The following is a 72,089-nucleotide window of genomic DNA, read 5'->3' as shown; positions in this document are numbered from 1 at the left end:
GTCCTTAGTTGGACACTTGGTTTGGTCCTTAGTTGGACATTTGGTTTGGTATCCCTTCGGGATCACTTTGATTTGGAACTTGCAAGTACCAAAGCCGAAGGACTCGTGTATTCACGAGACTATCGTAAACGATAATCCTTTGAAGTTTGAAGCTAAACTAGTGAGCGAAGATGCCTGGTTTTAGCAGACTTGGAAATTTGTTTTGTCTTGGTTGTAAAAGGGACTCCCGGTTGGAGGACTCATGTCCGGTTCCTCCGATTGGAACTCCAACCTATGAACTATATGTAAAGCACGGAGTAGGCCCCATCACATATAATGAAGTATGGATCCGTTACACCAAAAAAGATGGTGTTTTAAAATGGCCCCAAAATGGTAGCTTTGACACAGAAATCTTAGATAACCTCGAAGTTAGACTTTTTAAGAAGAAAGCCCGGCCGGCAATGTTTGATTCTTTCCGCTTATGGCGTAAGGAAGCCAAGCAAAAGGAAATTAAATTAGCTAAGAAAAATAAGAGAGAAAAAGGTATTTCGATTATGCAAGCTGCTATACAGTTTAAAGATAACGAAGTAGAACAGTTGAATGAGCAGTTGCATAGGCGACATAAAATGACAGTAGATAAATGCTATCCAGTTTTGCCGCCTCTTCAGCAAGATGCAGCAAAAGACTCTGAAAAAGATCCCCTAATGTCGCATTTGCTAAGTTCGCCACCACCCTATGCGCAGAATGCCACGGCACCTCCGCAACCTCTGGTTGCACAACCGGTGGTTGCATTGCCTCCTGCTCCTCCCCAGCACCCACCAGCTATTCTTCAGTTGGTTCCTATTCCTCCGGTGCAGCCTCCTCAAGGGCCACCGGCTTTGACATCTGCTCTGCCTTTACTTCCTACAACTTTGACTACTATAGCGACTACCACTCCTGGTATTGTTTCTGACACTGCTTCTGTCTCTGCCTTGTCTCATTCTGTTTCTCCTCCTGTTCATTTGTCAACCTCTCCCTCTATCCGTCAGAGAATGACAAACACTGTGACTAGTCTTTTATCCCCTCTCTTTGGGTCATTAGCTACGACCCCAGTTTCACAGCGTAAGCAATTGCGTAGCCAATTGCCTGATGGTATGGAGAAAGAGACACTGAATTATTTGGCGCATAAATGGGTTACTGAACCAGCGAGATATGAACTAGAGTCTGTTATGGATGTCTTCCATCAGTGGGAAGAACCGAAACAGAGATACGTTTTTGAAAAAATGTGTACTTTTCTTTCTGAGGATTTAGAGGAAAATGGTTTGGAGCCCAATCCGCCTAAGTTGTGTCGTGTACGGTTCGATTTTTCAACAGGTTTGATTGTGGGTTCAGATGTCGAGAAAGCAGTTGCGATGTTATTATCGTTTAGGACTGAAGGTGTTTCCAGGTTATTGTTTAAATATGATTCTTCTGCTAAAAAGAAAGGGAAACAGTACCCCATGAGGGAAGTTCCCCCACAGTGGAGGGAAGGGGACCCAAATGCTAATCCACCTGTCCTGCCTCATTTCCAGCATGAATGGGTACACGTTCCATGGAAGCGAGCTGAAGTTTTAGCCCTTAAGCAGACATTGCCTGATCCCCATAAGAATCCTACAGGGTATTACAAGGAATTGTCACAGACTGCGGGGTCTTGCATTATGAATTTAGCTGACATAGACATGTTGTTTGGGAATGTTGTTCCACAGCCTTTATGGGGAAAGATTCGCCATACAGACCATGCTCAAGAGTTAGGTGACACATGGGCTAATATTGCTGCTGCAGATGCCCGACAAATTGGTGGTGCTAAACCTGAGCCTTTAGTGACAGAGCTTCCTGGTAGAATTATTGATTACATGAAAACTATAATGCCTGCGATGCGTGTAAACTGGGATAAATTGTCTGCATGTAAGCAAAAGAAAGAAGAAACGGTATCAGATTTCTTCACCAGGTTTGAAGAAACGTTTGTGGACCACAGTGGTCAAGATATGAGCACGGAAGGTGGTCAACGTTTGTTCGTCGATAAATTTGTGCATAATCTGCTTCCTGAGTTGTGTAAAAAGTTAAAAGACTCAGAAAGTTCTTGGGCAGTTTCCTCTTCAGCACAGATATTGGCTACTGCACAGTACTACGAAAATAGAGATAAAGATGAGAGAGATAGAGTAGAGAAGAAAACAAAAGAATTGAAAACGAAGGTTCTGTTACAACAAGCGTACCCGCCACGTGGTGGTCAGAATAGTGGTGCACAGAACAACTATCAGAATAACTATCAGCCCCAACCGTTTCAGAGAAACTCGCAAAGAGCCGAGTATGCTCAACCACGTATCCCAGTAGGTCCCAATCAGTGTTCATATTGCAAGGAAGAGAGTCATTTCAAGTATAGTTGCCCTGCTTTGCTACAGCACGCAAATGGTACTTCTGGTTTAAGAGGTCGAGGTGTTCCACAAGCACCTAGAGGAAGAGGACGTGGATATGTTCCCCAGAGCGCGCGTCCATTCCTCCCTCAAAACTCAATGAACAGATTTGATCAACAGGTTAATGCATCTGGTAGGACGGCTCAGTACTATACTGATGATTACTATACAGAGGATGAGCATTTGGACAGTAATGATTGCTAGGACAGCCATAGACAAAGAGAGGGAGTTGTTTCAGTTCCAGTAGATCAGAGTGGGCCTTATGTTAAGGTGATTGCATCAGGTGTGTCAGAACCTTTTCTGTTGGATACTGGTGCTACCAAGAGTTCTATTATGCACTCAAAACTCCCTGGCGCACCTTTGTCTGGCGAAACAAATGTATCAGTAGGGTTTTCCGGCGCCCCAGATAGAAATCCGATTTCTAACCCTATATCTCTTTCTGTTGGACCTTGTAAATTTGAAACACCCCTTATTTTGACGACAGGTTGTGGCGAGAACTTGTTAGGATTAGATCTGTTAAAAAGATTGTATGCAACATTGTATTGCTCTCCTTCTGGAGTGCAACTCACATTGGGTAAGAAAGTGGTTTCACCAATGTATTTGTCAAAGGACAGATTTCCACCAGAATTTTCGTCTCTTCCTAATACTCTTTGGGCTACTGGACCTAATGATGTAGGTCTTTTGGAAATTCAGCCATATGTGATAACATTAAAAGCCAATGTTAAAATGCCACGTATTCCCCAATACAAGATCTCTAGTGAAGGGGAAAAAGCGTTGTTGGCAAGTATTCGTGATCTGATTGAGAAGGATGTAATTGAAGAGACAAGAGGCAACGTTTGCAATAGTCCTGTTTTGCCTGTCTTGAAGCATACTGACCCTACTCAGCCACCTGTTTATAGGTTTGTAATTGATCTTAGAGAGGTGAACAAAATAGTTGTGCCACAGTTTCCAGTCGTCCCCGATATCACTGCATTGTTGACAATGATTCCAGCTTCAGCCACTTGGTTTTCAGTGATAGACCTGAAAAATGCTTTCTTCAGCATCCCTATTGCAGAAGAGAGCAGGGACATTTTTGGCTTCAATTTGGGAGGACGAAGCTTCAGATTTAAGAGAGCTCCTCAAGGCTATTGTGAAAGTCCATCTATCTATAGTCAGGCTTTGAAAGCACAACTTGACACTCTTATGTTACCTCATGGCGCCACTCTCATTCAATATGTCGATGATTTGCTAGTTGCCGCAGATACTAAGGAGATCTGCAAAGAAGCAACATTGTCATTACTGCGTCATTTGTCTGATTTACACCACAAAGTGTCCCTTTCAAAGTTACAGTATTGTCAAAAAGAAGTGACCTATTTAGGTCATCTCTTTTCGAAGGAGGGAAGGCAACTGACCCCAGAGAGAATCAGGGCTGTTGCAGCAATAAGTGTGCCAAGAACACAAAGAGAAGTGCGTGCTTTCTTGGGTATTACATCATATTGCAGACAATGGATACCTAATTTTTCGTTAATAGCCAAACCCTTGGTGGCATTAACTTGTAAAGATATACCAAATCCCATCCCATGGTCTGAAGATTGTCAGAAAAGTTTTGTCGAATTACGTGATGCATTATGTTCAGCTCCTGTGTTGGGTACCCCCAACTACAGCAAGCCTTTTACATTGTATGTCCATGAGAAAGAAGGTTGTGCGTTAGCAGTTTTGACACTACAGTTTGGAGACAGGGAGCGTCCATGCGCCTATTTCTCTTCAACCTTAGACCCAGTAGCTAAGGCACTACCGAGCTGCTTAAGAGTGGCAGCGGCAGCTGCTGTTTCTATCCGACATTCTGCTGGTTTAGTGATGAATAACACATTAATCGTAATGGTTCCACATGCAGTGGACACGTTGTTAAACAGAACCAAGACACAGCATTTAACTAGTGCTCGATTGTCAGGTTACGAGTTGACATTGTTAGCAAGCCATGTACATATAAAAAGATGCACTACACTTAACCCAGCTACGTTATTGCCAGTTGTGACGGAGTTAGATACTTCTGAACAACATGATTGTCTCCATAGAACAGAAGAAGAAACTAAAGGGAGAATAGACCTTCTGGACACTCCCATTGCAAAGAGTGATGGTACTTTGTGGGTGGATGGTTCATGCTTTAAGCTCCCGAATGGTGACACGACTGCGGCATATGCTGTGACAACTTTGGGTACGATTGTTGAAGCTGCATGTATCCCACATAATTCAGCCCAAGCAGCTGAGTTAATAGCCCTAACAAGAGCATGTACAGTATCAAAAGGAATGAAAGTGACTATCTATACCGATAGCCAATATGCGTTTGGTGTGGCCCATAGTTTTGGGCGTTTGTGGAAGGAACGTGGGTTCCTGACCTCGCATGGAACTAAAATACAGCATGGTCAGTTGGTAAATGAGCTTCTTGATTCACTTACTTTACCGTTGCAAGTTGCGATTGTGAAGTGTAGCGCACATAAAAAGGTGACTGATGATGTTGGTCGTGGGAATGCATTTGCTGACGAGGTCGCAAAAGAAACGGCAAGGAATGTGATGAGCCGAATGTATGTCGCGGGCCCTGCAAGATGGATTGGTGATGTTGGAATGTGTGAAGACACGATAGAAAGCGTGAAATCGATTCAAGCTGAAGCCACAGAGAGAGAATTGAGTGTGTGGAGAGAAAGTACGGGTAAATTGGATGCGAATGGTTGTTGGGTCGAGTTGTCAGAACATCAAAGATGGTTGCTACCCGATGCGTATGTGCTTGCAGTAGTTACAATGGCTCATGGAATGGCTCACATCAGTGTGAAAGGGATTTGTAAGTTGTTGGCCCCAGTATGGCAAAATGCAGGAATTCCCAAGTGCGCAGAAAATGTGGTTAGAAATTGCATGGTATGCCTGAAACACAACCCTGGTAGAGGAACCCCAACTCCAGCTGGTCATTTTGCACCTCCTACGTATCCGTTTGAGGTTTTGCAGCTAGATTTCATCCACATGGAGAGGTGCAACAACTTAAAATACGTACTCGTTGTTGTTTGTGCCTTTTCAAGATGGGTGGAAGCCTATCCCCTAAAAGACAATACTGCGCTATCCACAGCCAAAGCCCTTGTGAAAGAGTTCTTCCCTAGATTCGGAATGCCGAGAATGATCTGGAGTGACAATGGAAGTGAATTTGTGGGTCAAGTGATGAAGAAAGTATGCGAAGGGCTAGGCATAAACCAAAAGTTTCATGCTGCAAATCACCCCCAATCAGCTGGATTAGTGGAATGCTATAATGGCACTCTAAAGCTAAAATTGGCCAAGATACAAGCGAGCTCTGGTCTCAAATGGCCTGACGCTCTACCCTTAGCACTCCTATCAACCAGAATGACTGTGCATTCACGAGTGAAACTTAGTCCTTATGAAATAGTCTTCGGCCGCCCGGCCAATATATGGGGAGTGCCTAGGCCCAAGAAGTTCAGCGAGATAGAGCATCCTGTCTTGCTTGACTATCTGTATGAATTGACAGCTAAATTGCGTGTCTTACATCAACAGGTCCACGACACCCTGCCTCCGGTCTCTGAATCTCCAGGTCATCCCATTGAGCCTGGATCCTGGGTTTTAATAAAGAACTTTCAGCGAACCAAAAATGAGCAGCCCAGGTGGACCGGACCGCACCTCGTTCTTCTCTCCACAAGATCAGCTGTTCGAGTAGAAGGGAAGAAACACTGGATCCATGGGACCCATTGCAAAAGGGTACCCCTACCTCTGCCATATGACCGGTGGGTCCAGGAAGGTGTCGCCGACTCAGAGACTGAAACCGTGCCACGTTTTCTGCCTTTCAGCGATGCACGAATAAAAGGAACACTCACTGAGAAAGAAAGTGATGACATTTTACAATCAGCAGTATCACCGTCAGTTCGATTGGACACTACAGAACCTGAACTCCTTTTTCAGGACCACACGATACCTGGGACTAACCGTTATAATCTACGACCAAGAATAAAGGACAAATAAAACAGTTTACTTTTCTTTCCTTTAGCAAAGTTCTCCAATATGGAAAATTATTTTTGAATGACTTTTTGTTTTTTTGTAATTTTTGAACCTCCATCCGGGTTCAGCTGTAGGATCGTGGCTGAAAAGACTTAGGGGGGTAGCCTGTGGACACAAGGTCTACAGGTCTGGTTTGTTCTAGGGCGGCCTGGAACATTCAGAACACTCCTAAGTGAAGTAAACCAACCGCCACGAACGGCAACAGTTAGAGGATGGAATCTTTCCAAAATGGAGGTTTGAAAGACTGAGTTTCAAGAAGAGAATATGCGAAACGATAACCAGGAAACGTTTTTTGCTGCTGTGCATTTTTATATTATTTAGTATACTTATGTTTTTTATAGGATATATTTTATTCTGTTTTAACGTGACATTGGCACCCACTACCTCGTCTGCACCTCCTCCTTCCACTGTTTCCCCACATTCTTTTCAACTCCTCCCTAAACATGAATCTGCTAGGAGACTAGAGTTCATTAATAACTCCTTCATCCAGCTTTTGCACCAACACCAACTAGTGATAAATACAACTAACTGTTGGGTGTGTGGCCTTATGCCTCACACAGCAGATAAAGGTATCCCTTATCTGATCCTGCCTTTCAGCCACAATGGTTCCGTGTGGGCATTCAGAACGATATTCATCTATGCACACTACCCCCTATGTTTTGCGGAAGACAACCCTAAGAAAAATGCTTTAGTTAAAGGTATCATAGACATGATGAAGGACAATATCTTCTACAAGACTTTCCCCAGAGATGAGACAATGGCATATATAGGATGGAACATGACCGGATATGAAGCCACAATGAGTGAGAAACAGCAAGCTAAGATATCTTCCCTGATTTGGGTTGTACCCCATCAGGGTCACCTGTGTCTGCAAGGTACTGGCAAGAATCCCAGAGCTCAGCTAGGGGAAAGCGTCTGCACTGAGACATATGTCTTCGCATCTCAGACCTCCCCTCCGCTCTTGGCAGCTAAGGGTACCTATTTCATCTGCCATGATAGAGCCTTTACATGGTTGCCCCCTGACTTTTCGGGCACATGCTTCGTTTCGTTCCTGTTGCCCCCTACCTACACAGCAGCGGCAGATTAGCACAAGACAAGGATAGTTAGAGGCGTCTTCAGTGAAGAAGACACCGCAGGACAAGAATTTGGGGACTTCGTAAAGGGTTTTCTGCCGTTCTGGGGACAAATAAGTAACAGCAGGAGCATAAGGCAATTGATAAGAGTGGTTGAATCCACCGTGGCTGAAACCGCTGGTGCCCTTGGTAACTTGACTGCTGAGCCCCAGTCGGATCGTCTTATGACCCTTCAGAACAGGGTCGCATTAGATGTCATACTTGCAGACCGGGGTGGAGTATGTACATTGATCCAGTCGAGTTGCTGTGTTTTTGTCCCAGATAACGCTCCAACAGTATACCAGGCCATCTCCAAACTGCATAGAATTTCCGAATCTATTCATTTAGATAAAGGAGATTGGTCATTAATGGGATGGTTCTGGGAACTGATATCAGCATGGGGATGGAAGATTCTGATGGTCATTGGGATGATCTTGGCCATTCTTTTCCTGTTCTGTCTATGCGTGCAGTCTGCTCCTGCGATATGTGGCCTCTGTGTTACATCATGCATAAAGAAACCTGCACCAAGAGACGAGCTAAATACTAGGATGATGTTACAGCAACATCTCAACGACTTTAGAAACATAGACCTGGACTCAGATTAGCATGAGAACTGGTTTATTGCCTATGTAAGGGCAAAAGGAGGGTTTGTGGTTCTAAAAATTCTGGACCCATGTAATTTACTTTGCCACAGCAGTATGATTTTAGTATCAAAAGACCGATAATGACTAGTACACTAAGCATGAGCATTTTCGCTCAATTCCAGCAGCGCTTTCACCTCGAAATCGCCATTTTCGTCCTGCACTCGTGGCTCCCATTTTATACACGGCAGCCATTTTAAAAGTTGCCCTCACATAGGCTTATAATACAGTCGGATTTGATTCCAAGGACACGTACACCTTGATTGACTTTTCTCTGACCTGGGCAAGCTGGAACCATTGCCTCAGGCCAAACCTGTTTGGTCAGTCCCTCTCCCAGTGGCCGAATCAGATAGCATCAAGGCACACCATGCCATAAAACCCTTATTATCACTCACACGCCCTGCCTAATCTTGCTCACACCTGCACCTGCTCTTTTCTTCTTCGTACTTTACGAGGGGGAGGTGCCCGTTTTTATTGGGGGTCCACACTTATCTGATGTGAAATTCTAGGCCTTGCCGGGTAATTTATTATGGGTTGGATGACATGAAATATGAGGTTTCATCATGACACTGTTTTTTCCTTTGTAGTGAAAACATGTGAATGACCAACCAAAATGTCAAGAATGTTTGCCTGAAGCTTAAAAAACTGTATATAAGGAAACCTGATTTTGCATTGACAGACAGTCTCCTGAAAACATACAAACTGTGCTGTTGTACTTCTAGGACGCTTGTTACTTGGTTGCAGCCAATAAATTCGATCTTTGACTTCACCTAGAAGACTCTGGGTGAAGTCAAAGATCGAATTTATTGGCTGCCATCCAGTGGCAGTTAAATTGCAGTTGCCAGCTCATCTAAAGATACATCCTGTTTTCCATGTCTCCTTGTTAAAGAACAGTCCTCCAAATTTACGTCAAAACTCCCCTCCAATTCCTATCCAGATTAGCTCTGCAGAAGAGTATGAGGTCAATCAAATCTTAGATTCCAAAATCCGTAATGGACAGCTTTATTATCTAATTGATTGGAAAGGTTATGGTCCAGAGGAAGGATCCTGGGAGCCGCACAAGTATGTACATGCTTCAAGATTAGTGAGAAGCTTTCATAGAACCTACCCAAGCAAACCTAAATTGGAGAACTGTTCCTTGAGGGGGAGTACTGTCATGACCACACAAACTTGCCAAGTCAAATCAAAGAAGTGCATGAGAAAAGCAAAGAGATATCCTCAGTGGAGACAGCAAAGCCCAAACTGGAAGAAGGTCTGCAGAGTAATCTTGCGCTTATTTCAAAGGAAGAATCAAGAAGAGAAGATCCAAGATGGCCGCTGTGAGTCCTGAAGGTTAGTTACAGTTCTAGTCTTGCAATCGGTTGGTTGCTAGGTTACAAGCTTTCCAGCTGGAAGCCTTGCACTTAAACTGAGGTCTGACAGGAATCAGCTGTGTGGAGAGAGAGCTCGCTTCAGAACAGAAACTCCTGAGGTAAAATTACATTTGAACATTATATTACAGAAAACGGATAAATATTGTTAAGGTTTATCCGAAGAGTTAGATAGTAGACCGTTCCTGTGGAAGTCGGCAAGGCTACAGAGTTAATGTATGAATTAACCTTATGTTTACAAGGTTCTTGTTTAAGATATTAAAGTCAAAGAAAAAAACGAACTTTAAAAGCGCAAGTATCTACAAATGTCAAGGTTATAAACGAAGGCCAAGTTTAAAGGAGAAACAAACTGTTAACAAATAAGCATTTACAAATTCAATGGTAATAAACCAAAATAGAGTTTAAAAGAGAAACAAACTTAAATAAACAAGCATTTACAACTACAAGTTATCGACAGATGTCGAAGTAAGGAAGGAGAAACTAACTGTAATAAACAAGCATTTACAAATACAAGTTATCAACAAATGTCGAAGTAAGAAAGGAGAAACGAACTTTAATAAACAAGCATTTACAAATACAAGTATTGACAGAAGTCACAATAAGACAGGAGAAATTAAATAACATCAGCTGATTTGAAGAATGCATTATCACCAACTATATACTGGATCTATATATATATATATACATATAGCAACATAAAACCAATCTCTAACAAAGGTTGAGAAGTTCTTCCAGAATCAGTAATAAGCATTTTTTTAAGAAGAGCTATCATTTATAGAGAGAAGCAAGGCTACAGAGAACTCAGGGTGAGTGAAGAAATAATAGAATTAAAGAGAATTAAGTGTTGAGAGTAGAAAGTGAAAAACTGATGTTGTATGTCCCTAGTAATTGCGACTGAGACTCTTGCAGGTGATGTATCCAATCTTAGATGTGAAGAGGCAGACTGAGTACTGGCGTTCATCATCTCTGTGGCAGTCTCTCTACCATCCCATTCCCCTTTGCCCCTCCGGGGTACTCAGCACGAAGGATTATTATTTGTTGTGAGTAGCTCGGGTCGGGACTGAGGAGTTATCTTCTGCTTCTGAGGAAATCGAATTGAAGTATCCTGACAATGGTAGAGGGAAGTCCAGGGTATTGTTCCAGTCTGTTTGTAACACAGGTGCAGTGTCCAAGGGGCCATAGGAAGGGGAGCAAAGGCAGTTCAAAGTGGACAAGGTGACAGGGTGGGACACAAAGGGGACAATCAGAAGAGTCTCATTTCCTGGTGGTGGTCTTGGTCTTGGCAAGTGTCTCTGGCTTCTGTCTGGCTCGCAGGGACATTTACGGGGTGGTTCACCTTCTGCAGGGCGGAGGGGTGCTGGTGGCCTGTGGCGGAGCCTCCTGCCCACTAGCAGCAGCAGAGGTGGTGGGCTTGTCAATAGACTGGCTAGTGGTATGGGCCAGCTAGTGTGTTGTCGATTCCCTCATGATGTTCGCCATGTCTGCCAGCACCCCTGCTATGGAGATCATGGTGGTGTTGAGAGCCTGCAAGTCCTCCCTGATCTCCAGATGGTGTTTTTCCTGCAGCCACTTGTTCTCCTGCATGTTGTCAAGGATCTGGCCCATCGTGTCCTGGGATTGTTGGTAGGCACCCAGGATCTCAGTGAGTGCCTTCTGGATAGTCGGTTCCCTGGGCCTGTCCTCCCCCTGGCGCACAGCGGTCCTCCCAGTGTCCCTGTTCCCCTGTGCCTCTGTCGCTTGAATAGTGTGCCCACTGCCACTGACCCCAGGTCCCTGGTTGTCTTGGGGGTGAGGTGTGAACTTGGGTCCCTGTACAGGTGGGCACACTGCTGATTGACGTGCCCTGGGACAGAGGTGTGCGGGTGTTGGGTGGGTGTTGTGGTGTTAGATACTGTTGGGAGAGCCTCTGTGGTGGACTGTGAGTGGGCTGGGGTGACCGACTGTCTAGTGGACCCTGATGAGCCAGGTTGTTGATCCAGATCCTGAAGTCCAGAGTTACTGTCATCACTGGGAGCATCTTCTGTTGGGGGACTGGATAGTCATGGCACCTCCACTCCACTGACGTTGGCTGGGGCACCTGCAGGGATGTAAGTTATTTATTATACTTCATGCCTGTGACATATTGTACATCCCTAGCTTCCTCTCTATCATTGCTATTGCCCTGCCACCCTGGTTTGTGTATATTGATGTATTGTGGGATTGTTAGTTCCCCTATGCTGTGCATGCTTTAGTGATGGGTGCCCGTGCAGGGCTGAGAGGGCTGTCCATGCATTGGTATAGTATGCAGGGATGGGCATTGGGTTGGTAATATGTGTAGGTGCAGTGTGTGGGATGTAGTGGAATGATGGAAGTGAGGATGAGGGGTGTGATGGTATGCAGGTATGGGGGTGATAAGTAGTAAATACTGACTCACCAGTGTTCAGTTCTCCAGCAACTCCAGTGACTCAGGATGCAGTAATGCCAAGACTTGCTCCTCCCATGCTGTGAGCTGTGGGGGAGGAGGTGGGGATCCACTACCAGTCATTTGTATGCTGAGCTGGTGCCTTGCTGCTATGGAACATACCTTTCCCTGTAGGTCATTCCACCTCTTCCTGATGTCGTCCCTTGTTCTTGGATGCTGTTCCACGACGTTCACCCTGTCCAGAATTTTTCACCATAGCTCCATCTTCCTTGCAATCGAGTTTTGATGTACCTGTGCTCCAAACAGCTGTGGTCTACCCTATTTCTTCCACCATGACCCTCAACTCCTCATCTGTGATATGGGGGTGCCTTTGTGGGGACATAGGTGTTGTGTGGTGTGTGTAAGTGTGGGTGTTGGGTACTGTGGTTGAGTGTGCGTAGTGGGGTCCGTGAGGGATATATGGGTCTATGTGGTGTGTGTGTTTAGTTGTCGCAGAGGTCTTGGTGTCAGTCTTGCAGCAATGATTTGTATTCGTAAAGGGTTGTGAGTGATGTGGGTGTCTGTTTTCTAGAGCTGTGGGTGTGGTGTGTGTATGAGTGTCAGGTGTGTGTTTTTGGTATTGGCCGATGCAATGCAGTTTAGTATTTGGATGTCCATTTTGACCACGCCAATGTGTACCGGCAATGGTTTACCGCCGTTGAATGTCCGCCGTAGTGATTCGTGGGTCATGATCTAGTGGGCATTGTTTTGCACTGTCAGTGCTTCATTGAAGGGTAAAAGGGGCTCGGAAGAAGAAGACCCTGGTCGACCTCTGGAGACTGCCACCTCCCTGGTGCAAAGACTGAATTGTAGGTATGGAGGCCGCACTGCCACCGAGGGTACTGTCCCCTCCCTGAGGCAAAGCTAGAATGGTATACGGGGCCAGCATGGCCACCCTCAACCCCAGGGACCACCATCTCCCTGGTTCAAAGATTAAATTGTATGCGGGGTGCCACACGGACCTATCCCTGCAGCTTAAGGCACCACCTCCTCCTTAGTGCTAAATTAAAGAATGAAGGGGGTCCGTTGATGACCCCCGGCCCCAGGGACCACCACCTTTCCAGAGCAAATACAACGCTGGAGGAGAGCTATTTGGCTACCTTCGTGGAGCCATACATGGCCCTGGGGACCACCACTCCCCCAGAACCAGCTCCTTCTTTGTCCCTGGCTGCCCACCCCTCGGACATAACTGTTTGCTTTTGATTTTTGGGAGCTGACAGCTCCTACCAAGCTAAAGCAAACATAACTCTGCTTTCTGCAAGCAGGAGCTGTCAAACAGCTCGTGCTTGCAGAAAGCCGAGCTTTCATCTGTTTACCTGCACGTAATTATGATGAAAACATTGTTTCCACAGGCAGGAAGCTGCTATTTAAAAGGAGCAATGCCGGCTTCCGCAGGAGTCAGGAGCCAGCTAGGACCACAAGGGCCTTCTGGCTCCCTCGCAGTCCAGTCACTCTTTCTCTCTTCTCTCCCATAATGGGATGGAAGATAGGGAGAGAGACAGAAAGCGAAAGCTTGTCATTGCAATGGTTTCTCCGTACTATAGGTTTAAAGTGTCACTCCAGCTAAACGTTTGGTTCAAACGTAATAATTAGCTTAAGCTATTGGACTGTCACTCACGTTGAAGATTCAAGTCCTGGTATCTCAAGAGATGTGTCTGTTTATTAACTATTGTTTTGAATGTTAAACATTCTTAGTGAAGATATTTAAGTCTTTTTCACCAACAAAATATTTAGCTTGAATGTAAAAGTTATGTTTGGACGCTAAACACTAAGGGCCTCATTATGACTTTAGTGGTCTCAGGACCGCCAGACAGATTACGAGGTAGCACACTGTCCAGGTTTCTGCTGGGGTCGCATCACCACTGAAACCCAGGTGAAAATGAACAGCATAAAAGGAGACACTCACCTTCAAGAAGCCATACTCACCAGGAGCTGCCATGGTGTGACACCGCAGAGACCAGGTCGGATCGGCAGTCTGCATTTCGGGTAGCCGGTTATGCCGTGGGCCACTTTTCTGGGCCGCAACCTGCTTTTTGGGCTTTTTTGGGCCGCAGCGTGGTCTGTGAGTCCTCTCTTGGGCTCTGGGTCACGCTTCTCATAGTTTTCACCTGCTTTCTGGATTTCTTTTTCTTCTTTCTTTTCCTTTTTTTTCTCCTTTCTTGACCATATTTTCTTCTTCTTCCCAGGAGTCTGTGTTTCCTTCCCTGCATGCATTGCTTACCACCCTTTCTACTATGGCTATTTTTCCATTCACCTGTATGTGGCTTTCCCAATCCAAGATGGTGTCTTTAGCTCTTCATGCATGTCACTTCCTGTTTGTCTGTATAAAAGCACAGAAGGTGTTCTGTTCTTTGCGTTGCAGACACTTTCATCCTGGTGGTGCTCCTTGCTCCCGCTTTCCGTGATTTGTACCTATCCTGTTTTTGCCTGCAGTTTTGTTGTTCCTGATTCATTATTTTTTCTCAGTTTTTTTCCTTTTGCCTCACAGTTCCTGTGATCTGAGTTTTTTTTTTCCCAATATTGTTTTTTTTCCTCTGGAACTTCTGGAGGCTACTGCCTGCTAGGCGTTATATTGTCAGAAGCACTGTGGCTACTCGAAAGGGTCGCCCTTACCTTGGCAAATCCAGAACAAGCAAGAAACCAGGTGGTGCCCGAGACTGGCAGATTACAGTGGTAAGAAGCGTGCAAATTGTGACACATGGAACCAGAACTACTTGTCACATTATCACTGGGGATAAAAGCACAGCACACAGCCTCATATACTGCCCAAGCAATACAGGTAGCACATGCACCACACGCACACAAATGCGGACATACAACTAATGTCAGCCAGGAACAACTCCATACTAGGAAATTAAATACATGACAAAGATGTAACCAGTAAACCAACAACAGGTTGGTTCAAATTATAATTTAAAATCAAACTTCAGAAAAACAAAGGACAGTCCTGTTTGAGTTTCTGTGGTCTGAATCAGGAAAGTACCCGAGGTCTTTGGGTGTACCCTGGCACCGCTGGGTTACCGGATCAGTACCGGTTCTGAAAAACCCAGTACCTCAACAGGACTGTCCTTTGTTTTTCTGAACTGCTAACGCAGTTTTGCGTCAAAAAAATTAGCGCCGGCTAACGCCATTCTGAAGCACCATGCGGGCGCCGTATTTAATCAATGACGTTAGCCGGCGTTAGCCGCCGGCGCTGCCTGGTGTGCGTGGAAAAAAACAACGTACACCAGGCAGCGCCGGCGTAGGGGGATATGGGGCTTGGGCGTCAAGAAATGGGGCAAGTGAGGTTGAGGCAATTTTTTCGCCTTAACCCGATTTGCGCCATTTTTTTTCACTCCCAACCCCCATAGAAATTACTCCTGTCTTAGCAAAGACAGGAGTCATGCCCCCTTGCCCAATGGCCATGCCCAGGGGACTTCTGTCCCCTGGGCATGGTCATTGGGCATAGTGGCATGTAGGGGGGCACAAATCAGGCCCCCCTATGCCACAAAAAAAAAAAAAAAAAACACTTACCTTAATGGCCCTGGGATGGGTCCCTCCAGCCTTGGGTGTCCACCTGGGGTGGGCAAGGGTGACAGGGGGGGTCCCTGGGGGCATGGGAGGGCACCTCTGGGCTCCTTCAGAGCCCACAGGTCCCTTAACGCCTGCCTCTTGCAGGCGCTAAAAACGGCTCAAAAGCGGCCATACGTCATTTTTTTTGACCCGCCCACTCCCGGGCGTGAATTTTGCCTGGGAGTATAAATCCGACGCACATGCCTCGGAGTCTATTTTTTAGACGTGAACGTCTACCTTGCATCTCATTAACGCAAAGTAGGTGTCAACGCTAAAAAATGACGCAGACTCCATGGACTTTGGCACTAGACGCGTCTAACGGCAAAGTATAAATATGGAGTTAGTTTTGCATCGAAATTGCGCCAAAAAAAATGACGCAATTCCGGCACAAACGGAGTATAAATATGCCCCTTTGTCTCCTTTCGAATAAATGGGTCTCTTTCTTCTTTTTCTATCAGCCTGAGTCTTATATGAGTCTTTTGCTTGAATGATGTTTTTTCTAGCCCTAACTAACGTGGTCTGCAAATCCCTCACCATCTCTTCTACTGCAGGCACTGAATCATCTTCTTTACCCAACATTACATTAGGATGTCTACCATGGCTCAGATAAAAGGGGGTGAACCCAGTGGTGGAATGAACAGCATTATTGTAAGCAAATTCAGCTGCCCACATCAACTCGGGCCATTCCTTCTCTTTATCGAATAAATTGAGCCTTAAATACTGTTCTAACTCTTGATTCACTCTCTCTATTTGCCCATCGGTTTCAGGATGGTAACTGGTAGAGTAACGAGAATCAATTCCTAATCTTTTACTAAAGGCCTTCCAAAAGCGAGAAACAAATTGGGACCCCCTGTCTGAAACTATAATTTTTGGGATACCATGGGCGCGTACTATGTGTTGTGTAAACAACTGCGCAACCTGTGGGGCTCGAGGGATTTCTTTCAAAGGAATGAAATGCGCCATTTTAGTGAAAGTGTCTACAAAAACTAGGATAGTGTTAAAACCTTGGCTACTAGGGAGGTCCACTATAAGATCCATAGTAACAGTTTGCCAGGCATGGGGTGCAGTGGGCAAAGGTCTTAACAGACCTTGTGAAGGTGTTCTATTTGATTTCCCTCTTTGACATTTGTCACAAGTTGACACATAGGGCCTGATTACAACTTTGGAGGAAGGTGTTAATCCGTCCCAAATGTGACGGATATACCACCAGCCGTATTACGAGTCCATTATATCCCATGGAACTTGTAATACGGCTGGTGGTAAATCCGTCACATTTGGGACGGATTAACACCTCCTCCAAAGTTGTAATCAGGCCCATATTGTCTTATTTGAGTTTTCATTTTTGGCCACCAAAATTCTCGTTGTATTAGATTTTGAGTCTTTTAAATTCCTTTGTGTCCAGCCAATTGATCGTCATGATAAGCCTGAAGAATTTTTTCTTGCAGCTCCACAGTCGGAACATACAGTGCACCTTTAAAGTATGGCAAACCTTTTTTGATTTCTCTTCCTTGGCCTTCTTTGGACCACTTCAGCATTCCTTCGAATGTTAAGTTTTCTTGAATTTCTTTGGTTAAATTTTCATACAATGTGGCAGATATGAACTTCTCTTGTGGAATAATCAATTCTTTTTCTGGAGGCTCTTTAACTGCACCGGTATCAATTCGAGATAGAGCATCTGCCTTCCCATTTACTTTTCCTGGTCTGAAAGTGATAACAAAATCAAAGTCTGCAAAATATAGGGACCAACGCAGTTGTCTAGCTGTTAGAGTTCGAGCTGATTTTAAAAACTGTAAATTTCGGAGGTCCGTGTAAACGGTCACTTTATGCTTAGCTCCCAAAATGTAATGCCTCCACTCACGAAAAGTTTATTTGACTGCCAATAGCTCCTTATCCGCAATTGAATAATTTATCTCTGGTGGTGTTAATTTTCGAGAGAAATAGGCCACTGGATGTAATTGTCCTGTATCTTTATGACGCTGGGAAAGGATACCTCCCATGGCAACATCTGAAGCATCTGCCTCCACATAATATGGCTCATCTGGATTGGGGTGGAGCAAGATTGCAGCTGAGACGAAGGAATTCTTCAAAAAATTAAAAGCATTTTCAGCTTCTTTTGTCCACTCAAACTTCACTCCTTTCTTCAACAATCGAGTAATGGGTGTAACTGTTTGCGAAAAATTGGATATGAATCTTCGATAAAAATTAGCGAACCCCAAGAAACTCTGGATCTCTTTGACATTGCAAGGAGAAGGCCAATGTTGCACTGTCTTTATCTTGGCATGATCCATACTAACTCCTTCTGGTGACAAAATGAATCCTAAGAACTCAACTCGTTCCACATGAAATGCACACTTCTCCAATTTTACATAGAGATGGTTTTCTTGCAACCTTGTGAGGATGGATCGAACATGGGAAATGTGCTCCTGTAGATTGTCGGAAAAGATTAAAATGTCTTCTATATAAACCACGGCAATCCGGTCGAGGAATTCTCGTAATATATCATTAACGAAATGCTGGAAGGCAGCGGGAGCATTTCATAACCCATAAGGCATCACTTGATATTCAAATAATCCGTATCGAGTCCGAAAAGCGGTTTTCCATTCATCCACTGAAGCCAATTGAATCAAATGATATGCTCCTCGCAGGTCCAATTTGGTGTAGATTCTAGCATTCTTTACTTGATCTAATAAAACTGACACTAACGGCAGTGGGTATCGATTCTTGATGGTAACCTGATTGAGGGCTCGATAATCAATGCAAGTTTGAAGACTCCCATCCTTCTTTGGTATGAAAAATAGTGGGGATGACACTGGAGATTCAGAAGGACGAATAAAACCATTAGCAAGATATTGATCCAAATACTCCTTTAAATGTTGATTCTCTGCTTCGGTCAATGCGTATATTCTGCTACATGGCAATATCGCACCTGGCTCCAGTTCAATTTTGCAGTCATAGGGTCGATGTGGTGGCTATTTCTCAGCCTCCTTTTCATCAAAAACAGCGACTAAATCCTCATATTCTTTTGGGATTTCTGCTGTCTTCAGTGCACAGATCACTGAAGAGGTTGATGATAAACAGGCCGCTTGGGACTTGGTGGACACTTCCACTCCATCATGAAAGCAATTGTTCTTTTGCTCCAATCAATATGTGGATTATGTTCTGTAAGCCAGGGCAGACCCAAAATGAGTTGAAATTGTGGAGCATCTATCAAATTAAAGATTATCTGCTCCTGATGTCCACCAAAACCTTGCATCTGAATTGGTTCGGTCTCATGGGAAATGGGTCCTGAAGAAAGATTGATTCCATCCACAGCTCTTACTACTTCCAAAGTAGATTTCTTGATAAATCGAATACCCATTTTACGAGCGTATTTGATATCACAGAAGTTGCCCGTAGCTCCAGAGTCTATCATAACTGAGACCCCTTGAATTTCCTTCTCAAGGGTCTTAACTGATACTGTTTGTACCAAATGTGGCGCTGCGGTTTGTAAGGTACTCTCCACTCGTTGATCTAAAGGAGTTGTCTTGGGTTCTGCTTTCATCAGGGCAACTCCCTCTACTGATGAAGCTGGCCTTTTCCCGACTGAAGAGCTTTGGGTTTCTTGGGACAGTTTTTAACAAAATGCCCAGATGTACCACAATATAAACATAGTTGATTCACTCTTCTTTTCTCTTTTTCTTCCTTAGATAAAGGACCTCGGATGGAACCAATTTGCATTGGTTCTTCTATCGTTATCCGTTCTCCGGCTCTCGTATGATCATTTCTTACACGATCAATTCTCAGGGGAAATTGTTGATACTCTCTTCTCTTTTCTGCTCTTCGTTCAGTTAACCGGTGATCAATCTGTAACACAAGATCAATTAACTCCGAAATTTCGGTGGGTCTATTTGGAACTTGTGCTAAGGCATCTTTCAATTCATCTCTCAGTCCACGATAAAATAAGGCGGCTCTTTTTGACTCCGGCCAGGCAGTCTCTACAATGAGTTTATTGAAATGAGCCAGATAGGCTACTAGATCTTTATTACCTTGCCTGATTTCCAGTAGTTCATTGTCAGTGGCTTGAGCTGCAGTTCGCCGATCAAATATTCTTAAGAACTCTTCCTTGAAATTTTGGAAATTATATAAAACAGTATCATTTCTGGAAATTATTGGCATGGACCATGCGGCTGCATCTCCTGTCAGATAAGACAATATAAATGCCACTTTGGACTGGTCTTCGGAAAAAATGACTGGTCTACATAAAAAATGCAATGAGCATTGGGTCAGAAAAATCTGCACCTTATTTGGATCGCCACCGAAGCGCTTGGGTTGAGCCAAAGGAATAATAGGGGAAACTGCATGAATTACTTGAGTGGATATACCAGCAGACTGTGAAGGGCTAGGGATTTGTGAAAACACAGATTCATTTGATTTAGCGGTGTTCCCTAACTCATTTATTCGCTGTTTTATTTGGACTGTTTCTTCTATGGTGTTATTTAATTGTTTCTGTAACCCTTCCAAAACGGTGGCTAATGCTTTTATATCAATTCCTTCTGCCATTCTGCTCAGGAGGAAATCTGTTTTTTTCCCTAAAATTAGGGTGATGGCACTTCAATCTGTCAGGATACTTCAATTCGATTTCCTCAGAAGCAGAAGATAACTCCTCAGTCCCGACCCAAGCTACTCACAACGAATATTAATCCTTCGTGCTGAGTACCCCGGAGGGGGAAAGGGGAATGGGATGGTAGAGAGACTGCCACAGAGATGATGAACGCCAGTACTCAGTCTGCCTCTTCACATCTAAGATTGGATACAGCACCTGCAAGAGTCACAGTCGCAATTACTAGGGACATACAACATCAGTTTTTCACTTTCTACTCTCAACACTTAATTCTCTTTAATTCTATTATTTCTTCACTCACCCTGAGTTCTCTGTAGCCTTGCTTCTCTCTATAAATGATAGCTCTTCTTAAAAAAATGCTTATTACTGATTCTGGAAGAACTTCTCAACCTTTGTTAGAGATTGGTTTTATGTTGCTATATATATATATATATATATATATATATATATAGTTGGTGATAATGCGTTCTTCAAATCAGCTGATGTTATTTAATTTCTCCTGTCTTATTGTGACTTCTGTCAATACTTGTATTTGTAAATGCTTGTTTGTTAAAGTTTGTTTCTCCTTTCTTACTTCGACATTTGTTGATAACTTGTATTTGTAAATGCTTGTTTATTACAGTTAGTTTCTCCTTCCTTACTTCGACAACTTGTAGTTGTAAATGCTTGTTTATTTAAGTTTGTTTCTCTTTTAAACTCTATTTTGGTTTATTACCATTGAATTTGTAAATGCTTATTTGTTCACAGTTCGTTTCTCCTTTAAACTTGGCCTTCGTTTATAACCTTGACAATTGTAGATACTTGCTCTTTTAAAGTTCGTTTTTTTCTTTGACTTTCATATCTTAAACAAGAACCTTGTAAACATAAGGTTAATTCATACATTAACTCTGTAGCTTTGCCGACTTCCACGGGAACGGTCTACTATCTAACTCTTCGGATAAACCTTGACAATATTTATCCGTTTTCTGTAATATAATCTTCAAATGTAATTTTACCTCACAGGAGTTTCTGTTCTGAAGCGCGCTCTCTCTCCACACAGCTGATTCCTGTCAGACCTCAGTTGAAGTGCAAGGCTTCCAGCTGGAGAGCTCGTAACCTAGCAACCAACCGATTGCAAGACTAGAACTGTAACTAACCTTCAGGACTCACAGTGGCCATCTTGGATCTTCTCTTCTTGATTCTTCCTTTGAAATAAGCGCAAGATTACTCTGCAAACCTTCTTCCAGTTTGGGCTTTGCTGTCTCCACTGAGGATATCTCTTTGCTTTTCTCATGCACTTCTTTGATTTGACTTGGCAAGTTTGTGTGGTCATGACAACCATCACCCCATTCCATTGCACTTTAACCTCAATTTTACAGCACTACAATAAAAACACTTGAACACAACTTGACTGATAGTATTTTATGTGTTGAGAATATGCACATAGGAGAAAAGTCATATCTGGTGCAAATGATATGGACACTGTGATAGTATACAATTAATGACCTGTAACTGTCTGTAGTAATCACATCATGACACTGTTTCCATATCACCAACATTTGTTAAATGACAAGCCATAGGTGACAGTAGGTTTAGATGGAAAGGAGGTGAATGCCATCATGACACAGTTACACAGATGAAATCAATATTCAGAGCACTGATCAGTTCACTGTCTCACCTGTGTGTCATTGGAAGTATTGATGTATAACTGATGTTCTGTTGTCCACATCCTCATCCTCTGCCTCCTCATCCACACTGTCATCAGAGTCCACTGCTGCCACAGGGGCATCTCCAGTCTCCTCCTCCTGCAGAAAAGGCACATGTCGTCTGAGGGTCAGGTTCTGCCTTATGCAGCATGCCACTACTTTCTGGCAGACCTTCCCAGGTGAGTAGCACAGGGATCCACCTGTCAGATGGAGGCACCTGAACCCGGCCTTCATGAGGCCGAAGATCCTTTCAATTTTTCTTCTGGTTTGCCCATGTGCCTTATTATAACGGTTCTCAGCCCCTGCCCTGGCATTCCTCACAGGGGTCAGGAGCCACAATAGGTTTAGGTAGCCAGAGTCACCTGCAAATAGTGAGGGACACAATTTAGCCTTATACAATCCTATGGGGATAACACCTGAAGGCATACACTGACATACAGTGGGAGGGGACTCTGGGTCACCTCTTAGCCACACCCTGTGCCTCTTTAGTTGGGCCATCACATTTGGGATGTTGCTATTCCTCAGGACAAAGGCGTCATGCACCAACCCAGGATACTTGGCAGTGATGTGGGAGATGCACTGGTCCGCCAGGCACACCATTTTAGTGGAAACTGTTCTCATTCCTGAACACGTGTTCATTCTGGCGGGGAGGGGAAGAACACAATATGTGTACCGTCAATCGCCACAATAGTATTGGGGCTATGCCCCATTGCATAGAATCATTCCTTAACAGTGGCCAACTCTTTCACGTAGAGGAAAACAATGTAGCTGCACGTGTGCTTCATCAGGGCAGACAGAACCCTTGCCAGCACGATTGAGAACTTTGGCTGTGACATTCCTGCTACCAAGCCCACTGTCACATGGAAAGAATCAATTGCGAGAAAATGGAGCACTGATAGCACTTGCACAAGAGGGGGTATCCCAGTAGCATGACAGATGGCTGATACCATGTTGGGTTCCAATTGGGCACACAGCTCCGTGATTGTGGCCCTGTCCAGTAAATAGGTGAGTATAATGTGCCTGTCCTCCAGCGTAGTCAAGTCCACAAGGGGTCTGTACACAGGGGGTTGTCTCCTCCTCCTATTCATCCGCAGTGGTAGGTATCTAAGGGACAAAAGACTGAGAGGGCTGTCACAATTTGACAAATGGAATCATTGCCTCAGTGTACATACAGCTCAATGTGATGGGACAGTGGGAATGGCTATGTATGTGCTATTTTAGGCAATGACGCAGTTATGGTTTATCTGATCGTTGGCCACCGCCATGAAATGGTACACACCTGTCTTGGTTCTAGGGACAGGTGGAAGTGAGGTAACTCCACCGACGTTGGGCGTCGTGCCGGAAGGCGGTCTTGCACCGCTGTGCAATTCCTCATAGGCTAATATGGGGGTCTATGGAGTAGAGTGGCCAATGGGTATCAGCGCCAGTGGTGACGGTGTACACCGCCACGGACGTGACCACTATTTTCAATCCAAATCCTCACTTGTTTCCTGACTTTCCACAGGATGGCACCTACACTGCGTGTGCTGCTGTGAACTGTGTCTGGAACCTACCATGGCCTGTGTGACCGGGGAAAGGGCCCTTGACTTCAGTTCGGAGAAGTTGGAGCGACTGGTGGATGGGGTCCTACCCAAGTATGGACTTCTGTATGTGCCTCCAGATCAACAGGTGAGTACACCCTGGCCACGATGCATGTTGGAGGGATGCATGGGGATGTGTATGCAAGCATTGTGTCATCGGGGGGATTGTCTGGTGGTAGTGTACATGGTTGCGGCTGGACGACGTGTGTGCCAATGGTGATGGAAACAGGATTGGTGGGCCATATGTGTGACAGGCTGGATTGTATGTGTAATGGTGTCCTCCTGTCTGCATTCCCTCTGCAGGTCAGGGCCCATCAAAAGAATGGATTGTGGCATGCTATCGCCAAAGACGTGCAGACCCTGGGGGTCTACAGCAGGTGGAGCACTCACAGCAGGAAACGGTGGGAGGACCTGAGATGCTGGGCACGGAAGGCCACAGAGGTCCAGATGCGGATGGCCTCCAATGAGGAAGGGGTGCCCATCTGAACCTAACCCCCTGGTGGCCCGCATACTGGTTGTGGTCTACCTAGAGCTGGATGGGCACTTTAGGGTATCACAGCAGCCACAAGAGGGTGATTACAGTGGGCATTTCTACAATAGTTGGTAGGTAGCATGGGATCATGGTCCTGCGTGTGAGTTAGTGGGTGCCCTTTAATGCCAGGCCAGATATTGCAGCATGATCCAGCTCAAGGGTAATGGGTATATGGCAAATGCAGGTAACCTAGCTTGTTTGCATTCCATGTCAGTCAGGGCTTTGTGTGTCCCAGAAGCTGTGCAGTTGGCAGTGTTTGGCCCTCATCTTGTGGTGGCATCTACACAATTCATTGGCAGTGCAATGCATAGTGCTCAATCCTGATCCCTTTGTGTGACGGTGCTGTGTAGGCAACTGTGGTGTTGATGCAGTAATTGACCCAGTGTTCCCTTTCTCTCTCTCCACTCTTTTATCTTCTGTCATCCTGTCCATGTGTGCATTAGCATCATCTGGCGGAGGAACAGGGGCACCGGCAACAGAGGGAGCTGCATCCCCACACGACCCAGGAGGCAGACTTCACCGACACCCAGGGAACCAGTGGGACGGAGGTGAGGGGAGCACCACAGCGGAAACAGGAAGTGAAAACAGTGCCTCAGATACCTCCTCTGATGGAAGCTTCCTGGTGGTGATGGACACCTCTGTGACCACTGCAGGTACAGCCACAACCCCTGCACCAGCACTGCCCTCCCAGTAGCCCCTCAGCGAGATGCCCATGTACACATACAGACGAGCATGCATCCAAGACAACACACAAGAATGGCATAGTCAAACACAGGCACCACGCGTCAGCCCACAAGCACTCACACAAACACAAGACATTTGCATACACAACCACATCCACTGCCCCCACTGACTCCCCCTCCTCCTCCTGTTCTACCTCACAGTCACGTCCACACTCGCAACTGCATGCACTGCTTCAACATCCACCACAGGCATCACCACACCAAGCTGCACACATATCTCACTTGCAGACAACTCCACAACATCCATCCACACTTCCCCTGTGTCCTCTCCGACCCTGTCTGTCTGCCCAAAGGACATAAACGCATGCACTCAGACACCCAACAGCCATCCACCTCACATCAGCACACTCCCCATGCACCTGCACCCAAGTCCAGCAGATGTACTTTTCCAACAACCACTCCCACTCCCTCAACCTCAACTCCCATCCCTCCTCCCTCATCTCGCCCCACCGTCCATAAGAAGCTTTTCCTTGCCCAACTTGATCTCTTCCCTCCCCTTCTCCTCTGTCCTGCCCGTAAGAGTAGGGTCCCAATGACCCAGCCCAGCACCTCAGCTAAATAGTCTACGGGGACGGTAGACGCACCTCCTAGTCGTGAAGGCAAGACAGTGAATTATCCCACTCCACCAGCCAGGAAGGGGAAGGATCCCACTCCACCAGCCAGGAAGGGGAAGGATTCCACTCCAACAGCCAGGAAAGGGAAGGAACTATCACCTCCTGCCATGAAAGTTGAGAAGCCCTCACCTCCTGCTGAGACACAGCAGCCCTCACCTCCAATAGAGGCTGCCCAGGAGGCACCTTCAACAGCTGAGACACAGCAGCCCTCGCCTCCAATGGAGGCTGCCCAAGAGGCACCTTCCATAGCTGAGACACATCAGCCCTCGCCCCCAACGGAGGCTGCCCAGGAGGCACCTTCTACAGCTGGGACACAGCATCCCTCACCTCCAGAAGAGGCTGGCAGGGTACAAACACCACCACCACCAGCAGTCACAGAGCTCTCACCTCCAGCTGTGATGGTGCAGCCCTCACCTCCAGCAGCAGATATGCAGGCCACCCTCCAGGGACTGCTGTACAAGGAACCCCCTCCAGAAGCAGTGGGCAAGTTCCCCACCTCAGAGACTGTGGCCTTGTACTCCCCAGCATTGGGAAATGGGCATGGAGCCCCCTCCAGACCAGTGGGCAAGTCCCCCACCTCAAAGACTGTGACCTTGCACTCCCCAGCATTGGGATATGGGCATGGAGCCCCCTGCAGAAGCAGTGGGCAAGTACCCCACCTCAGAGAGTGTGACCTTGTACTCCCCAACATTCTGAAATGGGCATTGAGTCCCCTCCAGACCAGTGGCAAGTCCCCCATCTCAGAGACTGTGACATTGCACTCCCCAGCATTGGGAAATGGGTATGAAGCCCCCTCCAGAACGAGTGGGAAGTTCCCGACTTTGGCTGCGGTGCCCCCCATTCCCCTTCCCCTTGAGGTGCCTGCCCACTTCAATAATGATGCCCCTGCACAGTTCTGTGAGGATGTCAAAAGGAAACGAGTTGGGCCTTGGACTGTGCCCTGTGGCCATGTGAGCCCTTAGTACTTTGGACTGGGCATTGGCCCTTTGTGGACAATTGTACATATCTGGTTCATGTGGTGGCTTTTACCTTGCTCATACATTTTCAGTACTTCCGAACTCTGTGCCATGTGTTGTATGCCATTGGTTTACGTCTGCAGCTGTTGTGTGTATGGTGTGTGTGTATGGTGTGTGTTGTGCGTGTGTGTGTGTCACTCTCCTTTTCCTCGCTCCATCCCTTTTGTGCTATGCGGCTGTACTCACCATCATCATCTTCGACAGCATTGGTGTCCCAGGTGGAGCATGGCATAGAAGAGCATTGGGAAGACATGCAGTTCCGGTTCCATGGCAGCGTTGTTCTTCTCTGTGTCTCTGATGGTGAGTCTTTGGTCTTCTATGCAGTGTTTCCGCTAGGCTTTTGATGCGTTGGTTCTGCCCCAGAAATCATGGCGGATTGCAGTGTCATGATATGGTGGGCGGTACCTTGTCTTCCACATGGCTGTTGATGACTACCGCCGTGGTGAGTGGTGTTAACGCCCTGGTGGATGGAGTGGTACATTGGCTGTCTCTGGGAGTTATCACCTCCATGGTTTTAATTTGGCAGTAATTACCGCCAGCCTGTTGGTGGTATTTCTGCCACTTTATCACTCACCGCCAATGTCATAATGACCGCCTAAATGTTTTCTAGAGGCTAGAAATCAAAAGTGCACTCGACTGGGGAAAAGTCAAAAGTTGAGGTCGACAGCGATGGAGCCCTGCTCGACTACACTGAGCGGAAGGCATTGGTTTAAGTTTTACGTTCACACTTAGTTGTATTCTTGAAGATTCTTCCTCGACCAGAACGAAGTCATGAGTTGAGGCGGACCTTGCTGGAGTCCTCTTCGGATACATGTCATCGGAGGCCTCGGGCCAGGTTACTACCTTTGGACTTACAAACTTTTTTGGGACGGAAATCTTCACCTGGGACCAAGTCAAAAGTTGAAGCTGACCTCGGTGGAGCCCTCCTCGGATACACCGCGCGGGAAGCCTTGGTCAAACATTTACCTTCAGACTTAGAAACTCTTTTGTAACTTTCTCCCTTGATATCAGATGGCCTCCACAGCATCTGATTTCAATGCAATGTCGTCGGAAAGCCTTTCTACTAGCCCTCTGTGAAGTCCTGGAAGTCTGGGGCTTCAGAGTTTTTCAGTGGGATGAACCTGCAGGTCAGGCTGGGCTGCGGTCAACGTTGGCTGGCTTGACCCAAGACGTTGGGTTGGTCCACTTATGGAGCTGTTTTCCAAAGTTGCCCCGAACTTCTCCAAACTTGTGGATCTTCTCCCAGAAGTTTGAAGGTCCTATGGGTGTCCATAGCTCACCCCAAGGTTCCGGAAGCTGTGAGTTGCTCCTTGTGGTTTGGGACTCCAATTCCCAGAATGCACCTGCTTCAAATCCTTAAGTGACTACTGGTGACTGCTCAGCTGGTCAATTTCTACAGGGCTTGATGCAGGGGACTTTGGTCAGCTCTTTCATACCTGTAGCTTATAGGGAGTCCCTCCTTGAAGTAGTAGAAGTCAGGCAAAGTCCTTTTCTTGGTGAAGCTTAAAGTGTGCAGCTGGAGCAGTCCTTCTGAGTGCAGTTGTCTTGTTCCAGTAGGGATCTGAAGTGGGCTGCAGCTTTGCCATGCTTATCCTTGCTCCTGTGGATGCAAGCAGGGGGGTTCTCCTGTCCAATCATGTGAAGGCTACCACCCTCTTGAGTGAGCACTTCCTGGGAAGTGTGGCAAAAATCAATCCCAGGGAGCAACATTCCTCCAAAACCCAAGATGGCTGAGTTTGCCTTTGCACACCCCTTTCCAGCTCTCTCCTAATCTAATCAGGGGGCACCTGGTTGTCTGGGGCTACAGGAAATGGGGACAGTTGATGTCCCAAATGTTCTTCTTTCCTTTGAAGTCCAGTTTGGCTGCTCCCCCCCCATCCTGTTATACCATCTGCTGAGTCAGTTCTCCTCCCATCAGAAGCCCAGGTCAATGCACACCTCATCAAGGCAGCCTGGCTGAGGCTGCCTGAGATAGACCAATCAGAGAAGGGCACTACAGGGCTGAAGTTAGTCAATTTTAGCAAGAGTTTTAAAACTCTTTCCCTGTTTAAGTTATATTAAATTCAACAGTGACAAGTTGTTGAATTTAATGTAACTTTTAATTTGATACTAGACTTGCTATATGTAGCTCCTTCTTATGGAAAATAGGACTTTATTATTTTAAAACAAAGGGGGTTATTACAACTTTGGAGGAGGTATTAATCCGTCCCAAAAGTGATGGTAAAGTGACGGACATACCACCAGCCGTATTCCGAGTCCATTATGGGGGTCATTACGACCTCGGCGGTCTTTTCAAAAGACCGCCGAAGCCGCGGGAGACAGAATACCGCCATTGCCGGCGGTACTTCTGTCTCCCTATTATGACATTTCCGCTGAGCCAGCGGACATGTCACATCAACATTGCAGCCGGCTCATAATAGAGCTGGCGGCAATGCGGATGTGCAGCGGGTGCAGTAGCACCCGTCGTGCATTTCACTGCCCAAAATTCGGACAGTGAAATGTGTGACGGGGCTATGCCTGGGGGCCCCTGCTCTGCCCATGCATGTGGCATGTGTGCATGGGCAGTGCAGGGGCCCCCAGGGGCACCCCAAGTCCCCTTACCGCCGGCCTTTCCATGGCAGTGTTTACCGCCATGGACAGGCCGGCGGTCGGGGACTCATAATGCCCAGGGCAGCGGTGCTGGCACCGCTGCCCTGGGGATTATGACTGCCAGGCGGAATCCTGGCGGGAAAGTGGAGGGGCCGGCGGTATGGCCGTGGCAATTCCGCCACGGTCATAATTTCTGGCGAAACACTGCCAGCCTGTTGGCGGTGTTACCGCCAACATACCGCCGGCCGCCAGGGTCGTAATGACCCCCTATATCCTATGGAACTCGTAATACGGCTGGTGGTATGTCCGTCACTTTACCGTCACTTTTGGGACGGATTAACACCTCCTTCAAAGTTGTAATAACCCCCAAAGTCTCTTCATGTTAGCCTATGGAGCACATTCACTACAATGGGGAAAAACAAATTTGGCTATTTTTCCCTCCTATAAAAATCTTTTATAAAGTCCCTTCTTATGGCTACACTGCACCCAACCCTGGTGATACTTAGGGCAGACCTTCATAGACACTTATATCCAAAGAATGGGTAGCATAAGACTGGAAGTATTTTAGTTCCAAAGTCACATTTGGAGTTAACTTTAACTTAAAAGCAGCCAGCAAGGCAGGCCTGAACAACCGTGTCAGGATGTACTGCTAGGAATGGTGGCTTCGAAGAGAGAGCATAGAATTCACTCACTCTGTGAGTAAAGGTGATGGCAATCAAGAAGGCAGTTTTAAGGGTCAAGAGCCGCAGAGGACAGTTGTGGAACGGCTCAAAAGGAGCTCACATGAGCTATTTGAGGACCAAGTTAAAATCTAACTGGGGTATTATGTATGGGATAGGAGCAAATATACGTGTGAGTCCTTTGAGAAACGTCCCAGCAATGGGAGATTTGAACAGAGAAGGTTGGTCTTGTAGCCTTAAGAAGGCAGAGATGGCAGACAAATAGCCCTTGGTGGTGCCCGGGGCAGAGCCCTGCTGGGCAAGAGAAAGAATAAACAGGAGAACCTCTGAAAGAGATGCAGAGAGAGGATCAACAGACTTCTTGATACACCATGCCACAAATTTCTTCTAACAAGAAGATAACATCACATACTTCGGGCGGAAGATCAAAAGCTGTCTACTGCCACCAGTCACTCTCCTCACAAGGAGGTGGAGGTTGGACAAGTTTGGGTAAATGACCGTCCCCTGCAACAGAAGATCCTTCTGAAGGGACAGTCTGATTAGAGGATCTATGGTTATGCTCAATAGATTGGGATACCAGACTCTTCGTGCCCAGTCTGGAGCCGCCAGGATGACTTGGGCCCGGTTGTGCCTGATCTTCTTTAGAACTCTGGGCAAAAGTGGTATTGGTGGGAAGGCATACAGGAGGCCTGAGCTCCACTTGTGACCAAAAGTGTTGCAGAGCGAGTGCCGCCTTCCAAACTCCAACACACAAAACAGCTGACATTGTGAGTTCTCTGCAGAGGTGAACAAATCTAACCAAGGCTCTACCCATTGCTGAAAGAGCCCATACGCCACCTCTGGATGGAGACGCCATTTGTGATCAACTATGCATCGATGGCTGAGTTCACCAGTGAAGTGCCCTGGCGTTCCAGCCATGTCCAGAGGGTAACACCCTCTTGACAAGGGTCAACAACCCCACTCTGCCCTGCTTGTTGTAGTACCACATGGCTGTGGTGTTGTCGGTGAACAGCTGCCCCACTTTCAATTTAAGAGAGGGAAGGAATGCTTTTAATGTAAGTCGGATCGGCCAGAGCTCCAAAGGGTTGATGTGGAGCCGTGACTCCACTGGAGACCAGAGGCCTCTGATCTCCGCCTCTCCCATGTGGCTGGCCCATCCCAGGAGTGACACATCTGTCACTACTGTGCGATATGGTTGGGGAAGGGAGAGGGATCTGCCATTGACCCAATCTTGATTCGACAACCACCACTGCAGGCCTTTAGCAGTTCCCTCCGAGATCTGGACTACTTCTAAGAGATTCCCCTGATGCTGCGCCCACTGGCATTTCAGGTCCCACCACAGAGCCAGCATATGCCATCTGGCATGTTGGACCAGCAGGATGCAGGAGGCCCAGCAGCCTCAGAGTCATTCTCACCGAAATACTGCCTGAAACATCAGGATCATAGCCCGAATATCCTGTACTCGCTTTTTGTGAGGATAAGCCAAAAACTGTACTGTGTCCAGAACAGCTCAGACGAAAGGGAGCATCTGCGAGGGAGCCGGATGTGACTTCAGCACTTTTATAGTTAACCCCAGCGAATGCAGGAGGTTCGCTGTAGTCTGGATGTCGGAGACAACTTCCTGGGGTGTGTCTGCTTCAACGGCCAGTCGTCAAGGGAGGGGAAGACTGAAACCCCTAACATGTGCAAATGAGCTGCAACCACTGCCATCACTTTTGTGAACACCCGTGGGGTGCTGGTAAGGGGAAAGTGGAGCACTGTGAACTAAATGTGCTTGTGACCTACCACGTCTGTGGGCTGTCAGGACAGGAATTTGAAAATAGGCACCGTGCAAGTCCAATGCTACCATCCAGTCTCCGCGGTCCAGGGCAGAAAGGGCCTGAGGTAGGGTTAGCATTTTGAACTTCTCCTTCTTGAGGAAGAGATTGAGGGACTGGAGATCTAGGATATGGTGAAGGCCCCTATCCTTTTGTAGCACCAGAAAGTAGCAGTAATAACAACCACAACCTACTTCTGGTGCATGGCCCCTCTCTATGGTTACCTTGGCCTAGAGAGCCTTGACCTCCTCGCCGAGCAGTGCCAAATGATCCTTCGACAGATGATCGTATGTGGAAGAGCTCAACCACTCACCATAAAAGCAGGTAGTCTGCAGGGGCGATGGCGGTTCCCCCATCCTCCCAGGACACCTCTTAGCACTGTCAATCTTAACACAGGAGTCACCCGGCAGGTGTCTCCAAAGAGAGAGAGAGAGATACTGCCGCTACTGCCTGGTCCAGCCAGGCCCCTACTCTTGAGTGTGCAGGCGGTCGGTGTCACTGCATTGTTGAGGAGTCAGGTTCTATATGGAAAAGGAACAGGTATGAGTGACGTGCTACCCACTGAGCAACTAACGCTCATGCACTCACTCACACCCGCAGATAAACACCTGTCACTCAACTCGCTTCCTTGTACTTTCTCTCAATTCCATAGCGCTGGCAGGAATGCATCACTATTGCCTGGGACTTCTCTCTATCCTATATCGTGTTAAGTAATCACTCAACGTTCTTTCACACAGTAAAAACGTAACTTAACTAAAACATACAAAACATGATTATTTTCTTTCCAAAAGCAAATGTGCATAAGCACTGGTTGAACAATAAAGCTCAGAAGACTTTCAAAATCTGATTGCCCCCATGTTCATTTTTGTGACAATCACTGGCATTGCATATGGACCAACGCTAAAAATGATTTGTAGAAATTTGGGATTTGATAGTAACAAGCAGCACACAAACATTAATGATGGTTATATTATTACAACTGGATTTTAGGTGTGTCGCTTTCTTTTACAGGTCAGAAATGAAATGCAAGAAGCTATTGGATAAGAGTAATATTAAATAAATAGTGGCTAGACAGTCTTTCAGACATTCTTGCTAACCACCTACAATGTCTCTCTTTCTGAAATGAAAGTCACCAAAGGTTGTTTTAAAATACACAAAATATTAGTTCAAAAGCATTTAAAAGCATTCACATTCCTGTGAGGGCCTTTTATTTTGTCACTTAGCTTTATGGGAAGAAGTCCTGGATCCCGGTTGCTAACCAACAGTGAGAAAGCCTTGGGAAATTCTCTGCTGGGCTGGCTCTCCAATTCAGCTTAGTCCTTTCCCTGGTTACCAAGCAACAGTGAAGAAGCTTGGAGGGGTTGGGCTGACCCTCTTGACATCAGCTCTGCAGAAACAGGAAACAAAGCCAAGCACTGCCTGACCTGTGTGAGGCTATTTATAGTCTCTCTTGGAATACATCACATGTAACACATGGCCAAGCACAAAGATAAGCACTGCCTGACCTGTGTGAGGCTATTTATAGTCTCTATTGGAATAAGTCACATGTAGCACATGGCAACCAGGAGAGCAGCTGTCTAGAAACATGTAGAGGCTCAGTCGTTTACAACCCCGCCTTGTGGGAGCAGAATAAAGCAGAAAAAACAAACCTTGGCAATGGCAACTGTACACATTAACAGCAATAAGTAACAAGCCTTGATTAAACCCAGCAATGGCAATTCAATGAAGTTAAGTTTATTTATTATTTAATGTAACATGATTGAGCCAGCACCCCTGGAGTAGTTGGCTGCACACACACAAGAACCAGACCTAGAAAAGGGAATCACAGTAGTCCCCCAATCAAAGATCGCCTTACTGGGCAGGCTTGGTTAGGTTCTGAAGATGGAATTGAAGGACGAGGCGAGGGGCATGGACAACACTAACCAGTACCCAGGAGTTATCCTCAGAATCACAACCTTTCCAAGTCCAAGGATAATGTATCACTCCATGAATACATTTGGAATCCAATACTTTAGCTACTTCAAACTCCCAGTGCCCAGCTACTTTCAAGGGAGGTGGTGGAGGAGTGGAACGGTGCTTGGGGAATAGGGGTCGAAGCAAGGACACATGGAATACAGTATGTATCCTATACTCAGTGGGCAGCTCTAGTTCTACTGCTACTGAGTTAATAATCTTTGTGATGGTGAAAGGGCCAATGAAATGTGGATGTAGCTTCTGTGATCCTACAAGCCAAAGGTTTTTTTGTGGACAACAACACCTGGTTGCCTTCCTGATAATCAGGGACTGGTTTTCTATGTTTATCAGCCTGCCCTTTCATTTGTGTTTGAGTTTGTTCCAGGTGTTTGAGGGCCTGTGATAGGATTTCCTGCAGCCTAATGTGATGTTCCTGTACTGAAGGTACCTTGGAGGGTGTTCTTGGGTCCAATATAGGAAGCATTCTAGGATGTTGACCAGAAATACAATAAAAAGGAGAAACCCATGTAGCTGCATAGGTACTATTGTTGTAAACAAATTCTACCAGGGGTAAGGCCTTCTCCCTTTCACTGGACCATGAGGATACAAAACATTAAGGGGGTCATTCTAACCCTGGCGGTAAAAACCGCCAGGGCGAATGACCGCGGTAGCACCGCCAACAGGCTGGCGGTGCACCGCTGGGCATTCTGACCGCGGCGGTTCAGCCGCGGCCAGAAACGGAAAGTCGGCGGTGTACCGCCGACTTTCCGCTGCCCTTGAGAATCCTCCATGGCGGCGGAGCGCGCTCCGCCGCCATGGGGATTCTGACACCCCCTACCGCCATCCTGTTCCTGGCGGGTCTGCCGCCAGGAACAGGATGGCGGTAGGGGGTGCCACGGGAACCCTGGGGGCCCCTGCAGTGCCCATGCCAATGGCATGGGCACTGCAGGGGCCCCCGTAAGAGGGCCCCAAAATGAATTTCAGTGTCTGCCTAGCAGACACTGAAATTCGCGACGGGTGGTACTGCACCCGTCGCACTCCAGCAACTCCGCCGGCTCCATTTGGAGCCGGCTTCATCGTTTCTGGGTCTTTCCCGCTGTGCTGGCGGGCGGCCTTTTGGCGGTCGCCCGCCAGCACAGCGGGAAAGCCAGAATGGCCGCTGCGGTGTTGTGACCGCAGTGCGGTCATTTGGCGGTAACCGCATGGCGGGCGGTGACAGCCGCCCGCCGCGGTTAGAATCACCGCCTAAATTTCTGTTCTAAGGACTGGTTGGTTCTTTCCACCTGACCATCCGTTTGGGGGTGGTAAGCAGAGGACAGGTGTAAATCCTTCCCCAAAACTGAACAAAAGCTTCACCAAAATCGAGAGACAAACTGGGGTCTACGGTCGGACACAATTACCGAGGGCAAACCATGTAGTCCCATTAGATGTTGAATAAATAAGATTGCTAGAGCTGAGTCGCTGGGGACCCTTTTTAATGAGGCAAAATGGGCCATTTAATCAAGTAGTCTACCACTACGATGACTGAGTACCCATTTGAAACAGGAAGGTCAGTAATGAAGTCCATGCATATGGTGGGCCATGGAGCAGGTGGGATTGGGAGGGGTTGAAGTAACCCTACCGGTTGGTTGTGGGGGGTTTTAGCTTGGTCAAAGATGGAGCAGTTTTGGATGTAAGTCGTGACATCTTGTGATCTGGACGGCCACCAAAACCATCTTGAGTGTGCAGGTGGTCGGTGTCACTGCGTTGTTGAGGAGTCAGGTTCTATACGGGAAATGAACAGGTATGAGTGATGTGCTGCCCACTAAGTAACTAAAGCTCACACACTCATTCAGACCCCCAGATTATCACCTGTCATACAACTTGCTTCCTTTTACTTTCTTTCCACTCCGTAGGGCTGGCAGGAATGCATCACTATTGCCTGGGACTTCTCTCTGTCCTATATCGTGTTAAGTAATCACTCTTGACGACGTTGCTGCACACACTAAACATGTAGCTTAACTAAAACACACAAAACAGGAATATTTTCTTCCCATAAGCAAATATGCATAAGCCCTGGTTGAACAATAAAGCTCAGGAGACTTTCAAAACATGATTGTCTCCATGTTCTATTTTGTGACAATCACTGACATTGAGTATGGATCAACACTGAAAATGATTTGTAGGAATTTGTGATTCTGTCAGAAACAGGCGGCACACAAACATTAATGAGGGTTATATTCTTACAGCCCGGTTTTATGTGTGTCACTTTCGTTCACAGGTCACAAGTTAAAGACAACAAGCGATTGGATAAGAGTAATAATAAACATAATCAAGGCTAAACAGTCTTCCAGACATTCTTGCTAACCACCTTCAATGTCTCTCTTTGTCAAATGAAAGACCCAAAAGTCATTTTTAAAAATACACGAAGGATTAGTTCAAAGGCATTCAAAAGCATTCACACTCCTGTGAGTGCCTTTTATTTTGTCACTTAACTTTACTGGAAGAAGTCCTGGATCCTGGTTGCTGAGCAACCGTGAGAAAGCCTTGGGGAATTCTCTGCTGGGCTGGCTTTCCAACTCAGTTTAGTCCTTTCCCCAGTTACTGGGCAACAGTGAAGAAGCTTGGAGGAGTTGGCTGGCCCTCTTTACCTCAGCTCCACAGAAACAGGAAACAAAGCCAAGCACTGCCTGACCTTTGTGAGGCTATTTATAGTCTTGCTTGAAAGAAGTCTTAGATAGCACATGAACAGGAGGGTGTTGCCTAGCAACCAGGACAGCAGCTGTCTAGAAATGTGCAGAGGCTCAGGTGTTTACAAACCAGCCTTGTGGGAGCAGAATAAAGCAGAATAAACTAGCCCTAGCAAAGGCAACTGTGCACATTAACAGCAACAAGCATCAAAGCCTTGATTAAACCTAGCAATGTCAATTCAATGCAGTTAACACAATTATTATTTAATGTAACATGATTGAGCCAGCACACCTGGGGTATCTGGCTGCACACAACACAAGAACTAAACCTAGATGAGGGAATCACAACAGTATGATGGTGGCATGGCTGGACGAGAAGTCTCGAAGGGGAGGGAGTAGCCCCTTCGGGCAATCTATAATACCCACCTGTCTGTGATAATAGATTGCCAGTGTGGCAGATGATGGCAGATTCTGCATCCAACTGGTCCTGGATGTTCTGACAGAGTAGGGAGGCTTGGAAGCAGAGGAGGGGTCGGGTGGACTAGGTAGACTGCTGGCTCCCTGATCCAAAAGCTTGTGGGATCCCGCATCCACGCAGAGGCTGTACAGCATGTGCAGGTGTGTGGGCAGGTGGAAAGGAACGCGGTTGGGTGCCCCTTCCGTAGCCACCAAAGGAGTGAAAAGCAGACTGTGGGGGGCGAGGAGCAGCTACGAGGCAAAGCGACCAAGCCGTAGCCTGGGAATCCTTAACGCTCTCGAGCACTGAGTCCGCTTTTTCTCAGGAGAGACGGTTGCCATCAAAGGGCATGTCCATCAAGAATTGCTGGACATCCCCTGAAAAGCCAGACTTCCTCAACCAGGCATGGCACCTCAAGGCCACTATGGATGCAACTGATCTGCCGGGTCAGTCGTCGTATATAGTCACAATAAATCAAGAAATTTGCTGCATCTCTCCTATCCGTAATGGCTTGAATGGCCTGGGCCTCTTCCGGGACTCGAGGCAGCATGTGCACAACCATATCTCAGAGAGTATGGGAGCATCATCTCAAAAAGGCATGTGGTGTTCATGGACCACAGCGCTAGACTAGTATAAGAAAGCATTTCCTTCCTCAAGTTATCCAGTCTTTTTGATTCCCTGTCCGAGGGAGCAGCAGAGAATACGCCAGAGGATGGCAAAGCCTGGATGTCAAGACTCTCAGGCGTAGGGTGTTGGGCTAGGAATTTTTGGTCGGTTGACGCAGGCCGATGGCGGCATGCTACCGTCCTATTCACAGGAGCCCCTGTGCTGGGGTCGGACCAGGTACCCAGAAGGACGTTGTTAAGGGCTTCATTGAAGGGAAGAAGGGGTTCTGATTTGGAGGCCCCAGGCTGAAGCATCTTGGTCAGGAGGTTAGTCCTGACCACAGAATGAAGCACAAGGTCCAAAACCTCAGCAGCCCTTCTCACCACCATAGAGTATGACACTCCCTCCTCCAAAGCCACGGTAGGGGGAGAAAGCATGCAAGCATCAGGGGAGGTGTCTAACCCACTGGCATCACCCAAATCCTGAACCCAGTCCATGTCAAGGTCAATCTGGTATTCTAAAGGGTCTAGCGACCCATCTACACTGTCCCCATATCCATACCCATAGGAATAGGGGTCAGGATCCACCCTGGGCCCAGGAGAGCCCATGGAAAATGGAATTGGCATTGAGCTACACCATTCCGGCTCTGGGTTGTCGGGGATCAGTATAGGATCGATGTTGATTGTGGGCCCAACCGATGTTTGGAGCGTCGACGTCTGTCCCAACGCCAGGAAAAGTCAGCGCCGGGACTGATTTGGGAACAGATCCAGAGATTTCCTCTGGAGTCTGGGCCGAAGCCGATGACTTGTAACCCAAGGGGGCCCTCACCGACTCCCTGGGGCCCAAAGGCACTGAAAGTGGAGGAGACGCAGAGAAGACCCGGACAGAGTCTCTGAAGACGGAGGCCTAGAGAGCGACGGGGCAAAGTCAAAGAATGTTTGGTCTTCTTGAACTTCTTGTGACGTGACCGCTCAGATGACTTTGACGAGGAGGAGTGGTGATGACTCAGTGACTGGTCTCTTGACCTTCCTCTCAAACAAGATGGGGAGTGTCGCGGAGTCAAGTGCCGGGCCACCAAGTGCTCCAAGGACTAATCCCTCAAAGCTTTCGGGTTCATGGCCCGACACTCGGACCATGACTTTGCGTTGTGGTTGCACTCCAGACACCAGAGTTAGACGAGGTGCGGATCCATCACAACATCGTTCGGTGATAGGAGTCGCAGGGATTGAATCTGGTCTTTCAGGACATCAAAAACCTGTCATAATATATTGACAAAAATGTTGCAGTAAAAAATTACTAGGGGTAGCTTTTCTCTGGATCTGAGTGTGGTGTGGTGCAGAAAGAAAAGAAGTGACAACAGCGCATCGGGGTGGCGTCTATATATGACTGTTATGTCATCACAGTGATCACGATGCCCGCAGAGTCAACTGACTTTACCTGACGGCACGCAGGGGTACTGCTCAAAGAAAAATTTCTGGATCAGTCTGATGCCTGGGGGAAATTCTAAGGTAAGGAGTCTGCAACTAGAAGTCTCTATCAGATGAGAGAGCAATTGTCATTGCTATGGTCTTTCTATGCAATGACTTCAAAGAGTAAGATTAGCAAGATGTTTGGTATGAATATTATAGCTACGTTTGAATGCAGAACACAGTCACTTCTGGCCTAATGGTCAAGATCTTGTGCTGTCACTGATTGTTTATTTACTAGTGTTTTGACTGTTAAACCTTGCTAGTGATGGAGCATTCATGTTGCTTTCCAATCAGATGCATAGTTTGACTGTCAGAGGTATGTCTGTAAGTATCACAGTAAGCAGGCACCTGTAGCCTAAGGGTTAAAGTCACAGATTAAGAGGGTCATTATGACCCTGGCGGTATTTTGACGCCAGGACCAAAATGACGGGAGCACCGGCAACAGGCTGGCGGTGCCTCCCAGCGTATTATGACCGCGGCGGTAGCGCCGCGGTCGCACCGCCGGGGCCAGTGGTATACTGACATTTTAGCCCCGGCGGTGATAATCTGTCAGGGCAGCGCTGCAAGCAGCGCTGCCCTGGGGATTATGACTCCCCTACCGCCAGCCTGTTTCTAAATGTTGAGGGTTCTACTCCAGGTGTTCCTGTGGTCATTTTTCTTCTTGAATTTTTTTTAAACTTCAAACATTTAAGGTTCATACTGAAAGGTGATCTCACTCTTTTTAATTGACAAATACATTTTTCTTTTAAATTTTTCCAGAAAAATCTAATTCTAAGTATGTCATTCATCAAAGCCTAATGAACATTATAACTCTCTCCTTTGCTTTCTCTTTCTCTGTCTTTCTCTCAATTTTCCTTTTTCTATCTCTTTCTCCCACTCACAGACCCTCTCAGACTCTTATGCACCCACTCAGACCCTTATGCACCCATTCACAGACCCACTCAGACTCTCACACACCCACTCACAGATCTACTGAATCCCTCATGCATCCACTCACAGACTCACACAAACACTGATGCACCCACTAAGACGCTGATGCACCCACTCTCATACCCAGACAGACCCTTTCACAGCCACTCTCACCCCCAAATGCACCACCACGTACGGCAGAAGGCTGTGCCCAGTGGTGGTTGGATTCACACATAGTAATGAAAATTGCTATACGTTATAAAAACATGGAAATTCACTGACAAAAACAAAGGTTACAGGGATGGTATAGCTAGGAAATAGTAATAAACAAAAAACATAGGGGGTCATTACAACCCTGGCGGACGGTGTTAAAGGTGCGGTAATACCGCAAACAGGCCGGTGGAGAAAAAAAGGGAATCATGACCCTGGCGGAAACCGCCAACAAAGACAGCCACTTTAACACACCACCCGCCACGGCGTTACAGACAAGCAGCGCGGCGGTCACCACCAACAGACAGGCGGAAGACAATGTACCGCCCATAGTATCACAACCCGCCAATCCGCCACCTTTTCCGGGGCGGATTCACCGTGGATAAAAACACGGCAGAAACAGTTTCTGCAATGGGAAAACGCTCACCTTAACACATCCCACGAGGAAGGAGGACACCATGGAGCCGGAATTACAAATCCTACCGCCCCTTGTATTCCTACTCATCTACGAAGACCAACGCCGGCGCCGGCGAAGACAACGGTGAGCACTGCACCTACGACATAGGGGAGGGGGGAGGGAAAAGTCAGGGGGACACACGCAACACCCCCACCCCCACCCCCACCCTCACCCACTACAACACACACACCAATGCATTTAGAAACATCACAGTAACAACCCACAACCCCCCCGGAAGAATGCAAAGACAAAACGAAATCAGTTCAAACATTGTAATGTATCAATATGCATGTCTCAAATATATAAAGATATATTATAAAATCATTCAAAAGTATATACATTACGAGAAGTAGTGCAGATAAGCAAATATCAATGTCCGTGCACCACTAGTCCTAAAAATGCATGGGCGAGGCCCACACAAGATACCTGTCCACAAACGGAGAGAACACTGCCGGGCATCAGAGAGAAACCTCACCTCAGGGGGAAGGGAAGGGGGGCACCTCAGCCGGATGAGTGCAAAGCCAGATCCACGACGGGGCTCCATGCCCATTGATGTATCCTGGGGAGTGCAAAGCCACAGTCTCTCAAGTCTCTACAGTGGGTGGTTTGCCCACTGGACCATCCTGGGGAGTGCAAAGCCACAGTCTCTCAAGTCTCTACAGTGGGTGGTTGCCCACTGGACCATCCTAGGGAGTGCAAAGCCACAGTCTCTCAAGTAGATAACAGCCTCCACTGGTTCTGGAGGGGGACTGGTGCCCAGAGTGCTTCATCCTGTGAAGGACAGACAGAGTGGATGGATCTCTCCACTGGTTCTGGAGGGGGACTGGTGCCCAGACTGGATTAGTCTCCCTGTGACAGTTCCTGTCCCATCACTGTCCCAGCTGCACATGGGATAACGATGCTTGCTGTGGTGGCCTTTTCCTTCTTCAGCAGTGCATGCCCTGTTCAGCGGTGCTTGCCCTGTTCAGAGGTGCATGCCCTGTTCAGCGGTGCTTTGCCATGGCGGTCTCTGGACTGTTCAGCGGTGCTTTGCCATGGCGGTCTCTGGACTGTTCAGCGGTGCTTTGCCATGGTGGTTCTGGACTGTTCAGCGGTGCTTTGCCATGGCGGTCTTTGGACTGTTCAGCGGTGCTTTGCCATGGCGGTCTCTGGACTGTTCAGCGGTGCTTTGCCATGGCGGTTCTGGACTGTTCAGCGGTGGTTTCCATAGCGGTTCTGGACTGTTCAGTGGTGCTTTGCCATGGCGGTTCTGGACTGTTCAGCTGTGCTTTGCCATGGCGGTCTCTGGACTGTTCAGCAGTGCTTTGCCATGGCGGTCTCTGGACTGTTCAGCAGTGCTTTGCCATGGCGGTCTCTGGACTGTTCAGCAGTGCTTTGCCATGGCGGTCTCTGGACTGTTCAGCAGTGCTTTGCCATGGCGGTCTCTGGGCTGTTCAGCGGTGCTTTGCCATGGCGGTTCTGGACTGTTCAGCGGTGCTTTGCCATGGCGGTCTCTGGACTGTTCAGCGGTGCTTTGCCATGGCGGTTCTGGACTGTTCAGCGGTGCTTTGCCATGGCAGTTCTGGACTGTTCAGCAGTGCTTTGCCATGGCGGTCTCTGGACTGGGCATTGGTGTGTGGCATGACGGTCCCTCATTGCCCAGCGGTGCTGTGGCTGCCGGGGCCCTCCTGGGCAATGACTCTGGCGGTGGTCTCCTGACCAGTGACGATACTTGGGCCCTCCTGGGCACTGGCTCCGGCGGTGGCGGTGGTCTCCTGACCAGTGAGGATACTTGGGCCCTCCTGGGCACTGACTCCGGCGGTGGCGGTGGTCTCCTGACCAGTGACGATACTTGGGCCCTCCTGGGCACTGACTCCTGCGGTGGCGGTGGTCTCCTGACCAGTGACGATACTTGTGCCCTCCTGGGCACTGACTCCGGCGGTGGCGGTGGTCTCCTGACCAGTGACGATACTTGGGCCCTCCTGGGCACTGACTCCAGCGGTGGCGGTGGTCTCCTGACCAGTGACGAAACTTGGGCCCTCCTGGGCAACAGAGGTGGCAGTGGTCTCCTGACCAGTGACGACGGCGCTGGCGGTGGCGTCCTGGCCACCGGGAAGGATGCCGCCCTTCTCCGCCGTGATGCTCACACCAGGCTGTGCAGACTTCTTCTGGCCCTTCCCCACCTTTGGAGGAGTCACAGCTGACTCTGCAATCCCCCTGGGACTCCTGTGAGTTGTTTTGCCTCCAGGAGTCTTCACACGGTCCCGTCAGACACTTTCCAACTTCAGAGCCTTTACAGGGGGTGGACTGGCACTGACTTGGCTCCGTGTCACACTGCCTTCCCTGGTGGCCGGTGCACTCCACACACCTTGAACATGCACCACTGGTACTGGAGGCTTTTTGGCTCAGGCTCTACGACGGGACTGATGAATTGGAGGGGGGTGGGGGCAAAAAGGTAAACTTTGCAGAGGGACAGCATCTGACGAACACTGGGATGGGTAGCTGGAGGGGGTCTGGGAGTGGAGGATGAGGAGGTGGTTGTAGGAGGTGTCACTTTAGGTGTTTTGGGTGCAGGTGCAGGTACTGGAGGCTGTCGTGAGGTGGATGGATGTTGGGTGTGTGGGTGCCCGCATTTGTGTACTTTGGGAGGGGGTGTCACAGACACACTGGGAGAGGACACAGGGGACGTGTAAATGGGAGTGGAGGTGGTGATTGCAGGTGAGTGCGGTGTGGTGCTGGGTGTTGTGGTGTGAGTCCTGGTGCCTGTAGATGTAGTGCATGCAGGTGAGAGTGTAGACGAGACTGGGAGGGAGGAGGGAGATGATGAGGAGGGGGACACAGTGGAGGCAGTGGATGTTGCTGTGTCTGTATGTGTGTGATGCTTGTGTGAGTGCCTGTAGGATGTGTGGTGTCTATGTTTGCCTGAGCTACTTTTGTGTGTTGAGGTGTGTGCATGCTGGTCTGATGGTGTGCTTGGGATGGGCTGGGGTACAGGGGACTGGGTCTGGGTGGAGGAGGTTGGAGTGGGGAGGCTAGACACAGGGACAATGGCTGCCCTCAGTGCTGAGGCCAGAGATTGCAGGGTTCGCTGAAGGACAGCCTGACCAGAATGAATGCCCTCCAGGAATGCATTACCGTGTTGCAACTCCCTTTCTACACCCTGGATGGCATTCACAATGGTAGACTGCCCAACAGTGAGTGACCTGAGGAGGTCAATGGCCTCCTCACTGAGGGCAGCAGGGGTGACTGGGGCAGGGCCTGAGGTGCCTGGGGCGAAGGTGATGCCCACCCTCCTGGGTGAGCGGGCACAGGGTGAACGCTGAGGGGCTGCTGGTAGGGGAGGTGGCAGCTGTACCTGTAGAAGTAGGGTGCACAGATGGTGCCGCCACCACAAGGGAGCTCCCATCGGCGGACGAGTCCGTGTCGCTGGTTGGTTATCCGGTGGCCGACGTGAAGCTCCTCTCGCCCTCCGTCCCACTGGTGCATTCTGAGTATGTGGTGTGGCCCTCCATGGCCATGTGGGATGCAGCTCCCTCGTGCTCCGGTGCCGCTGTACCTCCGCCTGATGCACAAAAGAACAGGGAGAGCACAAAAAGGGGGGGGGAGACAGTGTGGCATACCGCTACCGTTGGTGGACAATACAGACACAGCAGCCCCCTGCACTGCGCCGTGCTCCTGGCCTCTACAGATGCAATTTCTGGGATCTGGCCTACATGGCTATGGTGGACATCTGCACACATGGATGCCACAGGGGCATGTATACCTGTACTTGGCACTCTACTGCGGTGGGGTAGAGTGCCACATGGCCTGCATTACGGAGGGGCCTAGCCTACGTATTTCTGTCTGGCCTAGGTACACCCACAGCCCTCCTCCCTCAGTCAGCCCCTCCACTGCGCGCCAAGTAACCAGGGTAGGCCACCGCCAGGATCCGGAACATCAGGGGGGTCATGGTGCGACGGGTACCCCTCCCATGTTGGGAGGCCATCCCAAGCTGAGCCTCCGCCGTCTTCTTGCTCCAGCAGCGAATGTCCTCCCATCTTTTCCGGCAGTGGGTGCCCCGTCTCTGGTGGACCCACAGGGTCCGGACATCCTTGGCGATGTTACGCCAAATGTCCTTCTTCTGGTGGGCGCTGACCTACATGACATGCACAAGGGGAGAAGAGAAGTCATTACCAACTGCACCGTCAAAGTGAGTGTCCCCCCTCCCTACCCTAGCCATGTGGCACATTCATTCACATGCATTAATGTTCCCTGAACTCTGCCCCCTTCCCTCTTACAACCAGCCCTCTCCACCCAGGCCTAGCCCATACAACGTGCTACCTGTGTACTAACCTGTTGGTCTGGAGGACCGTAGAGTAGCGTGTACTGGGGGAGGACCCCAGTTTCTCCAACTCCTGAGCAGTGAAGGCAGGGGCCCTTACCCCAGACGCAGCAGCCATCGTCGCTTCCAGACCGAGGTCACAGCAGCACTTGCAGTGTAGGTCCTCTCCTGTCGAAGATCAGGTATCTAGTGATTGAACAGATAGAAAATGGCGGTGACGTCCGCGGCGGTGATGTCCGCGGCGGTGCGTATCATCACCCGCGGCGCACATGTTCATTGGCTCCTGGGACCCATAGGGTCCAATGTTAACCAATGCAGCATTGCGCCGCGGTCTACGACCGCCTACCGCGACGGTGTGCAACAGCAACGCAGTTACCCCACAATCCCATTGTCCCAGTTTAGAGGTCAGGCAGCTGCCATTTCAGGGGCCCACATGGCTTCATTTACTTCTGCGTCACACAGAGCGAGGCCTACACTCAACACACGTACAGGAACGGTTTTGTGTTTGGTGTCGTGTTCTGTGTAACTGTGGGTACATACCTGGAAAAAAGTTGACTCTGTGGTCGCTGTTGTCCTTCCTAGGCACCGTCATTTGGGACAATTGTGAAGATGGCGGAATCCTCCGGTGTACCGACCGCTGGTGGACCTGTTGAAAATGGAGGAGCGACATGTCACCTACAGGTTTGACCGTGCCACTATCCAGGAACTATGTACCCAGTTGGAGCCAGACCTGATGTCACCAATCCGCCATCCCACTGGAATCCCCCCTGACGTGCAGGTGCTGTCAGTGCTCCATTTCCTTGCAAGTGGCTCTTTTCAGACAACAGTGGCCATGGCATCAGGGATGTCCCAGCCTATGTTTTCCAACGTTCTGTCCAGAGTGTTGTCTGCCCTGCTGAAACACGTAAGGAGATACATAATTTTCCCTGAGGTGGAAGATTTGGCTACAGTGAAAGGTGACTTCTATGCCCTTGGACATATCCCCAACATCATAGGTGCTATTGATGGGACCCATGTAGCTCTGATCCCCCCCCCACAGGAGTGAACAGGTGTACAGGAACCGGAAGAGTTATCATTCCATGAATGTACAGATGGTATGTTTGGCAGACCAGTACATCTCTCAGGTAAATGCTATGTTTCCTGGCTCAGTGCATGACGCCTACATCCTGCGGAATAGCAGCATCCCTGATATGATGGGTGAACTCCAGAGGCACCGTGTGTGGCTATTAGGAGACTCTGGTTATCCCAACCTGTCCTGGCTATTGACCCCAGTGAGGAATCCCAGGACCAGGGCAGAGGAACGGTACAATGAGGCCCATGGGCGGACTAGGAGGGTGATCAAACGCACCTTCGGCCTCCTGAAGGCCAGGTTCAGGTGCCTCCATATGACAGGTGGTTCCCTATTCTACTCACCGAAGAGGGTGTGCCAGATCATCATCGCCTGCTCGATGCTTCACAATCTTGCTTTGCGATGCCAGGTGCCTTTTCTGCAGGAGGATGGTCCAGATGGCGGTGTTGTGGCAGCAGTGGAGCCTGTGGACCCTGTGGACAGAGATGAGGAGGAAGCTGAGGAAGAAGACAACGACATCAGGGAGTCAGTCATACAGCAATATTTCCAGTGACACACAGGTGAGAACATTTTCATTTTTACCATTACATTCACTGTCACACGTCTTCCTCTATCCTGTGTGTAATTTCATAGGATTATTTGGTAACTGAGTTGTTCCTTTCCATTACGTTTTCACAGGTGTGCTTACCAACGTGTGTCATCTGCATGCATCCTTCAAGGACTTGTGATGTGTGACATAGGTGTGTTGCCTTTACAACTAGAAACGCATTTTGACACTGTCATTGATAATACATTTGACCAAATCATAGACTGACTCAACATTGTTTTGTGGTTCAAGGGTGTTTATTTAAGTGCTCAAAAATGGAGGGGGGTTGTAAAATGGTGAGGGGTGATGGTGGAGGAATGTCCATAGGCAGAGTCCAGTCTATTAGTCTCACAGGTGCACTGCCCATATGGGCATAGGAAATGGAGCTGGGGCAGTTTAAGTATGGACAGGGTAACAAAGTGGGACAGTGGGAGGACAATCAGGGTGGTCTCATTTCCTGACGGGGGTCTTGCCATCTTGCTCTGTCCTGTTCCTGGATCTCAGGGACCGCTTGCGTGGTGGTTGTCCGTCTGCAGGGGGTAGGGTGCTGGTGTGGTGGTCCTGTGGCGGGGCATCCTGTCCACTAGCGCCGGCGGAGGTGGTGGGCATTTCATCGTCCTGGCTAGTGTCAGGGGCCCCTTGGAGTGCCACGGTGTCCCTCAAGGTCTGCTGTATGTCCTTCAGCACCCCTATGATGGTGCCCAAGGCGGAGCTGATGGTCCTGAGCTCCTCCCTGAACCCCAAATACTGGTCCTCCTGCAGGCGCTGGGTCTCCTGAAACTTGACAAGGACCGTCGCCATCGTCTCCTGGGAGTGGTGGTATGCTCCCATGATGGATAATAGGGCCTCGTGGAGAGTGGTTTCCCTTGGCCTGTCCGCCCCCTGTCGCACAGCAGCCCTCCCAGTTCCCCTGTGTTCCTGTGCCTCCGTCCCCAGGACCGTGTGCCCATTACCACTGCCCCCAGTTCCCTGTTGTTGTTGGGGTGGTGGGTTATCCTGGGTTCCCTGTAGTGGTGGACACACAGCTGATTGACCTGTCCTGGGGACGGAGGTTTGGGCCCGCTGTGTGGGTGCTGTGCTGGTGTTACCAGAGGGTGGAAGGTCAGTGTTGGGCTGTGCCTCTGCAAGGGGAACCAACTGTCCCGAGGCCCACAATGGCCCGGGCTGGTCATCAGGATCCAGTAGGGCAGAGCTGCTATCGTCACTGTGGGCCTTTTCTGTGGGTGGAGTGGAGTTGTCTGGACCCTCTGGTGTGGTGACGGTCCTTCGTGATCCTGCAGGGGCATAAGAGCATGATTATTGCATGTGTGTGTGTCATGGTGTGCAATGGGTGGGTGTGCGTGTACCCCAGTGCAAGCATTCCTGTGTGGGGGCTTGTGTGATGATGGTTAGGGGTTGTTATGGGTATGTGCAGTAAGCATGCTTTAGTGATGGGTGTCCATGCTTAGTTGTGTCATGCAGTGCTTGGTGTTGGGATGTGTGGTTTGTGTTCTTAGTACATTAGTGAGGAGTTTGGGTGATAGGGGAGGGGGTGAGGGTGGGGGTGTGTGATAGCATGCAGGTAGGGTGGGGGATCTGATAGTTAAGATTTGACTTACCAGTGTTCATTCCTCCACTGACTCCTCCGAGGCCCTCTGGATGCATGATGGTCAAGACTTGCTCCTCCCATGTTGTTAGTTGTGGGGGTCCGCCGCCAGTCCGCTAAACCGCGATGTTGTGCCTGGAGACCGCTGAACGCACCTTCCCCCATAGGTCGTTCCACCTCTTCCTTATGTCCTCCCGATTTCTTGGATGCTGTCCCACAGTGTTGACCCTGTCGACTATTCTGCGCCATAGCTCCATCTTCCTGGCTATGAATGTGTGCTGCACCTGTGAGCCAAATAGCTGTGTCTCTACCCGTAGGATTTCCTCCACCATGACCCGGAGCTCCTCCTTGGAAAAGCGGGGGTGTCTTTGGCGTGACATGGGGTGGTGTGCGTGATGTGTGGAGCGGTGTCAGTGTTGATGTGTGTGGTGATGTGTAGTGGTGTGTGGTGTTTTGTGCGTGGATGTTGTGTGGGTGATGGTGTTGTGTGCCTCTGTGTGGTGGGATTGTCTGTTCTGTGCTGTCTCTCTGGCCTTCATGACTAATTTTTGGTCGTAGGGGTTTGTGAGTGATGTGGGTGTGTGTTTTATATCGAATTGGGTGTGTGGGAGTGGTGTGTGTATGTGTATCAGGTGTGTGTTTTGGGAATTGTCCAATGTGGTGGTGTTTTGGAGATGTGTGTGTATTTTGAGCGCAGCGGTGTGTACCGCCAATGGAATTACTGCGGTTGAAAGACCGCCGCGTGGATTCGTGGGTCGTAATAGCATGGGCGTGTTTCTGTTGGCGTGGAGGTGGAGGTTTTGTTTTCGCCAGTTTAACACTGACCTATGGTGTGGCGGACTTGTGTGGGTGTCTGGATTTCGGCGGATTCCGAGATCTGTGTCATAAAAGCTGTGGCGGAATTCCGCTGCAGCAGCTGTGTATTGGCGGTCTTCTGCACGGCAGCAAGTGGCTTTTACCGCCAATGTTGTAATGACCCCCATAGAGCCTAAATATAACGTCCCTGTAACCTTTGTGTTTTTTAAGTAAATTTTGTATATACATATATATATATATGTATATATTTATATATACAGCCATTAAATATAAACATATACTGAGACAAATCACAGTAATATAGTCATGGTCATATTGGTCATATTGTGATCTCATCAATAGTTAATTGGAATGTGATATGTAATGATGTAATGTAACCCATAAGATCATTTATGAGTTGATGCGAATTGTATCTGGTATGCGAGTTATGGTTTGCATGACTGTTGTGCAAGTTATGGTTTGCACAATATATATTCATAGAAAAAACCCAAGTTGAAATGGAGATAGATTTGACTAATATGTTTACTGTGGCTTTGTCTTAAAATATCAGGGAAATAGATGAGTTAAGTTGCTGCCGTCACCGCACAGTACAAAGTCAAGCTTAACTCCCACCCTTCTGAGTACATGAACAAGTTTGAAATGAGATCTGTTCTAGAGATTCATTTGAATATGTTTTTTAAGTTTGTGTGAAGGTGTTTCTAAATTGTAGACCACTGGTGGATGGTTGTCGTGTGGGTGTATGAATGTTAGTGCATGGGCATACATGATGGATGCATGACCATATGTTAGTCTGCATGGGTGTGTAAGCCTGGATGTGTGGTTGCCTCATCAGGGAGTTTCATAAAGTGATGGTTGTGCATACATGTAAATGATAAAGATTTGATGAAGAGTAGTTATAAATGATGTGTCTATACCCATATGATGGTTGGTGTTTTGTTGTTGACACTGTATAGCATTTGTAAATTCTGGCAAATAAGTAGGTGATGGTCAGTGTATATGTGTATTGTAGGAAAGAACCATCTTTCTGATATGTTTGCCTGTTGTCAGTATGTTTTGACTTTGTTCACTGGGATCCTGCTAACCAGAACCCCAGTGACTATGCTCTCTCCTTTTAAACTGGGATGCCTGGACCACAGACACCCCACATTTGGCATGCTAGTGCCCCCTTATAAGTCCCTAGGATATGGTACACAGGTACCCAGCGCATTGGGGCACCAGGGGTCCCCCATGGGCTGCAGCATGTATTATATTGCCCAGGGGGAGCCCAGGCAAATGTATCTGCGGGCCTGTCAATGCAGCCTGTGTGAAAGAGTGCATACACCCTTTTCACCACAGGTCACTGCATCAGGTCACTGTAAGTCACCCCTATGGTAGACCCTCCTAGCCCAGAGGGCATGGTGCAGGTACCTGAGTGTGAGGGCACCCCTGCATGAGCTGAGGTGCCTCCATGAACTCCAACTCCCTTTTCATGGACTTCACGAGGAATGTATGATGGAAAAACTAATGCGAGAACCATGAATGCATGAACAAATAGGTCGGAACAACGACCGCATTGTTTACACGCATGCCTTTAGCATGCATGCCTTTATAACGATATTTTGTTGTCAAAGCATGCCCAGTAAAGGCATGTGTGGAACAGCATGCATGGCTCGAGCATGCCACCCCCACACCCACCCTAAAAACATAATGACCTGAATTACCCCAGCAGCTCTACTTAGTGAGACCCTTGCCTTTGCCAAGGCTTGTTGGTGGCTTTTCCACACCACAAACCGACTGCAATCTTCCATCTGGCATTGGACGTCAACCGCATCCTCCAGGACCTCTTCACAGACTACAGGGCTGCATTGCTGACCTTCCTCATTGTACCATCGACCAACTCCTGCAACCACAGACAAGTGGGTAGTGGCTCCTGCCACCAATAGACTCTTCTCCGAGTTCTGGACTTGGTTCCCTTCTTTTTCAGGTCTTCCTTCTTCAGGATCCACCGCTGGTTTCTTGCAGTTTTGAATGGGTGTTTTATTATCCTTATTTTCAGTCTTTTTGGTAGTTTGGGGAAAATCCAGGAACTTACTCCTTTCTTCCTGGTCGCTGGGCGGCACTGTGGTTTTTACCTTTTGGGGTTCCTAGTTCTTCAAGCTCCCCTCTACAGATTCCACTTACCTGGGTGGAGGTCCTGCATTCCCATTCAATTATTTTAGTATATCATTCGGGCTCCCCCTAGGGTCACAATTGTCTATTGCTATTGCACTGTTTTCTGTTGCTGTTCATGCCTATTTTTTATTACTAGTGCACATATTTAGTGAATTTACTTACCTCCTGTTGGGGTATTGCCTATCTGGTATTTTTGGGAACTGTGTCACTAAAATAAAGTACCTTTATTTTTGTAACACTGAGTATTTTCTTTCATGTGTGTCAGTGATGTGCGACTACAGTTGTATTGCATGAGCTTTGCATGTATGCTAGATAAGCCCTGGGTGCTCATCCACAGCTACCTCTAGAGAGCCTAGATTCCAGACACTGCCTACACTTCACTAATAGGGGAACCCTGGACCTGGTATAAGGTGTAAGTACCATGGGTACCCAGCATAGACCAAGCCAGCTTCCTACGTGTATAATGTGGCCATGTGGATTTATGTTGCTGGGAATTGTAAGCATTTAATGATGTGCCCAGGAATGTTTTTTGACTTGTATAAGTGTATGAATGTATCCATGTGGTTGTGTCAACAGCTGTAACTTGTGCGTACACTGGTGGTTATGTCGACATATAATGGTGGGTGGTTACTAATATTGTAGGTTTGTGAGCTTTTCATGGTCTGTGTATGCAAATGTAGAGTGATGGTTTGGCACAACTAACTGGACATTGTTTTTCTGTTAAGGAGGGCAAACATCCACATTAGCAATCGGGAACATACATTATGGTTTGATAGGAGATTGCTATCTGTACTGGAGCATTCTAGAACGTACCTCCAACACAACCACGGGTACAGAACTTGACTATAGTTTAGGTATAACAGTTATTGACAGATTTAGTGGCTGTGATTAGATAACTTAGACAGTACAGCTTACTGAAATTAGGGAGTAATTTTGAAGCAGCAGCATGTTACAGGGGCCTCCTATGCAAATGATTAGTTCACAGACTATGATGCAGTGATTGGCAAAGTGCCCACTAAGTGAATATAAAAATACATTACGGATTGCTGTGAAAACAAATCTAATGGAAGCTGTCTATCCTCATACAGCACCCCAATACAAGCATAGACAACTGATTTAGGGGGTCATTACAACATTGGCGGTAAAAGCCGCTTACCGCCGTGCAGAAGACCGCCTATACACCGCCGCAGAATACCGCCACAGCTATTATGACCCACATCTCGAAATCCGACAAAATTCAGACACCCACACTAGTCCGACACACCAAAGGTCAGTGATAAACTGGTGAAAACAAAACCGACACCGTCACGCCAACAGAAACACGCCCATGCTATCACGACCCACGAATCCACGCGGCGGTCTTTCAACCGCGGTATTCCATTGGCGGTACACACTGCCGCGCTCAAAATACACACACATCTCCAAAACACCGCCACATTGGACATTTCGAAAGACACACACCTGATACACATATAGACACCACTCCCATACACTCAATACTATATAAAACACACACCCACATCACCCACAAACCCCTACGACCAAAACTTTTGACGAAGGCGAGAGAGACAGCACAGCATAGACAACCCCACCACACAGAGGCACACAACACCATCACCCACACTACTTCCTCACACTAAACACCACACACCACTACATATCACCACACTTATCACTACATACACCACCCCATACATCACCTACACCACCCCATGGCACGGCAAAGACACCCCAGGTTCTCGGAGGAGGAGCTCAGGGTCATGGTGGAGGAAATTGCACGGGTAGATCCACAGCTATTTGGAGCACAAGTGCAGCACACCTCCATTGCAAGGAAGATGGAGCTATGGCGAAGAATAGTCGACAGGGTCAACGCAGTGGGACAGCACCCAAGAAATCGGGACAACATCAGGAAGAGGTGGAACGACCTACGGGGGAAGGTGCGTTCCGTGGTCTCCAGGCACAACATCGCAGTACAGCGGACAGGCGGTGGACCCCCACCTCCTCCCCCACAAGTAACAACATGGGAGGAGCAGGTCTTGGCCATTATGCATCCTGAGGGCCTTGGAGGAGTCGGTGGAGGAATGGACAAAGTCAAGTTAAGTCAAATCTTAACTATCATATCCCCCCACCCTACCTGCATGCCATCACATACCCCCACCCTCTCCCTCACCCCTATCACTCCAACTCCTCACATATGTACTAATAACACAAACCACCCATCCCAACACCAAGCCCTGCATGACACAACAAAGCATGGACACCCACCACTAAAGCATGCCCACTGCACATACCCATAACACCCCCCCCAACCATCATCACACAAGCCCCCACACAGGAATGCTAGCACTGGGGTACACGCTCACCCACCCATTGCACACCATGACACACACAGATGCAATATTCATGTCTTTCCACCCCTGCAGGACCACTACCCAAAGTCACCAGACAGGAGGGTCCAGACATCTCTACCCCACCCACAGAAGAGGCCAACAGGGATGACAGTAGCTCTGTCCAACTGGATCCAGATGACCAGCCCGGACCATCGTGGGCCTCGGGAAAGTCGGTTCCCCACACCCAGTCACATGCCACCACAGACATTCCACCCTCTGGTAACACCAGAACAGCACCCACCCAGCGGGCCCATACCTCCGTACCCAGGACACGTCAATCAGCTGTGTGTCCACAACTACAGGTAACCCAGGATAACCCACCACCCCAACAACAACAGGGACCTGGGGGCAGTGGCAGTGGGCACACGGTCCAGGGGACGGAGGCCCAGGAACACAGGGGAACTGGGAGGGCTGCTGTGCGACAGGGGGCGGACAGGCCAAGGGAACCCACTCTCCACGAGGCCCTCTCCTCCATCATGGGAGCATACCACCACTCCCAGGAGACGATGGCAACGGTCCTTGCCAAGTTTCAGGAGACCCAGTGCCTGCAGGAGGAACAGTATTTGGGCTTCAGGGAGGAACTCAGATCCATCAACTCCACCCTGGGCACCATCGTAGGGGTGCTAAAGGAGATACTGAACACCAGGAGGGACACCGTGTCACTCCAAGGAGACCCTGACACTAGCATGGACGAAGAACTGCCCACCACCTCCGCCGGCGCTAGTGGACAGGAGGCACGCCACAGGACCACCACACCAGCACCCCACTCCCTGCAGACGGAGAACCACCCCGCAAGCGGTCCCTGAGATCCAGGAACAGGACAGAGAACGATGCCAAGACCCCCGCCAAGAAATGAGACCACCCTGATTGTCATCCCACTGTCCCACTTTGTAACCCTGTCCATGTTGGAACTGCCCCAGCTCCACTTCCTATTCCCATATGGGCAGTGCACCTGTGAGACTAATAGACTGTTTACCACCCCCTCCAATATTTAGCACTTCAATAAACACCCTTAAACCACAAAACAATCAGGAGTCAGTCTGTGATTTTGAAAATGTGTATTACCAATGACAGTGACAAAATCCGTTCTCAAATGTAATGTCAATATACCTATGTCACACATCTCAAGTCCATGAGGAATCTAAGAAGATGACACACATTGGTAACCACACCTGTGAAACCGTAAGGGAAATGTACAACTCAGTTACCATGTACTGGCTGAAATCGACAGACAGGATAGAGGATAGAAGTGTGAAAGAATTTGTAGTAGGCAGGAATGTGTTCTCACCTGTGTGTCACTGGAAATATTGCTGGATAACTGAGTCCCTGTTGTCAATGTCTTCTTCCTCTGCTTCCTCCTCATCACTGTCCACAGGCTCCACAGCTGCCACAACACAGCCATCTGGACCATCCTCCTGCAGAAAAGGCACCTGTCGTCGCAAAGCCAGATTGTGAAGCATACAGTAGGCCACGATGATCTGGCACACCTTCCTTGGTGAGTAGAATAGGGAACCATCTGTCATATGGAGGCACCTGAACCTGGCCTTCAGGAGGCCGAAGGTCCTTTCTATCACTCTCCTAGTCCGCCCATGGGCCTCATTGTAGCGTTCCTCTGCCCTGGTCCTGGGATTCCTCACTGGGGTCAATTAGCCATGACAGGTTGGGGTAACCAGAGTCCCCTAATAGCCACACCCGGTGCCTCTGGAGTTGACCCATCACATAAGGGATGCTGCTATTCCGCAGGATGTAGGCGTCATGCACAGAGCCAGGGAACATAGCATTTACCTGGGAGATGTACTGGTCTGCTAAACATACCATCTGTACATTCATGGAATAGCCAAATCATCCACCTGAGGGAAAACGATGTAGCTCCGAATGTGTTTCAGCAGGGCAGACAACACTCTGGACAACATGTTGGAAAACATAGGCTGGGACATCCCTGATACCATGGCCACTGTAGTTTGAAATGACCCACTTGCTAGGAAATGGAGCACTGATAGCACCTGCACTTGAGGGGGGATCCCTGTGGGATGGCGGATTGCTGACATCAGGTCAGGCTCCAACTGGGTACACAATTCCTGGATTGTGGCACGGTCAAACCTGTAGGTGATGATTAAATGTTGCTCCTCCATTGTCAACAGGTCCACCAGAGGTCGGTACACCGGAGGATTCCGCCATCTCCTCCAATGTCCCAGCGGACGGTCCCTAGGAAGGACAACAGCAACCACAGAGTCAACCAACTCAGAGGTATGTACCCACAGTCTACACAGAACATGAAACATAATCCAAAAAGTTGTCTGTATGTGTGTTGAGTGTAGGCCTAGGTATGTGTGATGCAGTTGAAAATGAAGCCATGTGAGCCCCTAAAATGGCGGCTGTCTGACCTCTGAACTGGGACAATCGGATGTGAGGTAACTGCGCTGGCGTTCTACACCGTTGCGGTAGGCGGTCGAAGACCGCGGCGCAATGCTGCATTGGTTAACATTGGACCCTATGGGTCCTAGGAGCCAATGACGAAGTACGCCGGCGGTGATGATACGCACCGCCGCGGACGTGACCGCCATTTTCTATCTGTTTAATCACTCGATACCTGATCTTCGACAGGAGAGGACCTACACTGCAAGTGCTGCTGTGACCTCGGTCTGGAAGAGACAATGGCTTGTGCGTCTGGGGAAAGGGCCCCTGCCTTCACTGCACAGGAGTTGGAGAAGCTCGTGGACAGGGTCCTCCCCCAGTACACACTACTCTACGGTCCTCCAGACCAACAGGTTAGTACACAGGGAGGACGTTGTATGGGCTATGCCTGAGTGGAGGGGGCTGGTTGTAAGAAGGAAGGGGCCACAGTTCTGCGTGCACGAAGGACTGTGAATGCATGTGCCACAAGGCAAGGGAAGGGATGTGGGCCACTCACTTTGACTGTGCAGTTGGTAATGACTTCTCTTCTTCCCTTGTCCATGTCATGTAGGTCAGCGCCCCCCAGAAGAAGGATATTTGGCGTGCCATCGCCAAGGACGTCCGGACCCTGGGGATCCACCAGAGACAGAGCACCCACTGCCGTAAAAGATGGGAGGACATTCGCCGCTGGAGCATGAAGACAGCGGAGGCTCAGCTGGGGATGGCCTCGCACCATGACCCCACTGATGTTCTGGATCCTGGCGGTGGCCTACCCTGAGTTGGATGGGCGCTTGACAGCATCACAGCAGACACAAGGGAGTAAGTCAAACATCATTCTGCTGACTTTGCGGGCAGTGAAGGTGTCTCGGTGGGGGAGGAGGGCTGTGGGTTTCCCTAGGCCAGGGCGAGTTCCGTAGGCTAGGCCCCTCCGTAATGCAGGCCATGTGGCACTCCAACCCACCTCTGTAGAGTGCCAAATACAGGTATACATGCCTCTGTGTCATCTATGTGTGCAGATGTCGACCATAGCCATGTAGGACCTATCCCAGGAATTGCATCTGTAGAGCCCAACAGCGCGGCGTAGTACAGGGGGCTGCTGTGTCTGTATTGTCTGCCAACGGTAGCGGTAAGCCATGCACTCAACCTGTCTTTCTTCTGTCATCCCCCCCCTTTTTTTGGTCTCCCTGTTCTTGTGTGCATCAGCATCATCAGGCGGAGGTACAGTGGCATCGGAGCACGAAGGAGCTGCATCCCACATGGCCATGGAGGGCCACACCACGGACTCAGAATACACCAGTGGGACGGAGGGCGAGGGGAGCTTCACGGCGGTCACCGGATCTGCAACCAGTGACACGGACTCGTCCTCCGATGGGAGCTCCCTTGTGGTGGCGGCAAAATCTGTGACCCCCACTTCTACAAGTACAGCTGCCACCCCCCCTACCAGCACCACCCTCCCAGCAGCCCCTCAGCCTTCGCCCTGTGCCTGCTCACCCAGGAGGGTGGGCATCACCTTCGCCCCAGGCACCTCAGCCCCTGCCCCTGTCACCTCTGCTGCCCTCAGTGAGGAGGCCATTGACCTCCTCAGGTCCCTCACTGTTGGGCAGTCTACCATTTTGAATGCCATCCAGGGTGTAGAAAGGGAATTGCAACACACAAATGCATTCCTGGAAGGCATTCATTCTGGTCAGGCTGCCCTTCATCGAACCCTGCAAACTCTGGCTTCAGCACTGATGGCAGCCATTGTCCCTGTCTCTAGCCTCCCCCCTCCAACTTTCTCCACCCAGACCGAATCCCATGTACCCCTGCCTATCCCAAGCACACCATCAGACCAGCCTGCACACACCTCAACACACAAGGGAAGCTCAGGCAAACATAAGCACCATACATCCCACAGGCACTCACGCAAGCATCACACACATACAGACACAGCAACACCCACTGCCTCCACTGTGTCCCCCTCCTTGTCATCTCCCTCCCAGTGTCATCTACACTCTCACCTGCATGCACTACCACTACAGCCACTAGGTCCCGCACCAGCACACCCACCACCACACCCCGCACACGTGAAGTCACCACCCCCACTACCATTTACACATCCCCTGTGTCCTCTCCCAGTGTGTCTGTGACGCCCCCTTCCAAAGTACACAAACGTAGGCACACACCCACCCAACATACATCCGCCTCACGACAGCCTCCAGCACATGCCCCTGCACCCAAAGCCACAAAAGTTACACCTCCTACAACCACCTCCTCTTCCTCCACTCCCAGACCCTCTCCAGCTACCCGTCCCAGTGTACCGAAGAAACTTTTCCTGACCAAGCTTGACTTCTTTCCCACCCCCCCTCCAATTCATAGGTCCCGTACTAGCACCTCAGCCAAAAAGTCTCCGGTACCAGTGGTGCCTGTTAGAGGTATGTGGAGTACACCGGGCACCAGGGCAGCCAGTGTGACACGGAGCCACAGCACAGCCTGTCCCCCCCCTGTGAAGCACCAGAAGTTGGACAGTGCCTGGAGGGAGTGGGAGAAGACTCCAGCCAGCAAAGCCACTCACAAGGGTCCCGGGGGGAGTGTCCACTCAGCTGTGACTCCTCCCAAGGTGGGGAAGGGACAGAAGAAATCGCAAAGTCTGGGAAGAGAAGCACGGCGGAGAAGACCACCATCATCCCTGCTGCCCAGGAGGCCACCGTCAGCCCCATTGTCACTGGCCAGGAGGCCACCACCAGAGTCAATGCCCAGGAGGGCAGACCCATCGTCACTGGCCAGGAGGCCACTGCCAGAGTCAGTGCCCAGGAGGGCAACCCCATCGTCACTGGCCAGGAGGCCACCGCCAGAGTCAGTGCCCAGGAAGGCAGCCCCATCGTCACTGGCCAGGAGGCCACCGCCAGAGTCAGTGCCCAGTAGGGCAGTCCCATCGTCACTGGCCAGGAGGCCACCGCCAGAGTCAGTGCCCAGGAGGGCAGCCCCATCGTCACTGGCCAGAGGGCAGCCCCATCGTCACTGGCCAGGAGGCCACCGCCAGAGTCAGTGCCCAGGAGGGCAGCCCCATCGTCAGTGGCCAGGAGGCCACCGCCAGCCACAGCCCAGCTGCCCTATGAAGGACCGTCAGCCCCAGCCCAGCTGGGCAATGAAGGACTGCCATGGCAAGCACCGCTGAACAGGTCAGACACTGCAAACTCAAGCACCGCTGAACAGGGCAAAGACCGCCATGGCAAGAACCACTGAACAGGTCAGACACTGCAAACTCAAGCACCGCTGAACAGGGCGAAGACCGCTGAACAGGGCAAGGACGGCCAACTCAAGCACTGCTAGCCCATGAGCGGCAGGGCCAGTGACGGAACTGGGACCATCACGGGGCGAGTGATGCACTCTGGGCACCAGTCCCCCTCCAGAACCAGTGGAGACATGCATCCACTACCTCTGTCCTTCACAGGATGAAGCACTCTGGGCACCAGTCCCCCTCCAGAACCGGTGGAAACATGCATCCACTACCTCTGTCCTTCACAGGATGAAGCACTCTGGGCACCAGTCCCCCTCCAGAACCAGTGGAGACTGTCATCCACTACCTCTGTCCTTAATAGGATGAAGCACTCTGGGCACCAGTCCCCCTCCAGAACCAGAGGAGACTGTCATCCACTTGAGAGACTGTGGCTTTGCACTCCCCAGGATGGTCCAGTGGGCAAACCACCCACTGTAGAGACTTAAGAGACTGTGGCTTTGCACTCCCCAGGATTGAACAGTGGGCAAACCACCCACTGTAGAGACTTGAGAGACTGTGGCTTTGCACTCCCCAGGATTGAACAGTGGGCAAACCACCCACTGTAGAGACTTGAGAGACTGTGGCTTTGCACTCCCCAGGATGGTCCAGTGGGCAAACCACCAACTGTAGAGACTTGAGAGACTGTGGCTTTGCATTCTCCAGGATGGTCCAGTGGGCAAACTACCCACTGTAGAGAATTGAGAGACTGTGGCTTTGCACTCCCCAGGATTGAACAGTGGGCAAACCACCCACTGTAGAGACTTGAGAGACTAAGGCTTTGCACTCCCCAGGATACATCAATGGGCATGGAGCCCCGTCGTGGATCTGGCGTGGTGCACTCATCCGGCTGAGGTGCCCCCACTTCCCTTCCCCCTGAGGTGCCTGTTGTATTTCTATCTGATGCCCCGGCAGAGTTCTCTCCGTCTTGATCAGGTATCTGATGTGGGCCTCGCCCATGCATTTTGGGCCAGTGGTCCACGGACAATGAATGGTGCATTACCTGCACTACTAATCGTGATGTATATTTTGTTGAATGTGTATATATATCTGTAGATATTTGCTTCCTGTATTTTGATATATTACAATGGTTGAACTAATTTCCTTTTGTCTTTGCATTCTTCCGGGTGGGTTGGGGGTTGTTACTGTAATGTTTGGATATGCATTGGTGTGTGTGTTGTAGTGGGTGAGGGTCGGGGTGGGGGTGGGGGTGTTGCGTGTGTGTGTCCCTGACTTTTGCCTCCCCTCCCCTATGTCATAGGTGCAGTACTCACCGTTGTCTTCGGCGCCGGCGTTAATGATGGTTGTGCAGGAGCAGGAAGACTAGTGCAGAACGTATTTGGAGTTCCGGCTCCATGGTGTCCTCCTTCCTCGTGGAGTGTGTAGAGGTGAGCGTTTTCCCTTTGCGATGGCTGTTTCCGCCGCGTTTTTATCCACGGTGAATCCGCCCTGGAAAAGGTGGCGGATTGGTAGGTTGTGATACTGTGGGCGGTACTTTGGCTCCCGCCTGTCTGTTGTTGGTGACCGCTGCGCTGTTTGTCTCTACCGCCGTGGCGGTCGGAGTGTGAAAGTGGCTGTCTTTGTTGGCGGTTTCCGCCACGGTCATAATTCCCATTTTTTTACCACCGGCCTGTTTGCGGTCTTACCGCCGCTTTAACACCGTCCGCCAGGGTTGTAATGACCACCTTAATGTCTTCTTTTGGAAAAGTTAACACAGCTACATGATTGTAACCCATTGGGACGTATATTTGTTACTGTGTATACCAATCTGCATGGTATGCCCTCTTTTGTGGTATTACCTGATGTTATTGATCAAATACAAAATAAACATGTATAAAATGAACATTGAGCTGCTCCAATAGCAGATATGGGTATGAAGTCAATAAATCATTTTCAGGGTGAGGTGGCTTTTTGTGACCATTCACCTGTGTCTGGTGGCAGCTTCAGTAAATAAGCATGAACATGAAATTCCTAAAACTATTTCATAAAACTATATATATCCACTTGTCAAGAAGTCTTGGGGTCTCTTCCTATTAAACTGCAACTAAATTCCAAGACTAGGGCAGAGGAAGCTGTAAAGGAGAAAGCTTCTGGAACCATGAGATTGCAGAAAGCTAAATAGGAAAACTTTGAAGTCCCTAGGTAGAAATTTTTACCTGGTGCGATTGTGACCAGCACCCTCTTGACTACAATCTCCTCTTCCTGAAATTCAAAGGTTGCCAACTCGGAGCATTTCCTGCCATAGTCGATTACTTTGTCAAAACTTCGTCCAGTGGCTCCCCCTCGTTTACCACCTGCTCTCAGCTAAAGCCTGCTGCCTGGCACAGCAGAGGACTCTATCTTCTCCAGGAAATCTTCAGAATTTTTTCTCAGTCCAAAGATAACTTTTGACCAGGGCAAATGTGGTGACTGAATGAACCTGAACCACGCTCCATCGTGGGCGGCCTTAACTTTTGACTTCACCAGCTACTTGCAGTTAGCACTATTTTTCACTAAAAGTTTTAAGCATTCATAGTTCTGGTTCTACTGATTTGATTTAATTTGTTTTCATGATTCTTCATTTATGAAAATATACTATATGTTGCAAATTGAGAATGGAATTTCTCTTGTGTTTTCACTTTATTACTGTTTGAGTGCTGCATAAATATTTTAGGCGTTGCCACTAACTCAAGTCTAACTGCTTCTGTGCCTAGCTACCAGAGAATTAAGCACAGGTTAATTTAGTGACTTTCCATGACTCACTATGACAAGGACTGTGTTTATTATCTGTGTGGGGCTCCTATCCATCTCAACTAATAACCCAATTGTGTACACAGTCCCAAAGGCAGCATTGGAAATCCTGCAGGAATGCAAGATGCCCAACAAGGGCCAATGGACTTTTAATGATTATGTTGTGGCACTTAGCCACTCATAGCAGGTTGAGCACAGGGCCTGGGCCTTCAGCCATGTGCGGGGTGGGAGGAGAATAATTTTGAAGCAGTTATAATATGGGATATCGTTATGAATGGTTATAACACTTTAAAGTAAGTTTGAAAACCCCATAAAATTCACTTTAAAAACAAGATTACTGTGAAGTTACGGTTACAAAAAAACACCTAAAAACCACTAAAATTCACCTGTTCTAGTAGCTTGTAATTTATTACTCCTAAAGCAACCCGTGCAAACCATAATTTGCACATCGCAGTGCTTATACTCATATCCCGCCCGCCAAGATCTGACCGCCATACGGCCGCCACTGTGGCCGTTTGGAGAATGGGCGGAAACCTGGTTTCTGCCAGCCGGTCCAGCGGGGATTACGGCCGCAACATAGGAGCCGGCTCCAAATGGAGCCGGCGGTGTTGCGGCCGTGCGACAGGTGCAGTTGCACCCGTCGCGCTTTTCACTGTCTGCATAGCAGACAGTGAAAAGCCGCATGGGGCCCTGTCAGGGGGCCCCTGCACTGCCCATGCCAGTGGCATGGACAGTACAAGGGCCTCCAGGGGCCCCACGACTCCCCGTTCCACCAGCCTTTTCCTGGTGGTGCAAGCCGCCAGAAAAAGGCTGGCGGTTGGGGACTCGTAATCCCCTGGGCAGCGCTGCAAGCAGCGCTGCCCAGGCGGATTAGCACCTCTGGGGCAAAAGTGGCGGAATACGCTTGGAAGCACCGCCAGCCTGTTGGCGGTGCTTCCGTCATTTTGGCCCTGGCGGTATTGTACCGCCAGGGTCAAAATGACCCCCATAGTATTTATATCAATAAGTAACAACACCTACACTCATTGTCAATATATAACAACACATATGTGGAACAATTTGGTAAGCTACCTACTTAACTTTCATAATTTATTTAAGCAAATTAATTGGTTACTTTGCATTTTTTGTCACTGTTAGAAATGGGGTCTTTGGTTGGCAGTCAGATTACCCCCTGTCCAAGCAAGGACACTCACTCTAGTCAGGGTAAGTCACACACAATCCAAATTATCCTGTACCCACCTTCTGGTAGCTTGACACTGAGCAGTCAGGCTTAACTTAGAAGGCAATGTGTAAAGTATTTATGCAATAATCATGCAATAACACAGCATAAACACCACAAAAATACACCACACAGATTTAGAAAAATATAGAAAATGTATCTGAGTATATTAAGATCAAAACTATCAAGATATGATAAACACAATTTGAAAATATCACTTTAGTAATGATAAATTGAGTCTTTAGTTCTTAAAAAGCAATAAGTATCTCTTGCGTCTAAATTATTCGCACTGGACTGCAGAGGAGGTGATGCTTGGAAAACAGGGAGGTGTGCGTCGGTTTCTCCGGGCGCACACAGATGATGTGTCAATGTTTTTTCACACAGCAAGGGCTTTGCGTCAATTTACGGCGCGCAGGCTTGGGTCCTCTTTGGGTTGCAGGGTATTTAGATGTCCTGGGGACAATGCAGAGAAATCTTGGGCTTGCAGGACAAAGTCATAGGAGCTGCGTCGATACAGTGGGCGATGCGGGGAAATGTTTGCTGCATGGCAGGCACTGCATAGATTCTTCTTGCAGGATACAGGCTGTGCTATTCCGGCTCGGCGATGCGTCGATCCGGTGGCCCGTGTGTCAAAGTTCCGGTCGCAACACTGGCGCTGCATCGATCTTCACTCATGGAGCCAGGCTGCGTTTTTCCGTTTCGGTGACGCAGTGATTTTCTCACCACAGGGCAGGTTGTGCGCGAATCTGGCAGGCTGTGCATTGATTTTCACTGCACAAGGAGTTTTTTGCAGAGATGAAGTTATTCTGTCCCTCAGACTTCAGGAAACAGTAGGCAAGCTTAATCCAAGCCCTTGGAGAGCACTTCTTCAGCAGAGGGCAGCAAGGCAGCAGGGCAACAGCAAGGCAGCAGTCCTTTACAACAAAGCAGTCAGATGAGTCCTTTGAGCAGCCAAGTAGCTTCTCTTAGTAGGTTGCAGGTTCTGGTTCGAGTTTCTTTCCCAGTAGGTATCTTGACAAGAAGTGTCTGAGTTGGTAGGGTCAGGGACAGTGTATGCACCCAAATGTACCTTTGAAGTGGTGGAGACTTCAAAGAGTGGCTTAGAAGTGCACAAGGCCCCCTTTCAGTACAATCCTGTCTGCCAGGGTACCACTAGGGGGTTTGGCAGTCCATTGTGTGAGGGCAGGCCACTGTACTTTGAGATATAAGTGTCAGGCCCTCCACCCTTCCAGCCAAGGAAGACCCATTCAGAATGCAGATATGTGCAGGTGTTACTGAGCACACTATGTTTGTGGTTGTCTGGGTGAAATGCACCAGGGAGCTGTCAACCAGCCCAGCCGTCAACCAGCCCAGCCTGACATGGATTGGAGACAGGTTGTAAGGCACAGAAGGATTTCAGTATAGAGAAATGCTTACTTTCTAAAAGTGGCATTTCTAAAATAGCAATATTAAATCCAAATTTACCAATAAGCGTTTTTTTCTATTACCCTTCTGACCACACTAAACATATCCTTTCAGATCAGAATCTACCACTCAAACAGTATATGAGGGTAGCCCTAATGCTATCCTAAGAAAGGAGCAGGCCTAAACGAATTCAGGAGTTTTACACTACCAGGACATATAAACTACACAGGTACATGTTCTGCCTTATACCTACATAGCACCCTGCCCTATGGGTTAATGCCCTAGGGCCTAATGTAGGGTGACTTATATGTAGAGAAAGGGGAGTTTAGGGTTTTGGCAAGTATCTTTAAATGCCAAGTCAAAGTGGTAGTGAAACTTTACACAAAGGTCTTGCAGTGGCAGGCCTGAGACATGGTTAAGGGCTACTTATATGAGTGGCACAAACAGTGCTGCATGCCCACTAGTAGTATTTTATTTACAGGCCCTGGCCACATGTAGTGCACTTTCCTGGGACTTACAAGTAAACTAAATATGCCAATTGGGTATGAGCCAATGTCAACATGTTTTAGGGAGAGAGCATATGCACGTTAGCACTAATTTACATTGGTAAAGTGCACAGAGTCCTAAAGCCAGCAGAAATGAGGTCAGAAAAAGGGAAGGAGGAGGACAAAAAGTTTGGAGGTGACCCTGTAGAAAGGCCCTTTCCAACAGCCACCTAGTTCACATAATTTCAAGGCTTAATTTGGTCCTTCATGCCCCCTACTGGCAGCAGCCCAAAAAAGCTGAGTGGTTTGGCAGCATTTTCTGTAAAAAAACATGTAAATGTTGGAAATATAGAGGACAATATTTGTGAGTTAAGGTAAACTGGGTCGACAAGGTTTTAAAGGAACCAAAGGCATGGCAAATGGAACAGTATATGCTGGTATATGTTCTACTAACTAAAGATCAATCAAGTACACCTCACAGACAAGTAACTACATATATCCTGAATTAAAACTAGTTATTTCAGGAAGCAACAGTGTCAATTGTAGAAGCTGGTGTTTAATGCAACATATTGGTTGAAGTGTCTTTTATATTTGTCATCAGCCCAAAATGACTATGGGCCCAATTCACCAACTGCACATTTGATTAAGTTTACCCTTTTGAGTAAGTTAACTACTTTTCAGTATTCACAAACTGCATTTTTATAGTAACTTACTCTTTTGTAGTAAGTTACATTTTTGAACCAAGTCCTTCACTACACATGGCCAACCATTGGTAGCGCAGCAGCCTCGAATAAAAAATAATGGAGGTAGGGACTTAAAATAAAATCCCATAGGATATAATTTTAAATTGAATTAAATAATTTTAAAAAGTTAAATATATAAATAAATATGAATTAATATAAACAAATATATTGAAAAGCACATATTTATAATTTAATTATAAAATATATAATAACTTACTTTGAATTTCAAAAAATATTGCATACATTATTTTTTAAATTCAAAATATGTTATTGTTGTAATATCGTTATATTATTGTTATAAACCCATGTAATATAGTATGTTATTCAAGTTATGTAGAGTATCCTTCCTACCAGCAATATAATCTTATTTATTATAAGACTATTCCTTTTATAATTATATATATTACTTCTGTTGGTAAGGTGGTGCACTCCTAGGCTCTCCTCTGGAATGTTGGACAATGGTACAACCGGGAGTGGACCTTAGAATGTTGATGAAGAGAGCTGACTGGAGAGTTAGGATGTCAGCAGATGAGGTGATATACAAGGAGTCTGTTCAATAAACCTGTTAACTACCACTACGAGTTGCAAGTTATTACAGACGAAATTGGCGACGAGGGTGGGATCTGCGCAGGGACAGTGAAGACTCCTTGCCCCTGATCAATTCAGCACCTCAGCGAGACAATATAGTTCTGCTTGTGTACTACAAGGAAGGTGCGGCTGAAGTAAGCACCTTAATTGACTGCTTGTTGTGTTGCTACAGCTAGGAAGGCTCTCGGACAAGGCGGACCTATACGGGTACGTGTGTACCAGAGGGAACATCGGAAGCATCATAAGTAGAGAGCCCTTAGTCTCTTACCGCACTTGATGTTCCGAGCGTATGAGTTCGAGGGTGCGCTACAGCAGCCGATTGACATAAGGAGTGCAGTAGCAGTGCGTGCCTGGTGAAAATACAAAAATCTGTGGAATTGGCAGGCAGTACTGTGCTCCACACACCGTGAGGAAGGTGCAGCGCGGGAGCGTTGTGTAAGGCTCTCTCAGAGCATCGTGAGAACTCTTCCAGAGCGGTACTGTTAGCGCGGCGCGGGAGCGTAGTGAAAGGTTCCCCCTCAGAGCTTACCAATAGCGTGATCCCCGGAACATCGCGCTAAGCTCTCCCGAGCGTTACAGGCAGTGCAGCGTGGAAGCACTGCGGGAAGCTCTCTCTCAGAGCGTCCCCAGCAGCGCAATCCCCGGGTGGGAATAGTGCGAACAAACGACAGCGGAGCCCATAGCCTACCTGGGTGCGAAGTGCCTGGATTCCAGCGGCGACTGTGTACTGTGGAAAAGCAACGAGAGGAACTCGCTCCCCGTCAAGAGAAGCGGAACATCGCAACCTGACATACTTCAAAATAAAAGCCCCAACTGTGTGGAACTGGTGATACGCCTTCAAAATAAGGGCATTAGGAGGTTTTCCATTACTTCCTAGTGACTGAAATAACAGTATCAAGAGAGTGTGTCCGGAGATAAGAAGTGGGGTCCTGCACCCTTTATGTATCGTGTCCCACATCCAAGGTTGTAAATAACTGTATAACACCAAATGAATGGTGAAGATTTAGGCATATTGATGGTAAAATAGTACATGCATAAGTCGTAATTTTACATCTAAGGTTGTAAATAACTGTATAATACCATGTGAACGATGAAGATTTAGGCATATTGATGGTAAAATAGTACATGCATAAGTCGTAATTTTACAGAAGTTGTACATTAAGGGGTTGTGTACAGAACCCATACAGGTAAGGTCACTATAATATAGAGTGACAACTATCTACAAAGGGAATGGCAGTGGCAAGAATGTCCCAACCTCCCCCATTCTTGAATGAAATAGGTGAACCAAACTTACCCTGGAAAGAGTGGTCAAAACTGTTTGAATCTTATTTGATTGCTATACGAGGGGAAAAGTTCACGGCACAAATGAAACAACACATACTGTTACATAATTTAGGAATAAAGGGAAGGAAGGTTTATGAGAACCTGACTGATGCAGAAGATGAAGGAGAAGATGGAGGGGAAAATGTAGATGTTTTCCAGCAAACAATCAACAAGTTGGAAAGTCATTTCGGTCACAAAGTTAATATAGTCCTAGAAAGACATAGATTTTTTAGTAGAGTACAGGGCAAGGATGAAAAGGTAGCCACCTATATTGCTTCTCTGCGAGGGCTGGCCCATACATGTAAATTCGAGGAATTTGGAGGATTCATTGATTCGTGACCAGTTGGTGAGGTGTACAAATGGTCCACGGGTGCAAGAGAAACTCCTCATGCATAATCCCTCTTTAAAAGAAGCGGTAGACATCGCAAGGAGCATCGAGCACACAGTTGAATGTATGAGAGAGATCAAAAACACACCAGAGGCAGAAGGGGTGAAGGAGATAAAAAGTTGTACTAAACAGGAAGAGGGGGCGGTTAGCAAGGAGGAGGACTCTGTGTTACTAGCCACTTCAATAAGGAAAAATCCAACTGAAGAAATAACAAAAGGTAAATGTTTTAGATGCGGGAACCACAAACACCTTGCTAATAGTACTTTTTGTCCAGCTCGCAACTGCCTGTGTAGAAAATGCGGAGCCAAAGGGCATTACACGCGTGTATGTAAAAATAATAGAAATACTAAGAAAATGGTAAATAGAGTGGAAGAAATCACCGATTTAGGCAATTAGTTTATTCTTCAAGTCAAGGAAAATCACGGTAAGGAACCCCCCAATAACACTTATCCTTTGTGTGACATTAAACTAGATGGAATTTGTGTGAAGGCATACGCTGATTCTTGCTCACCATTTACTTTCATGAATTACCGAACCTTTGTAGACAAATTCCAAAACCAAGGGTAGAAATTGAGTCCTGCCAATATAAATCCGGGGGGGTACAACAATGATCCCATACCTCTTAAGGGAATGTTAGAACTAAGCATTCCATTCAAAGATCGGCACACCAAAGGAATGGTATACATCACAGAGAAAGGGTCCAATTTATTGGGATAGAGACACCAAAGAGATCTGGGGTTCAAACTGGATCCTAATAGCAAGAAACAAGTATTGTTAGTGGATATGCAAAAAGTTAGTGAAAGCATATGTGAGGAATTCCCAAAACTGTTTGAGGATAGACTGGGGTTGTTGAAAAACTATCAACACAAAATTAAACTTAAGGAAAATGCAACACCAGTCATACACAAAGTCAGATCCATACCGTACCTAATGAGGGAGCCCCTGAAGGAAGAGTTAAATAAACTAGTTAAATCTGGAGTCATAGAACCCATTGAAAGTTCCTTGTGGCTAGCACCCATAGTGGTCTCTAGGAAACCTAATGGCAGAGGCATACGCCTATGTGTGGATTTAAGGGACTTGAATGCTAATATATGGGTAGACAGGTTCCCCTTACCCAAAATAAATGAAATGGTGAGCATGTTAGGGTCAGCTAAATATTTTAGCGTAATTGATCTATCATCTGCATACCACCAAGTGGAATTGCACCCAGCGTCATGTTCGCTCACGTCCTTTATCACTCCATTTGGGGCTTTTAGATATTGCAGGATGGTCTCGCTTCGGCATCTGCGGTATTCCAAAGGATTATACAAAGCATATTGCATGGAATCAGACAAATAATGTGCTTCCAGGATGATATATTAGTGTATGGGAGTACGGAATGTGAGCACAATTCCATTTTAAGGGAGGTGTTCAAAGCCCTTGACGATGCTGGCATGACCATTAGGAGGGATAAGTGCCAACTGGGAGTAGAGTCAGTGGAATACCTAGGGCATAAAATAAGTAAGGAAGGAGTAGAACCCAAGTGCAATTTGGTAGTGGCTGTGAAGGAAGCCCCAGCTCCCACTAATAAAAAAGAATTGGGATTGTTTTTGGGTTTAGCTGAGTTTATGTCAAAATTTGTTCACAACTTTGCTGAGGTCACTGGCCCCAGGAGAACATTGTTGAAGAAAAATTTACTTTTCGAGTGGAATGATGAGTGTCAAACAGCCTTTGAAAAAGCAAAGATGTCATGGTCCATTGTCCCAGTTTAGGAAATTTTGACCCCACCAGGAAAACATGGCTAACTACAGATGCTAGTGGAAGAGGTCTAGGTGCCACCTTATCCCAGTGTGTAGATGGGCAGGAGAGGATTGTGGCTTTTGCGTCCAAGTCACTAAGGGAGGCGGAACTCAATTACTCCACAATAGAGAGAGAGGCTTTAGCATGCTTCTGGGCCATTAATCACTTTAAGTTCTTCCTATGGGGTTTGCCTTTCCTTGTCAGAACAGACCACAAACCTCTCACCTCCTTGTTCACCATTAAAGGTAGAGATCACGCCACCCCACGTATAGCCAAGTGGATTTTAGGGCTGGAAGGCTTCAATTTTGATATGCAATATGTTCCTGGTAAAAGAAACATATTAGCGGATTGCCTTTCGAGGTTACCCAGGAAGGGAGGGCAAGACATGGCAAATGAGACCCTTGAACCTGTACTCTATGTTGAGTTGTCGGGCATCACCAAGGAAGAGTGGGTTGCAGCTACAAACAAGGATCAGACAATACAGACTCCAAAAGATAAGATAACGAATGGTTGGCCAGAAAGATCCCAACAGATAGAGGAAGACTTAAAGGGGTATTGGGAGGTGCGTTCTGAGCTACATATAGCCAAGGACTTGGTAATGAGAGGGGAGAGAATCGTTCCCCCTCGTGAGCTGTGGGACAAGCTTATAGGTCTGGCACACTAAGGACACCTAGGAAGGACTTTGACTAAAAATAAACTTAGAGCTTCTTACTGGCTCCCCACTATGGACAGGTTGGTAGAAAATGCTGTGCACAAATGTGTCAATTGCGCAATGAGTGACAAGACTAAAATTACACACAAATCTCCTTTATCTCATATCGAAGTTCCCACCAAGCCATGGGACAAACTAGGGTTGGACATCCTTGGACCTCTTACGTGTTTGGGATCAAGAGCAAGATTCCTATTTGTTTTAGTTGATTATCACTCACACTGGGTGATGACAAAAGCTGTGTTCAATGTGACAACACAAGATGTCATGGATTTTTTGAAAGAAGCGTTCACTAGAGAAGGCATTCCAAGCACCATTGTGACAGACAACAGGGTACAATTCACCTCAGGGGCCATGGAGGAGTTCTTGAGGAAAAGTGGAGTCCAACACTTCCGGACAGCATTGTATAACCCTAAAGCAAACGGTCTTGTGGAAAGGGTTAACAGAATGATCAAGGAGTGCTTGCAGTTGGCAAGCATGTCACGAGAACCTGGTGAAATTGTGATTAAGCAAATGTTATGGTCATATCACACCACGCCCAATTTGGTCACAGGAATATCCCCCTTCCTATCTCTCAAGGGTAGGCAACCAGGGACTAAGTTAAACCCCAATTGGTTGACAGGTGGAGAGCCCTATTGGGTACGACAGGAGGAGGTAGTGACAAAAGTACGGAGGAACCATAGGAAGTACCGGGACTGGTATGATAACAAATATGGTACTAGGAGTGAGCAATGGTACATTGGACAATGGGTCAGAGTAAAACTTCCTGAACCCACCCGGAAGGAAGGGAGTAAATTCTTGAAACCCTTGCAAATAGCGAAAGTACATAAGAACGTGGTAACGCTGGAGGATGGTCGTACATGGAGTATGGACCGTATAACTTGCAGCCAGGGCAGCAAGTCAGAAGTAGGACAGGAGAACAGGGAGGAACTAAGAGATACCTTTACTAGGAGATACCCAACTGATCGTCCAAGGAGGAAAATTTGTCCGACATGGCACAAAGACTATGTAATACAGAAGTAACAGACTTATGAGATGCAATCTCATTATGTATTGGTGGGGAAGGGGAAGTGTTGTAATATTGTTATAAACCCATGTAATATAGAATGTTATTCAAGTTATGTAGAGTATCCTTCCTACCAGCAATATAATCTTATTTATTATAAGACTATTCCTTTTATAATTATATATATTACTTCTATTGGTAAGGTGGTCCGCTTCTAGGCTCTCTTCTGGAATGTTGGACAATGGTACAACCGGGAGTGCACCTTAGAATATCGATGAAGAGAGCTGAGTGGAGAGTTAGGATGTCAGCAGATGAGGTGTTATGCAAGGAGTCTGTTCAATAAACCTGTTAACTACCACTACAAGTTGCAAGTTATTACAGTTATGTTTTTAAATATGTTATAATTAAATATTACTTAAGACTCAACATGTACTATTTTTGTATCTGATATATACTGTTAATTTTTACAATTGAAATTAGGTTATTAAATATGATAACACTCGTTTATATGTATTTATACATATGAATGAGTACCTGTTTTTATTTATATTTATCTCTTTGCAAAGAGTATTTCATTTCTAACACCATGATCTCAGTCAAGAGTGTATTCGCCATAGCATTGAGAGACATAGGGATTGGTTTTGGTCCCAGTACCGTAGAGTCAAGGGTGATACCAATGTCCTCCACCCCGACGAGTTTGAAACAGGTACATCCTGTTGCACACCTTGGTGAAAATAGAGGAGGGTATAATGCCAGTACTCATAGTGATAGACTGCTTCTCCTCCCTAGCTTTTGAGAGAAACCAGTTTCGTAGGTACCACCTGCTTGACTTTTCATCGGTTGGCACTTGGCAGAGCGGTCTCTGGACTCTGGCGTCATCTAATTCAGACTTGTCTCCATCCTAATCTCTCTCTAACTACACACAGTACAAAATAAGAAATACAAAATAAGAAGGAAGACTGTTAAACATGGCCATTCTACTGAATGCTATACGAGTCTTCAAAAGTTAAAGGGACAATACCCATGTGTTAAC

This window comes from Pleurodeles waltl, chromosome 5 (genome assembly GCF_031143425.1).
Source record: "Pleurodeles waltl isolate 20211129_DDA chromosome 5, aPleWal1.hap1.20221129, whole genome shotgun sequence".
Taxonomy (NCBI): Eukaryota; Metazoa; Chordata; class Amphibia; order Caudata; family Salamandridae; genus Pleurodeles; species Pleurodeles waltl.
Note: the sequence above shows the minus strand (reverse complement) of the source record.